Source organism: Budorcas taxicolor, chromosome 11, assembly GCF_023091745.1.
Source record: "Budorcas taxicolor isolate Tak-1 chromosome 11, Takin1.1, whole genome shotgun sequence".
NCBI lineage: Eukaryota > Metazoa > Chordata > Mammalia > Artiodactyla > Bovidae > Budorcas > Budorcas taxicolor.
Genome location: NC_068920.1, coordinates 126,215,517 through 126,287,605, shown reverse-complemented (window position 1 = coordinate 126,287,605; position 72,089 = coordinate 126,215,517). Strand labels below are relative to the sequence as shown.

Genomic DNA, 72,089 nt, shown 5'->3' with positions numbered 1-72,089 from the left:
TTTGAGCATTACTTTCCTAGCATGTGAGATGAGTGCAATTGTGCGGTAGTCTGAACATTCTTAGGCATTGTCCTTCTTTGGGCTGGAATGAAAACTGAACTTTTCCAGTCCTGTGTCTACTGCTGAGTTTTCCAAATTTGCTGGCATATTGAGTGCAGCACTCTCAGAGCATCATCTTTTAGGATTTGAAAATAGCTCAACTGGAATTCCATCACCTCCACTAGCTTTGTTCATAATGATGCTTCCTAAGGCCCACTTAACTTTGCATCTAGGTGAGTGATCACACCATAATGGTTATCTGGGTCATTAAGATCTTTTTTTGTACAGTTCTTCTGTGTATTTTTGCCACCTCTTCTTAATATCTTCTGCTTCTGCTAGGTCCATACCATTTCTGTCCTTTATTGTGCCCATCTTTGCATGAAATGTTCCTTTGGTATCTCTAATTTTCTTGAAGAGATCTCTAGTCTTTCCCATTCTATTGTTTTCCTCTATTTCTTTGCACTGATTGCTGAGGAAGGCTTTCTTATCTCTCCTTGCTATTCTTTGGAACTCTGCATTCAAATGGGTATATCTTTCCTTTTCTCCTTTGCCTTTTGCTTCTCTTCTTTTCACAGCTATTTGTAAGGCCTCCTCAGACAGCCATTTTGCCTTTTTGCATTTCTTTTTCTTGGGGAGGTCTTGATCCCTGCCTCCTATACAATGTCATGAACCTTCATCCATAGTTCTTCAGGCATTCTGTCTACCAGATCTAATCCCTTGAATCTATTTGTCACTTCCACTGTATAATCGTAAGGGATTTGATTTAGGTCATACCTGAATGGTCTAGTGGTTTTCCCTACTTTCTTCCATTTCAGTCTGAATTTGGCAATAAGGAGTTCATGATCTGAGCCACAGTTAGCTCCCAGTCTTATTTTGTCAGGGTTCTCACAAAACGTGGTCCACTGGAGAAGGGAATGGCAAAACACTTCAGTATTCTTGCCTTGAAAACCCCATGAACAGTATGAAAAGGTAAAAACATAAGACACTGAAAGAGGAACTCCCCAGGTTGCTAGGTGCCCAATATGCTACTGGAGCCCAGTGGAGAAATAATTCCAGAAAAAATGAAGAGAAGAAGCCAAAGCAAAAACAACATGCAATTGTGGATGTGACTGGTGATGGAAGTACAGTCCAATGCTGTGAAGAGCAATATTCATAGCAACCTGGAATGTTAGGTCCATGAATCAAAGCAAATTTGAAGTGGTCAAATAGGAGATGGCAAGACTGAATGTTGACATTTTAGAAATCAGTGAACAAAGATCGACTGGAATGGGTGAGTTTAACACAGATGAACATTATATCTACTACTGTGGGCAAGAATCCCTTAGGAGAAATGGAGTAGCCATTAGAGTCAACAGAAGAGTCCGAAATGCAATACTTGGATGCAATCTCAAAAATAACAGAATGACCTTTGTTAATTTCCAAGGCCAACCATTCAATATCACAGTGATTCAAGTCTATGCCCCTACCAGTAATGCTAAAGAAGCTGAAGTTGAATGGTTCTATGAAGACCTGCAAGACCTTCTAGAACTAACACCCAAAAAAAGATGTCCATTTTTTTATAGGGGACTGAAATGCAAAAGTGGGAAGTCAAGAAATATCAGGAGCAACAGGAAAATTTGGCCTTGGAGTACAGAATGAAGCAGGACAAAGGCTAATAGCGTTTTGCCAAGAGAATGCACTGATCATAGCAAACACCCTCCTTCAGCAACACAAGGAAGCCTAATAGGATAATAATTAAGATAGGATAACAAGCCTCTCAATGGCGTTTCTGTCCTATCCCCTGGAACATGTGAGTATATCAGGATACTTGGTAAGAGAGAATGAAGGTTGTTAAACATCTGCCTTTGTTTTTCAGGTTTTTTTGCTTGTTTGCTTTGGGGGTTTTGGCAGGGGGTCCGTACCACATCGCATGCAGGATCTTAGTTCCTCCATCAGGGATTGAACCTGTGCCCCCAGTGGAAACACAGAGTCTTAGTCATTGGACTACCAGGGAAGTCTCATTAACCAACTGACTTTAAAAAAGAGAAACTCTACTGGATTATTCAGGTGGGTCCAGTGTAATCACAAGGGTATTAAATGGGGGAAGTGGGAGGCAGAAGAGTCAAAAACAAGCAGATGGCATCATATGGCTATTTTTGGCTTTAAAAATGGAGAGAGATTCCGAGCTAGAGAATGTAGGAAGTCTCTAGAAGCTCACAAAGGCAAAATAAAATACAACTTCTCCTGCTAGAGCCTTCAGAGGGGAGCACTGCTCTGCCAACACTGTGATTTTAGCCCAGTAAGGCCCATTTGGACTTCTAACTTTCAGAATTAAAAGATAATAACTGTGTGCTATTTTAAGTCATTAAACTTGTGGTAATTTATTACAACAACAGCAGGAAATTAATATAATAAAGTTTTATTGAAAGACAGCCTACAGTTAAATTTTAAAAGCATCAAAATTTTGTCTTCCACATATTAATACTATCTGAACCACCAGGAATGGTAAAGAATCTGCCTAAAATGCAGGAAACCCAGGAAGACCTCCCTGGAGAAAGGAGTGTATTCTTGCCTAGAGAATTCCATGGACAGAGGAGCCTGACAGGCTATAGTCCGTTGGATCACAAAGAGTCAGACACGACTGAGTGCCTAACACTTTCACATATTAATGTATACAACTCCTAGTTATCGAATATTCCAGCATCCTACAAATTTCCTTCCTGCGATTTCCCATATTATATACCACACCCCTCAAAGTAATCAATATTCTGACTTTTACAGTCATTCATTTTGCCTGACTGTATCCTAAGGGAAAAGGCAGACATTTTGAATATTTAGAGCAAATGAGAAGAGAATCCAGAGAAGATTCTTTTTCTAAGGGCCTAATTTTTGTGACTTAATAGTATGATTCCATAATACAAGATCATTCTTTTCAGTGTGAACTTAAGATATTTTGTAGAAATCTTTGTGGCTTTAACATCTTGATCTTCAGATCATGTTCCTTTGAAGTGGCTATCTCACATCACCCTGCTGATTTCTGCTTCTTCCTAGATAACCTTTATCATTGGCTTTCATATTCTTGGAGCTGCTATTGAAATACTTTTACTAGTCTCTTTGAATCTCACATCCTTTGGAACTCTTGTAATTTTTTTCACCCTATTACCAGATATTTATCCCAGACAACATCGTGGCTGACCAACAACACACTCATGTGATGGGAGGATGTGGGTATTAGTTTAAGTGGGAGGGATGTTTGAGAGGCGCATAGTTTTTTTAAACAGTCTGCTTTTCAGTAAAAATTTTTGTGCTGGATTGGTTTTCTGTCCAATAGAACCTTCTGGATTTGGTGATTGAAATCATTAGTGTTTGACTAAGGTGAACTCCGTATAGTTTACGAGTGTCGAGTTTAAGCAAGAGATGGTTAGAGGGGAGGGCTGAGATTTGTAAAATACATGGGATTAAATCCTCATGTCCTTCATCCCAAGTGGAGGAGTTTATTTATTTATTTATTTATTTTACTTTACAATATTGCAGTGGTTTTTGCCATACATCAACGTGAATCTGCCATGGGTGTACACGTGTTCCCCATCCTGAACCCCCCTCCCACCTCCCTCCCCATACCATCCCTCTCGGTCATCCCAGTGCACCAGCCCCGGGCACCTTGTCTCATGCATTGAACCTGGACTGGTGATTCATTTCACACATGATATTATATATGTTTCAATGCCATTCTCCCAAATCATCCCACACTCACCCTCTCCCGCAGAGTCCAAACAACTGTTCTATATATCTGTGTCTCTTTTGCTATCTCACAAATAGAGTTATCATTACCATCTTTCTAAATTCCATATAGATGTGTTAGGATACCATATTGGTGTTTTTCTTTCATCCATTCAGTTTCATCCACCTCATTAGAACTGATTCAAATGTATTCTTTTTAATGGCTGAGTAATACTCCATTGTGTATATGTACCACAGCTTTCTTATCCATTCATCTGCTGATGGACATCTAGGTTGCTTCAATGTCCTGGCTGTTATAAACAGTGCTGCGATGAACATTGGAGTATACATGTCTCTTTTGATTCTGGTTTCCTCGGTGTGTATGCCCAGCAGTGGGATTGCTGGGTCATAAGGCAGTTCTATTTCCAGTTTTTTAAGGAATCTCCACACTGCTCTCCATAGTGGCTGTACTAGTTTGCATTCAAGTGGAGGAGTTTAGAGTTAAAATATTTGACTCTGAACAGAAAATATGTCGAAGGGAGCCAATAATGAGGCAAAAAAAAAAAAAAAAAAAAAAAGCCAGTTAGGAGATCTTGACAAAATCCAGGCATTCTTTTGCTATGGCTGAGGAGTAATCCATCATGTGTGTGTGGATTAATTCACTTCAATCGTATTTGACTCTTTGCCACCCTATGGACAGGCTCCTCTGTCCATGAAATTTTCCAGGCAAGAATACTGGAATGGGTTACTATGCCTTCCTCCAGACGATCTTCCCGACCCAGGAACTGAGCCGGGCCCCTTTGTCTCCTGTATTAGCAGGTGGGTTATTTACAACTAGGACTACTTGGGAAGACCCACATCTTCTTTATCCATTCATCTGCTGATGGACATTTGGGTTGTTTCCATGTAGTTGGCTATTGTAAACAGTGTTGCAAGAAACATTAAGGTGCATATATCTTATTGAATTATGGTTCTCTTCACACACATCTGTATTCCCCACTTCCAAAACAAGTACACATTCTTTTTTAAAATCAGAAAAACATAGATATATTTAAAAGTAAAATATGTTAATCTCTAAGAGATTAAGGCAATGGCACCCTACTCCAGTACTCTTACCTGGAAATTCCCATGGGCAGAGGAGCCTGGTGGGCTGCAGTCCATGAGGTCACTAAGAGTCGGACATGACTGAGCGTCTTCACTTTCACTTTTCACTTTCATGCATTGGAGAAGGAAATGGCAACCCACTCCGGTGTTCTTGCCTGGAGAATTCCAGGGACGGGGGAGCTTGGTGGGGTGCTGTCTATGGGGTCACACAGAGTCGGACATGACTGAAGCGACTTAGCAGCAGCAACAAGAGATTAACAGATAACCATTACTGTATCTACTACTGTGGAAAAGAATCCCTTAGAAGAAATGGAGTAGCCCTCATAGTCAACAAAAGAGTCTGAAATACAGTACTTGGGTGCAATCTCAAAAATGACAGAATGATCTCTGCTCATTTCCAAGGCAAACCATTCAATATCACAGTAATCCAAGTCTATGCCCTGAAGAAGCTAAAGTTGAATGGTTCTATGAAGACCTACAAGAGCTTCTAGAACTAACATCAAAAAAAGATATCCTTTTCATCATAGGGGACTAGAACGCAAAAGTAGGAAGTCAAGAGACACCTTGACTAACCGGCAAATTTGGCCTTGGAGTACAAAATGAAACAGGGCAAAGGCTAACAATTTTTCCAAGAGAATACACTGGTCATAGCAAATACCCTCTTCCGATAACACAAGAGAAGAATCTGCTCATGGACATCACCAGATGGTCAATACCAAAATCAGATTGATTATATTCTTTGCACCCAAAGATGGAGAAGCTCTGTATAGTCAGGAAAAACAAGACTGAAAGCTGACTGTGGCTCAGATCGTGAACTCCTTATTGCCAAATTCAGACTGAAATCGAGGAAAGTAGGGAAAACCACTAGACATTCAGGTATGACCTAAATCAAATCCCTTATGATTATACAGTGGAAGTGACAAATAGATTCAAGGGACTAGATCTGATAGACAGAGTGCCTGAAAAACTATGGACGAGGTTTGTGACATTGTATAGGAAGCAGGAATCAAGACCATCTCCAAGAAAAAGAAATGCAAAAAGGGAAAATGGTTGTCTGAGAAGGCCTTACAAATAGCTGTGAAAAGAAGAGAAGCAAAAGGCAAAGGAGAAAAAGGAAAGATATACCCATTTAAATGCAGAGTTCCAAAAAATAGCAAGGGGAAATAAGAAAGCATTCCTCAGCAATCAATGCAAAGAAATAGAGGAAAACAATAGAATGGGAAAGGCTAGAGATATCTTCAAGAAAATTAGACATACCAAGGGAACATTTCCTGCAAAGATGGGCTCTATAAAGGACAGAAATGGTATGGACCTAACAGAAGCAAAAGATACTAAGAAGAGGTGGCAAGAATACACAGAAGAACTGTACAAAACAGATCTTCAAGACCAAGATAATCATGATGGTGTGATCACTCACCTAGAGCCAGACATCCTGGAATGCAAAGTCAAGTGGGCCTTAGGAAGCATCACTACAAACAAAGCTAGTGGAGGTGATGGAATTCCAGTTGAGCTATTTCAAATCCTGAAAGATGATGCTGTGAAAATGCTGCACTCAATATGCCAGCAAATTTAGATAACTCAGCAGTGGACACAGGACTGGAAAAGGCCAGTTTTCATTCCAGCCCAAAGAAGGACAATGCCAAAGCATGTTCAACCTACTGCACAATTGCACTTATCTCACACACTAGCAAAGTAATGCTCAAAATTCTCCAAGTTAGGCTTCAACAGGACGTGAACCATGAACTTCCAGATAGATGTTCAAGCTGGATTTAGAAAAGGCAGAAGAACCAGAGATCAAATTGCCAATATTCGTTGGATCATAGAAAAAGCAAGAGAGTTCCAGAAAAACATCTATTTCTGCTTATTGACTATGCCAAAGCCTTTGACTGTGTGGATCACAACAACCTGTGGAAAATTCTGAAAGAGACGGGAATACCAGACCACCTGACCTGCCTCCTGAGAAATCTGTATGCAGGTCTGCTGCTGCTGCTAAGTCGCTTCAGTCGTGTCTGACTCTGTGCGACCCCATAGACGGCAGACCACCAGGCTCCCCCGTCCCTTGGATTCTCCAGGCAAGAATACTGGAGTGGGTTGCCATTTCCTTCTCCAACGCATGAAAGTGAAAAGTGAAAGTGAAGTCGCTCAGTCGTATCCGACTCTTCGAGACCCCTGTAACCTACCAGGCTTTTCCGTCCACGGGATTTTCCAGGCAAGAGTACTGAAGTAACAATTAGGAAATACGGAAAGGAGTACGTCAAGGCTGTATATTGTCACCCTGCTTATTAAACTTCTCTGCAGAGTACATCATGCGAAATGCTGGGCTGGATGAAGCACAAGCTGAAATTAAGATTGCTGGGAGAAATAACCATAACCTTAGATACACAGATGATACATACCACCCTTATGGCAGAAAGTGAAGAGAAACTGAAGAGCCACTTGATAAAAATGAAAGAGGAGAGTGAAAAGACTGGCTTAAAACTCAACATTCAAAAAACGAATATCATGGCATCGGGTCCCATCACTTCATGACAAGTAGATGGAGAAACAATGGAAACAGTGAGAGACTTCATTTTATTGGGCTCTAAAATCACTCCACCTCATGCAAAGTGTTGACTCATTGGAAAAGACTCTGATGCTGGGAGGGATTGAGGGCAGGAGGAAAGGGGAGACAGAGGATGAGATGGCTGTATGGCATCACCAACTCGATGGACGTGAGTTTGAGTGAACTCCGGGAGATGGTGATGGACAGGGAGGCCTGGTGTGCTGCGATTCATGGGGTCGCAAAGAGTCGGACACGACTGAGTGACTGAAATGAACTGAACTGAACTGAACTGAACTGAAAATCACTCCAGATGGTGACTGAAGCTTGCTCCTTGGAAGACAAGATATGACCAACCTAGACAGCATATTAAAAAGCAGAGACATTATTTTGTTGACAAAGATCCGTCCAGTCGAAGTTATGGTTTTTCCAGTAGTCATGTATGGATGTGAGAGTTGGACTATAAGGAAAGCTGAATGCTGAAAAATTGATGCTTTTGAACTGTGGTTTTGGAAAAGACTCTTGAAAGTCCCTTGGACTGCAAGGATATCAAACCAGTCAATCCTAAAGGAAATCAGTCCTGAATATTCATTGGAAGAACTTATGTTGAAGCTGAAACTTCAGTACATTGGCCACGTGATGGGAAGAACTGACTCATTCGAAAAGACTCTGATGTTGGGAAAGACTGAAGGCATAGAAGAAAGGGATAGCAGAGGATGAGATGGTTGAATGGCATCACCAACTCGATGGACATGAGTTTGAGTAAGCTCTGAGAGTTGGTGATGGACAGGGAATCCTGGTGTGCTGCAGTCCATGGGATCGCAAAGAATGACTGAACCTAAGAGATCTTCTGATCTTCAGCAGAAACACACAGGTCTTATTTTTAAAGATATTTAACCTTCACAAGCTCATTCCCTAGAGCAGCTTATTACCAATTGTAGTGGAAACAGTGTCAGACTTTATTTGGGGGGCTCCAAAATCACTGCAGATGGTGACTGTAGCCATGAAATTAAAAGACGCTTACTCCTTGGAAGAAAAGTTATGACCAACCTAGATAGCGTATTGAAAAGCAGAGACATTACTTTGCCAACAAAGGTCCATCTAGTCAAGGCTATGGTTTTTCCAGTGGTCATGTATGAATATGAGAGTTGGACTGTGAAGAAAGCTGAGCGCCGAAGAATTGATGCTTTTGAAGTGTGGTATTGGAGAAGACTCTTGAGAGTCTCTTGGACTGCAAGGAGATCCAACCAGTCCATTCTGAAGGAGATCAGCCCTGGGTGTTCTTTGGAAGGAACCCTGTTAAAGCTGAAACTCCAGTACTTTGGCCACCTGATGCGAAGAGTTGACTCATTGGAAAAGATTCTGATGCTGGGGGTGGTTTGAGGGCAGGAGGAGAAGGGGACAACAGAGGATGAGATGGCTGGATGGCATCACCAACCTGATGGACGTGAGTTTGAGTGAACTCTGGGAGATGGTGACAGACAGGGAATCGCGTGCTGCGATTCATAGGGTCGCAAAGAGTCAGACATGACTGAGCGACTGAACTGAGCTGAACTGAACTGAATATGCATAGGACATCATCCGATGAATCTAGTTAAAACTCATGCTCTTGACTCAGAGATTTGGACTGGAACTCCATCTTCTGCATTTCTAACAGACTTGAAGGGGGTGCTAAGGCTGCCAGTCCGTGGCCCACTCTTATAGCCATACTTTCACATCTCACGTCCCACTCCATGTTGGCCTACATCATGAACCTAACCGGTTCCTCAATCCATCTCAGCACTCATGGCTTTTCTGGTTACTCCAGAACCCCTGTTTAGATCTCATACATGCTCTGCAACTAGTCTACTGACATGTGCTTGACCTCCTGCTAGTAACTCACCCAACCTGTGTGTCCAGGTTCATTTCCATTGGATTCCTCATTCTTACTTTAGGATCTTAGTGATAGAACTTCTGAAAGAGGTCAAAAAGATTTTCTCCCTCCTTGAACTACATAGTGATGGATGCTCTTTATTCTCAACCAAGTCTCCAAAACCATTCTCCTCAAGCTCCCCAAGAATTCCTCTCACTCAAACCCCCCTTTGCAGTGACTTCCTCTCTCACTTTAGAGAGATGTCAAGGGCAATCACCATAACCTCTTTCCTCCTCTCAACTTCTAAAGAAATCTATTTCTACATCTGTCTCTATTTCCTTGTTCATGTTAGTGGTATCACTCCTGCTTGCAATGAAAATGTTCTGTCTGGTCCCATGATACAACCCTTCATCACCACCTCCAAAACCTTCCTTCAACATATTCCTACCCTCAGCCTACAATTTACAAAGATCAGTGTTCCACTTAGAAAAAAATCTTTCACTTGGTTTTGACCAATGCTTTGGACCCCAGCTCTACTTGGATGACTCAGAACAGGCCACTGTGAGCAAAACAAAACCCCTGATGCTAACATCCTACCACACCCCACATCTGTACTTCCTCCGTGCTCCTCATATCAGCAAATGCTCTACCATTTGTCCAGCCACTGAGGTCAAAAACCTAGGAGTCATCCTTCATTTGTCTTTTCCCTTTATCCCAACTTGTTTAGCAGATCCTAATTGATCATTCTACCACCAAAACATATCCTCATTCTGACTCTTTCTCTCCATTTTCAGTGCTACCAGTCTGGATAAAACAACCTTACCCCTTGCCTGAATGAGTCAGCAACTTCCCATGTTCCCAAGATTCAATTCTTTCCTTCTATGGTCCATTCTTGAGGAAGCCAATCTGAACATGTCACTCACTTCCTTGAAATCCATCAGTGATGTCCTCTCTTGCACTGAGAATACAACCCAAGTTCCTTCCTTGTCTCTATGATCTCTCCTACCACTTTCCCCCGAGTTTATCAAGGATCAGATACAATGGGCCTTTTTTTTGTTCCTTGATCATGCAACACTCAATCCTGCCTCCAGATCTATGCAGTTTCTCTTTCCACAGACTAGTATGTACTTATTTCTCGCCTTGTTTTATTTTCATCAAAAGCACTTTCAGTATCTGAAATTGTCTTGAATGTTTACATACTATTCCTCTACACTAGAATGAAAACTCCCTAATCCTGGGGATCTTACCTGCCTTACTCACCTAGCAGTGAACAAGCACTCATAGATTCTAATTAATGTGGGCTCATTGAACAAATAGTGAATGAGTTACTGTGAGTTAGTATACTTCTGGAAGCTACAGCCCAACTCTCTACCCTATAATGCAATGTAACAAAGTTCTAGAATGAATCATCTGCAACCACTGCTTCCCTTTTTCATTAATACTACTCACCCCATTTTCACTCTGTTGTGACTTTTCCCCTTCACCATCCTTTTGAAACTTCATCACTGCATGCTTTCATGACCACACCCAACTGGCTTCTAGAGGCCTCAGCCTTCTCACCCACAAGGCACCCACCATGCCTTTGACACTGTTGACCACTTCCGTTTTCTTGCAGAATCATGCATCTCCAAGGCTTCTGAAAGCCTTCTGTTGACCACATCTTGACCAACCCCTTTGCTGGATCCTCTTCCTGCTCCTGAACTCCATCCATAGGTAGTTCCAGTTCTTCAACATAAAGCTGTGTTCATATCTTAATTCAACACTTTCTCCTTTGGGGAACCCATCTCCTAGGACTGCAACCCTTCTTTGCCTATAAGTCTAAGTAGACCCCTACATCTCCACTCTCCTTACAGCAAATTCATGTCCCAAACCCACCTTCATGCTATGATTTTCCTTTTTCTGCTAAAGAGCTGCTGTTCTCAGAGGATCAAAATACTACAGTTCTCGCTAAGTACTTCTCAACTCTCACCACATTATTCAGTCTGTACTACCTGTGGATTCTTCCTCTGAAATGGTTATCTTCTTCCTTATTTCTACTGCCTACACTCTTAATATCAGCAATTCAAATAAACAAAAGTTCACTACCTAATTTCCTAGTCCATGAGTCACCTTCTCCCAAGTTACCTCCATCCAGGACCCCTTGAACAAATGGCTCCCCATTGCCTCCAAAGAAAGAGGGAAAGCTCAAATTCCTTACTTACTAATTCAGTATAAATAGAGCCACAAGCCAATTTTCTAGATTTTTCTTGATTTGTCTGCTTTCTTACTTTTTACGGTATTAAGTATAACTGTGGTCTCATCACAGGGATCATCTATACAGTTCACTCATGTTAAGCTTTATAAATAGACACTATGCCCCAGAGGGCATGATTGGGTGTTGACTTTTGTGCCTCTGCATGAGACCTAGCTCAGGAGTTGGTCAATTAAAGTTGGTCCAGCCAGTTTCTTTTGAAGCAGAAGTCTTCTGTGCCCATGTGCAAAACAGAAGAATCAGAAAATGCATAGATGTAAATGAGTTAATTACAATCATTAGTAAAAGTTATTGAAATCTCTGCAAATTTAACGATATTAACAATGATGTGTACAATCAATTAAAAATTTTAAGTTATATTCTCTCCCTGGCAAAAAATTTTTTCAAGTGTAGGTTGTATTCAACTTTTCAACTCCATAAAGTCTATCTCATCCTTAAAGAGTGTTCTCTTGGTTTTCTATCCCATCTCTAATTATCAGCTATTTATCTATTTCTCTACACTATCAGGAGTCTTGAAAGAAGAGTCTAAACTCTTGTTTGTCATTTAAACACTGACCCGGATTGATCCCACAGTTCTTCAGTTACCACACAGTGGGCACGCAGTAAATGTTGAATATGTGCGTGAATGAATACATGGACTCATGTTCTCCCTTATTACTACAGCTTCAAATGCGCACAGACAAGTTCATGACTCCAAAACCTCAAACTCCACTTTGACTCTTCTTCTTTGCTCTAGTCCTGTCGATTCCTAATTCCTACTGAGCAGTCTCTCCTAGATTCCTAAATAGGACTTTAAATTCAATATTTTTCCATCTAAATGCATTATCCTTTCCAGGAACTAGGCTGCAGATTTTTGTATTTCTTATACTCATCAACAAAATGGTCATCGGAATTTCAGGTTGCTATGTCAGAAACTAGAAATCATATTAGATTTTCTTAATGAAAAGATTGATTCTTTCTCCTAAAAGTATCTGCCAAATCTGTCTCTTACACTCTTTGCCTTAGTAAATCCTACCCATCTTTCAAGGTTTCACTCAGTTATCACCACCTCCAGGAATTCTACCCTAAACAGCCCATTTTCCCTTCTTAATCTGCCCATCAGAACACTCAGCAGTCACAGGGTATTGAAATCATCAGTTTATGAGCTCTTTGAGGGCAGCGAGTAAGGTGTAGGTACTTCTCATTCTAGCACAGATCCAGACATATGATGCACCTTCTATAGATATTTCTTCAACTGTTGACTGAAATGGACTCTCACTTGTCTCACCTTGATGGCTGTGATTCTGTTACCTTTCACCTGGATTACAGTGATGAGCTTTACTGCCACTATTCTCCCAAAGATGCTCAGTCAGCTCCAGTTACCCACACAGTGGTCAGAATGAGCTTGTAAAATGCTAAGGCAAAGCATTCACAGACAGGCCTAGAGAGCCAGAGGAACAGGAAGGAAGGCATAACAGAAAGAGCAACTGTTTATCCAACTGGATCACTCACTGTGGCAGGAAACAAGCGACCAAACTGGGTCACTGAGTCTTCCGTTTTTATGTTGACTCATTTACTAACCCAAAGACAACTGGAAAGGTATCTTCCCGTGTGTCAAGATACTGCCAAAAAAGGAAAATCCACAGTGATGTTGGATCTGCTATTCTCCTTCTGAATTTCTACTAGAACAAAATTCTTTTCAGAAGACAAGGAAAATCCTTAAAGATTTTGACATCTTTGTTTGTTGGCTCTGCAGACATGGAGTCCAAAGAAGAAAAATAGACGCTCACGGAGATTTGGGAGGATAGGAAATTCACTTCTGCTGCTTTTTCTCTTCCATGTTGAACCAATCAGAATAGCTAGGTTATTAATGCTGCCACAACAAACAACCCCAAACCCCAATGGTTTAAAACAGCAAACATTTATTTCTTGCTCACATGACACTTTCATTATAGGTTGACTGTAGGATCTTCATATTTCTGATATCCTCACTTTGGAAACCCTCGAGACTGATATAGGAAACAATCCAATAAAAACATAATGCAGTTTGCTGTACAGCAGAAATTAACACAACACTGTAAATCAACTACTCTTCAATAAAATAAATTTTAAAAAACATAGAGCAAGTTGTATGTACATTTAAAATTTTCTCATAGTCATATTTTAAATAGTAAAAAGAAACAGATGAAATTAAGAATGTTTTCATTCAACCCACTGCATTCAAAATATCTTTTCAACAAGTAATAAACATAAGAATTATTAGTGAGATATTTACAAGCATTGGGGCATACTAAGTCCTTGAAATCTGATATGTCTTTTACACTTACATCTCAGTTTAGCCTAGCCACTTTTGAGTGCTCAGGGGCTCCATGTGACTACACAGTGGCTACAGGGTGGATCTGGACACTGATAAGAGAAAAGAGAACCCTAAAGGGCTTGGAAGAAAAGTTATGACCAACCTAGATAGCATATTCAAAAGCAGAGACATTACTTTGCCGACTAAGGTCCGTCTAGTCAAGGCTATGGTTTTCCCTGTGGTCATGCATGGATGTGAGAGTTGGACTGTGAAGAAGGCTGAGCGCCGAAGAATTGATGCTTTTGAAGTGTGGTGTTGGAGAAGACTCTTGAGAGTCCCTTGGACTGCAAGGAGATCCAACCAGTCCATTCTGAAGGAGATCAGCCCTGGGATTTCTTTGGAAGGAATGATACTAAAGCTGAAGCTCCAGTACTTTGGCCACCTCATGCGAAGAGTTGACTCATTGGAAAAGACTCTGATGCTGGGAGGAGTTGAGGGCAGGAGGAGAAGGGGACGACAGAGGATGAGATGGCTGGATGGCATCATGGACTCGATGGACGTGAGTCTGAGTGAACTCCAGGAGATGGTGATGGACAGGGAGGCCTGGCGTGCTGTGATTCATGGGGTCGCAAAGAGTTGGACACGACTGAGCACTGAACTGAACTGAACTGAAAGGGCTTACACTACATTGAAATGCTTAACCCAGAACCTGCTACATGACAACACCCAACCCTGAGGGGCTGAGAAGTGCAGTCCTTCCAGGTTTCCGGAAGAGAGAGAGTTGAGCTCATAGAGTGAGCAGCCTTCAGGACTGCCACATATGCCTTTCAAGAATAACGATTTCCTGTCATAACCATAGCTACTGTAACCATTATGTTGGAAAGCTGGTCTCCTAGGAGGCAATCATGACAAGCCCCACTCCCATAACCCATTTAAATCAGTTCTCTGGGCCTACATCCTTCTCCACTCTTGATGGATTTTCACGCAGGCTTCCATCATATTTTCAGTCTCTGGGGTAATGAAAAATCCTCCAGGTACTTCAAGTCACAAAACCATCTCAACAGGGTAATTAAAATGCAGTGTTCCATACAGTACTCCAAAACTCATCTCGAGGTAAGGAGGCTGCCTTACAGATTAGTCCTGGGGGCTTGAGAACTCTGCAGGAGAAAGGGTGACGGTGGGTGAAGTGCTCTCCCTTTCCTTGCCCTGTACCCTTACCCCTGCCTCCTCCAGCTCCTCCAGAAGTAAAAAGGGTTGGGGGAGGTAGGAGGCAAGGGAAGGAAAGGTTTCGCATTCTGGTCACCAATCTCATCTTGTGTTACTCTCCTCTCAACTTGTACAAGTTCAAAGCTGCCTCTTCAGGGAGGTTTTGTGGGCTCGCAAAGACACTGCCCTCATAGACACCGCCAGCAACATTCAGATGCAATTTTCGTGAGACCTGCCATGTGTGTTCCTGTGGCTGTCTGGTACATTTCTCCTTTGGCCTATGACAATCTGATGGCCTATTCCATTTGTTGAGGTCATGCTCTTTCCATTTAGGCAGTCCTCTCTGGCAGAATTTTTTAAAGCTCCACATGGCCTTCTCCTGCCTGTGGCCCACACTGGGACACACTCATTCAAATAGCCATTGCCCCAGCAATCCAGGAGCAGAGCCCAATTCCAGTATAACCTTTGCTCCTTGCTTCTGCCACCAGGACACACCAGTCGCAGCCTCTCAGTTCAGTTCAGTTCAGTCGCTAGGTCGTGTCCGACTCTTTGCGACCCCATGAATCGCAGCACGCCAGGCCTCCCTGTCTATCACCAACTCCCAGAGTTCACTCAAACTCACATCCATCGAGTTGGTGAGGCCATCTAGCCATCTCATCCTCTGTTGTCCCCTTCTCCTCCTGTCCCCAATCTCTCCCAGCATCAGAGTCTTTTCCAATGAGTCAACTCTTTGCATGAGGTGGCCAAAGTATTGGAGTTCCAGCTTTAGCATCAGTCCTTCCAAAGAACACCCAGGACTGACCTTTAGAATGGACTGGTTGGATCTCCTTGCAGTCCAAGGGACTCACAAGAGTCTTCTCCAACACCACAGTCCAAAAGCATCAATTCTTTGGGGCTCAGCTTTCTTCACAGTCCAATTCTCACATCCATACATGATCACTGGAAAAACCATAGCCTAGACTAGACGGACCTTTGTTGGCAAAGTAATGTCTCTGCTTTTCAATATGCTATCTAGGTTGGTCATAGCCTTTCTTCCAAGGAGTAAGTGTCTTTTAATTTCATGGCTGCAATCACCATCTGCAGTGATTTTGGAGCCCAAAGAAATAAAGTCTGACACTGTTTCCACTGTTTCCCCGTCTATTTCCCATGAAGTGATGGGACCAGATGCCACGATCTTCGTTTTCTGAATGTTGAGCTTTAAGCCAACTTTTTCACTCTCCTCTTTCACTTTCATCAAGAGGCTTTTTAGTTCCTCTTCACTTTCTGCCATAAGGGTGGTGTCATCTGCATATCTGAGGTTATTGAGATTTCTCCTGGCAATCTTGATTCCAGCTTGTGCTTGTTCCAACCCAGCATTTCTCATGATGTACTCTGCATAGAAGTTAAATAAGCAGGGTTACAATATACAGCCTTGATGTACTCCTTTTCCTATTTGGAACTAGTCTGTTGTTCCATGTCCAGTTCTAACTGTTGCTTCCTGACCTGTGTACAGGTATCTCAAGAGGCAAGTCAGGTGGTCTGGTATTCCCATCTCTTTCAGAATTTTCCACAGTTTATTGTGATCCACAAAAGGCTTTGGCATAATCAATAAAGCAGAAATAGATGTTTTTATGGGACTCTCTTGCTTTTTCCATGATCCAGCAGATGTTGGCAATTTGATCTCTGGTTCCTCTACATTTTCTAAATCCAGCTTGAACAACTGGAAGTTCACGGTTCACATATTGCTGAAGCCTGGCTTGGAGAATTTTGAGCATTACTTTACTAGCATGTGAGATGAGTGCAATTGTGTGGTAGTTTGAACATTCTTTGGCATTGCCTTTCTTTGGGATTGGAATGAAAATTGACCTTTTCCAGTCCTGTGGCCACTGCTGAGTTTTCCAAATTTGCTGGCATATTGAGTGCAGCACTTTCACATCATCATCTTTCAGGATTTGAAAGAGCTCCACTGTAATTCCATCACCTCCACTAGCTTTGTTCGTAGTGATGCTTCCTAAGGCCCACTTGACTTTGCATTCCAGGATGTCTGGCTCTAGGTCAGTGATCACACCATCGTGATTCTCTTGGTCATGAAGATCTATTTTGTACAGTTCTTCTGTGTAGTCTTGACACCTCTTCTTAATATCTTCTGCTTCTGTTAGATCCATACCATTTCTGTCCTTTATCGAGCCCATCTTTGCATGAAATGTTCCCTTGGTATCTCTAATTTTCTTGAAGAGGTCTCTAGTCTTTCCCATTCTGTTGTTTTCCTCTATTTCTTTGCATTGATCGCTGAAGAAGGCTTTCTTATCTCTCTTTGCTATTCTTTGGAACTCTGCATTTGAGATGCTTATATCTTTCTTTTTCTCCTTTGCTTTTCACTTCTCTTCTTTTCACAGCTATTTATAAGGCCTCCTCAGACAGCCATTTTGCTTTTTTGCATTTCTTTTCCATAGGGAAATGGTCTTGATCCCTGTTTCCTCTACAATGTCGTGAACCTCCATCCATAGTTCATCAGGCACTCTGTCTATCAGATCTAGTCCCTTAAATCTATTTCTCACTTCCACTGTATAATCATAAGGGATTTGATTTAGTTCATACCTGAACGGTCCAGTGGTTTTCCCTACTTTCTTCAATTTAAGTCTGAATTTGGCAATAAGGAGTTCATGATCTGAGTCACAGTCAGTTCCTGGTCTTGTTTTTGCTGACTGTATAGAGCTTTTCCATCTTTGGCACAGCCTCTGGCCTTAGGCTATTTCCAGGTGTGATCTGCCATCAACTTCTGGGCTACACAGATTCTACCAGATTCAGGTCAAGGTGAGAGTCTTCATAAAGCCCTTCACGGTCTACTTGGGGTGAAGGGAAGTACCCTCATGGAATAAAAAGGGAAAATTCCATTGCACTGCAAGTGCTTTCCCCAAAGAAACAGTCTCCCTGATTTCCAAATGATATTTCTAAATTCTTCCTATTTAGATTTCTTAGACAGGAGAAGGACAAAGAGTCCTACATTTGGCTTTTGTCTACGTTTTGCAAGTCTAGCATTGTTCTGACGTGGGAGTACAGTACAAGGACATTTTAAGGGCGTCACCCAAATAGGAACAAAAGCATCCCATTTTAACATGTTGCTAAACTACTGTATATTGACCATTCATGTCCACATCAGTCATTTCATTTCCATGATCTTATTTAATTGTCATGTGAATGGTGCAATGTCAGCATCAACCTCTCCACATTACAGATGTATATGCAAGGCTCAGAGAGGTTAGGATTTGGTGAAGGAAGTCTGGCATTTGATCTGCCTACTGACTATGGGTAAAATCCCTATTTGTAGTAGGGGTAGAAAAATTCACAATTATTTAAAATAATTCAACTTCAGTGGGTTGATCTATTAGACATGTGCTGTTGGGAGGAACTTCAGGCTTCCTTGTCTGATCAAGAAGCCAAACACACTTCAATTTTAATGTGTGCTCACCAGCTAACTCAACATTTCTCTGTCATGCTGGCCTTTCTTGGAAGTGTGTTCAGCTTCAAGATTTGTGCACATCAGACAATCTATTTCCTCTGAACTGCTATTCAAAGGGAACTTGATTATTGAAATTAGAGGAAACATTTGACTGAACAAAACCCAACTGACCAGAACTTCAAAATAACAGGAACTCTCTTCTATATTCCAGTCTGAAATAAAGCAGCAAGTCACAAGACAGGAGGTCAACGTGAGAGACTGGGTGTGGAGCAGGGGCATGGGGTACTCAAGAGAGAGTCTCCTAGTAGCTGCAGGGTGCAGGCTTTCCATTGCGTGGCTCCTACTGGTGCAGAGTACAGGCTGTAGGTGCACAGGCTTCAGTAGCAGCACGCGAGCTCAGAAGTAGTAGCTCATGGGCCCTAAAGTGTGTGGGCTTCAGTAGTTGCGTCACGAGGGCTCAGTAGTGGTGGCTCATGGGTTCAGTTGCTCCACAGCCTGTGGAATCTTCCTAGACCAGGGGTTGAGCCTGTGGCCCCTGCATTGGTAGGTGGGTTCCTAACCACTGGACCACCAGAGGAATCCAGTAGGTACACTTTTTTGTCTGGCTTTTTTCACTCACCACAATTTATTTTGACATTCACCCCATGTTGAATGTCATGGCTTCCCTAGTAGCTCAGTCAGTAAAGAATCTGCCTGCAATGCAGGAGACCCAGGTTCAATTCCTGGGTCAGGAAGATCCCCTGGAGAAGGAAATGGCAACCCCCTCAAGTATTCTTGCCTAGAGAATCCCATGGACAGAGGAGTCTGGCAGGCTACAGTCCTTGGGGTCACAAGAGTTAGACACAACTTAGCAACTAAATCAACACCACCATGTTGAATATTCATTTCTTTTTATTGCTGAGTAATATTCCCTGGTATAAGTATACATAATTTGTCTATGAACTTTTTATTGTGTATTTGGGTTGTTTCCAGTTTTCAATTATTACAAGTAAAGCTGTTATGAACATTCATATATAAATTTTGTATAGTCATATGCGTTCATTTCTCTTAAAATATATCCAGGAGTGGAATGACTGGTGTATGTTCAAGTGTTTTTTAGGAGCTCTCCAACTGTTCTCCAAAGTGGTTGTAATAATTTTACTATCCCACCAGCAGCATATGAGAGTTTCAGTTCCTCTGCACTTTGCACACACTTGGAGTGATCAGTCTTTGTAATTCTGGACTTTCTACTAGAAATGCCTTGGTATCTCATTGCAGTTTTAATTTGCATTTCCCTAATGGCACCCCACTCCAGTACTCTTGCCTGGAATATCCCATGGACGGAGGAGCCTGGTGGTCCTGCAGTCCATGGGGTCGCTAAGGGTCGGACATGACTGAGCGACTTCACTTTCACTTTTCACTTTCATACATTGGAGAAGGAAATGGCAACCCACTCCAGTGTTCTTGCCTGTTGAATCCCAGGGACGAGGGAGCCTGGTGTGCTGCCATCTATGGGATCACATAGAGTCGGACACAACTGAAGTGACTTCGCAGTGATGCTGAGCATCTTTTCCTGTGCTTATTTGCCAACCATACATCTTCAGCACAATGTCCCCCTTTTTATTATGTTTTGAAAGTGAAAGTCACTCAGTCGTGTCCAACTCTTTCCGACCCCATGGACTATACAGTCCATGGAATTCTCTGGGCCAGAATACTGGAGTGGATAGCCTTTCCCTTCTCCCGGGGATCTTCCCAACCCAGGGAAGGTCTCCAACATTGCAGACAGATTCTTTACCAGCTGAGCCAAAAGGGAAGCCCTCCCACATTGCAGACAGATTCTTTACCAGCTGAGCCACAAGGGAAGCCCAAGAACAGTGGAGTGAGTAGCCTATCCCTTCTTCAGCGGATCTTCCAGACCCAGGAATCAAACTGGGGTCTCCTGCACTGTAGGTGGATTCTTTACCGAGTTATGTTTTAGTTTCTTATTATTGACAAAACATGGCTTTTGAATACATAGCAATTTTTCACGTGCATCCACCCAGTGATATCAGTAGTTAGGTTTAAAAACTTTAAATAGGCGCATAAGCATACAAATAAACATATATACTGCATATGTGTCCATATATAGACACATACACAGTAATCAACTCGGGAAATGTTTTGCCACATGTAACATTAAGAATACAATCTTCAAAAGCCTCAAAACCAGTATCAGGAAGACAGAGCTATTTGCATAGCTATATCTAACTGTAGAGGTTTTCCTTAAGAAAAGCCTAGAAGGTAGCAGTGGCCTGACAGGAAACGTGGGCTGCACTTGATAGGGAAGTAAGCCAGGTGTTCCCTTGGCAACAAGATAAAGAGTGAGATCTATCCACTACAGAACACAGCACTTAAGCACGGGGATTCAGAAGCCAGGCTGATCTGTGTTTGAATCTCCTTGGGCGACCAGCTTGGGGCTCTTCCCCAATATGACTAAACTCATTTCCTTCATTTGCAAACTGGGGACGCAACCCAGTAAATACCTAACTCATTTCCAATCATTCCTCCACTCTGTGCCACAGGGAACATTTCTAGACCATGCAACTTCTCTCTTCTTTCCAATCAAAGTAATGTCTTCCATTACTTGTAGATTGAGTATAAGGAAGCTAATTTTTTTTGAGAGTTTATCAGATCAGTTTGAAAAAGTTGATGCAAAATAGCATTCACTTAGAAAAAGGCAGACAGGGAATCACAACATGCTTGGGTTAATTCAAAGTGTGGCCATTCTACCATAAACTGCTATTAACTACAGTGAAATGATGCAAGTTAAAATCAAAACCTGGACTCAAATATATCTCCAAATTTTAGAAAAAATGAATTGTACAAATTAAGTGGAAAACTCGTGTGGTATGTAGCCAAGTTCCTAGCATTCATAGTCAGCACTAATTAAACTCCAGCTCTTATGAAGGGGAAATTTAAAGTAGGGGTTAAAAGCATGGACTCTGGGGTCAGCCCAACCTGGCTAGAATTTCAACTTGGACAATTCCTAGCTGTGTGTCTTTGGACAATATCGTCACCATTCCAGGCACAATTTTCTCATCCATAAAATGGCAATAATATGAGATAAACCTCCTAGATTTATTTCGAACATTAGCTGAGTTCATGTCTGCAAAGTCTTTAGAATGGTGGTAGCAAACAGTGATCTCTCTAAGCTCAAGATGGTATATCTGGAGCCTCCTGATTGTGACTAGTAATTAATTCATTCACATTACTTAACTAACAGCTATTTATAGTGTGCCTTCTACACAAGTGTTAGGAAGGATTGAAAGAGTTGTAAGACACAGGTACTTCTCTGACCCCAAAGAACACGAACCCTAAAACAGGAACCAGAGTTGGTAACTTCAGCCAACACAGTATGCAACTGTTCATAAATGCCTGATGCAAGGAGATAAAGGAGAAGTTCAGAGGTGTAAGGTCAACCACAGCTGTGGGGAGAGGAATATGAGAGAAGGGTGAGGCGCTAAGGAATCCAGCTGGACCCTGAAGGATGAAGAAGAATGAGAGGGCCAAAGAGATAGGGAGCAAAGAGCGTTCTGGGCCTCAGGGGTCCCATGGTGGTGCTGATCTCTCAGAATCAGAGAGTGGGCAGGTGTCTGGAGTTGGGGACAAAGGAGCAATTACTTAGGAAATGTACTGGGGGCCAGCTCTTGAAAAGTCTTTAGTCTAAAAAGTCTTTAAAGCTAGCTACACTAGAAGCAGCGGGGATTCAAGTACTTTATTGCTAGTTTTTAACTTTAATGTTGATTAAAATTACCAGTCTTGTTTTTGTTAAAAAGTAGAAATGCAAACCTATAGATCCCACTGCACGCTTAAGAATTCCTGACACAGAGGCTCAGGGAAAGAATTCCACAGGCTGTTCTGATATAAACCAGAAGTTGAAATCCATTGCTACAAAGCCTTAAAAACTTAGATTACCATGACAACTTCTCTGGCAGAGGGGTCAGGAGGAAGAAAACTAGGATTTGCTGAGCGCCCACACATGCCAGGGGACTGACAGGTATTTTTCCATTGAGTCCTAACAACAGTCCAGTGGAAAGGTACTTTCTGATTCTCATTTCAGGGATAAAGAAGTCAATACTCAGATGTGGAAGTCACAGAAGTGAAGTGAAAGTCTCTCAGTCGTGTCTGATTCTTTGTGAACCCATGAACTATACAGTCCATGGAGTTCTCCAGGCCAGAAAACTGGAGTGGGTAGCCGTTCCCTTCTCCAGGGGATCTTCCCAACACAGGGAAGGAACCCAGGTCTCCCGCATTGCAGGCGGATTCTTTACCAGCTAAACCACAAGGGAAGCCTGTAAGTCACAGTAGAGGTTTTCAAAGCCAAATCCCAAGAGTTAAAATGACTGTACTTTGTACTGTATCACCTGATTGCCCCAGAAACACCCATACATCTTTCCCCTGTATCTTAGTGCAGTTCAAAGTCCAGTAGCAAAAGTGGCATCATAAACACTCTTCCCCATCCCCATTTCTCTCCTCCAGTGAAATCTGAGTTTACCTTCCCTTTGCCCTGAAGCTGAACCAAAATCACTGAGGGCCATCATTTCAAGTGGAGTTTATTCTTACAGAAGAGAGAGAAGTCACTCAGTCATGTCCGACTCTTTGCGACCCCATGGACTGTAGCCCATAAGGCTCCTTGGTCTATGGGATTTTCCAGGCATGAATAATGGAGTGGGTTGCCATTTCTATAATCAAGCTTATTCCAACTTTCTTTTTCTTCCATTCTTTTCTCTGTGACATCTCCTAATCTATTCTATGCAGTTTTGTTTTGTAAAGTTTCTGGTGTACAGCGTTATAGTTCAACATCTATATACACTATAGAATAATCACCGTGAATCTAGTTACCATCCATTACCATCCAGCTGACCCTCTTCACCCATTTTATCCAACCCATAACCCACTTCCCCTGTGGTGACCACTAATCTGATCTCTGTATGTAAGAGATTTTGTTGTATTTTGTTTTATTTTAGATTCCACATATGAGTAAAATCAGACTGTATTTGTCTTTCTCCAACTTATTTCAATCAGTGTAATACCCTTAATGTCTATCCGTGTTATTGCAAATGACAAGATTTCACTCTTTTCTATGACAGAGTAGCATTTCATTGTACATATACATCATATCCTCTTTATCTGTTCATCAATCAGTGGGCACTGAGGTTGCTTCCAGATCTTCAGTGTACATGGGGAAGCATCCTATGCAGTCCTGAAACTTCTTATTCAGAGCAGGACACAAATGGAACATGAAATCTTAAATAATTCTTTTTGTGATTTTCTTTTTACCCTAAGGGTAACATGGGTGGTAGCCGGGGATGTGTGGGGGTTTGTCCATAGGGGACTTCACCTGAAATCCACAGGAAATGATATGGATGCACTGTTTAGCTCTCTCACATGTCTACCAGCAAGCACTGGAAACTGGTTGTTATTTTAATCTAAGCCTGTTCCTCATTTTGGTTTGAAAGACATCTCCCATTGGTAGGGTTTTAGCTACTCTATGTGTGCCTATGTGTCTGCAAGAGACACTTAACATCTTTCCTTAAATTAGTCTTGGGTTCTCCACCTGCGTGTAAGATTCTCACCTCACAAACTAAACGTCTCTCTGTTGTGTCAGACCCTTTGTGACCCCACGGACTGTAGCCTGCCAGGCTCCTCTGTCCTTGGAATTCTCCAGGCAAGAATACTGGAGTGGGTAAGCTGTTCCCTTCTCCAGGGGACCTTCCCAACCCAGGGATTGAACCCAGGTCTCTTGCATTGCTGGCAGATTCTATACCATCTAAGCCACCAGGGAAGCCCAAGAATACAGGAGTAGGTAGCCTATCCCTTCTCCAGGGGATCTTCCTGACCCAGCTATTGAACAGGGGTCTCCTGCATTGCAGGCAAATTCTTTACCAGCTGAGCCACCAAGGAAGCCCTCACCTTACAAGTTCTCCTTCTATTTTTTTTTTCCCAGAAGGGTGTTAGATTTAGCAGACTTAATGCTTTATTTTTCTGACTTGCTGTCAGTTACATGATGTAAGCATCCATTTTCCCTCTTTATATATATTCTCCTAATTCTCTCATAAATTATTCTTTTCCAATTTTTTTTCTCCCCACTCAAAACAGAAATCCGGGGTAAATGCTGAGCAGCCCTTTTCCCAGCTTCTTATGTTCTTCAAATGGAATGACAGGTAGTACACTCCTTCACCCACATCACTGAGGGCAATATTCATCACTCTGGGGCTCTGCCCTGTGTGGTTTGCTTATTTCTGCACTGAAAGGCCGATTGTTTACTAGTAGTAAAGAATATGCCTGCCAATGCAAGAGATGCAAGAGACTCAGGTTGGATCCCTGGGTCTCTACTCCAGGGATCGGGAAGATCTCCTGGAGTAGGAAATGGCAACTCTCTCCAGTATTCTTGTCTGGAAAGTTCCATGGACAGAGGAGCCTGGCAGGCTACAGTTCATGGGATTGCAAACAGTCAGACACAACTGAGCCACTGAGCATACTCACACAGATAATTTCTAAGCCAAAGCAATTCAGACATAATATCTATGCACGCTCAGTCACTCAGTTGTGTCTGACTCTTTGCAACCCCATGGGCTGTAGCCCACCAGGCTCCTCGGTCCATGGGATTTCCCAGTCAAGGATACTGGAGTGGATTGCCATTTCCTACTCCGGGGTAATATCTATACCTATACTCTAAATATCTACTTTGGCAAGTGATACCTTCATTCCAGTTGCCTCCATTAGGAAGCCATAATGATGCTTTGAATTCTTTGCAGACCACAATATTCAAATATGTAATGCAAATTGTATAATGCAAATTCCAAGGGATGACAGTCGCCTAGACTACAAAGTGGATAAGGCCCCCTGAAGTTGAGCAGTGCACATCCTGCTCAACCATACTGAGCAGCCTTTCAGTGAGAAACTTCTTTCCCCCTAATGTAAATAGTTTTCAGCATTCTTAATAGGTAATGGCCATGTATGGACTCTTTTGCTTGCCTAAACATTATAATCAAGTTCTCATAAGTTAAAAATTACTGGGACTTCGCTAGTGGTCCTGTGGTTAAGAATTTGCCTTGCAATGCAGGGGAGGTTTTTTTGATCCCTGGTTGGGGAACTAAAATCCTACATGCTGAGCAGCAACTAAGGCCACAGCTAGAGTTTGAGTGCTACAGTGAAAGCTCCTGTATGATTCAGTGAAGAGCCCACATGCCACAACTAAGACCCGAAGCAGTCAAATAAATAAAAAAAGAAAAGAAAAAAGTGTATAATGCAAGTAATTCATTTTTTTAATCACTGACAAAGGTTTAGGGAACAGAAAGATATGCTGTCCATATATCTTTCTATTCCCGAAGCCTTATCTTTATTTTCCCTATAATCTTGCTCCCAAGAATACACTGACTTTGTTTTTAAAACAATTTTAAAGCCATTGGGATGACTTGGTAGATGACAGATGGTGTGGAAATCAGTAAGGGAAAGCAGGTGGTAGAAAAGGAGAGTCACTAGCGACAGGCAAAACGTCAGAGTCATCACACTGAGACGACACTCAACACGGTAATATTTATTTCAAAACTTAAAATTGGCTCCACGTTAATAAATACATCTAACACTGAATGTAGAAAACTACTGTGCATGTTCTAATACAGTTTACTAAAGAATCACAGAAAGGGCAGTCTTTCACCTCTTGGCCAATGAGAAAACAATCTGGGGGTAAGAGTAGCCTCAAGGATATTGTGTGGAATTGGAGGAGGGGAGAAGGAGCTGCTAAAATCAAGAACTTTCTACTCTTCTTTCCTCACTAGGGCCTTAAAATTAAACATTGAAAGTTGGAAAATACACCATCACAAACATATTTAATTTCTTTCTCAATTTTGGTTTAGAATCATTAGTTGGCAGACAGGATAAAAAAAATAAAAAAACTGGAAACAGGTACACAATCTGAATCTAGATCAGACCCCTCTGAATGATGATGGGCCCATGAGGCCCCTTGTTGGCCAAGCAGGAGATGGGACAGCTTGTGCTTAAAGCACACGCTTTAAGGCATGACCACAATCTCAACAACTCCAGCACTGAAGGCACGGTGTGATGTGACGGCCACCTCCATTTGTAAGCTAAACCTAAGTCCTTTCAGAGCTGTCTTTGTATAAACTCATCATCCCATCAGCTGGCCTGTGATCTAGGCCCTCCACCCTCTAGAGCTGAAGTGGGGGGCAGGGACATTTCAATCAGGCAGCTGTCCAGCCCCCTCACCCAAGCAGAGACCCCATAGAGAAAACCCCTCTGGCCACTTTTTTCTGTAAACACTCAAATGAAACAGAATCTCACAGATTTGGAGTTCCTGCTCCAAATTAGAAATGCTCTCTGGAAAGAGGCAAAGATAGCTTCTTGTCTGACCAGCCCCCAGTAGAGTGCAACACACCTGCTCTGGGAGGCCTCAGGGAGAGGAGAGGACCCTCAGCTACTCCTAGCTTCCTCAGGTCTTTTTCTCAGAAGACAAAACTTTCCAGACTGAAGTCACAAGGCTTCAAGCTAAAAACCACCACTGCAGTACTGGCTGTCGGGAAGTTTCTGGTGAAGACAAAGAAGGAAGAAGAGGGTTCTCCTTGGTATTGATACATGAACTTGTGCCAAGAGCAGGGGAAGGCAGCAAAAGGGAACAAAAGAGGTTTATGCTAATGCTCTTAGTAGAGATGGGCAATGGCTTTAAAGGGAACAGTTGTTTCAGGTTCTGAAGGCCAAGACCTGGTCATGGAGGGACTCCAGCTGCCCTGCCATGGGTATTAGACTGGCAGGCTTTTGAAGCTAGGGAGGACAGGTCTCCCCTAGTTCAACTCCTTCATTTTCCAGAGGAGGAACCTGAGGCCTGAGAGGGTAAGCAACGTCCCTAGGCCACACAGCTTGGCATTGTCTGCCCAGGGAACACAGAGAGTGGCAGAGAGTCTTCAGCGAGTGATGTGGTCAGTGTGGGTGGACACCATGCAGCATGTGGTTAGTTACATCCAGGACCCCCGAGGATGACAATATCCCACCCTTGGGTCTTCTGTTGCAGATGTGGCCAGGCCCTGGACTGAGCTTATCCATGTGGTTCCCTTGGGAGGGAGTGTCTTCACTTCCCCGTCCGGGAGGCCACCTGGATGGCTTTGATCCACTCAATGCGCTCCTTGGGGGTGGCTGCTTGCAGGAAATAGTGAACTTCATCAGCCGTGATGATCTCAAAGAGGTTCTCTTCTTCACTCTTCTTGCCTGGTGAGAGAGAAAGTGATGACAGTGAGCATGGGCACCAGAAAAGCCACCTAGCTTGCCCTCCTTCTACAAGCAATGAAATCCCCATTTTCCAAGTGTTCTAAGGAAATTAAATGTGATTTTCAAACTTACCATTATTGTATGCTTGTACATTTATATATGTATGATTTATATATATATGTGTGTGTGTATATATATATAGTACTTACACAGACCGGTATGTAGTATGATTGTGTTTGTGTGTTTAAGAAGTAAGTAAAACACTCAAGGAGAAACATTTTCTTTTATAAGCAAACTAAATTTCTCATTTTTGCACACAGTGTATAATGAGTAACCTGTAATAGTGTCCAGTGAGTACCTTTCCTCCACTCAAAATATAAATCAAAAGCTGACCTCAATATTAGTTTTCTTAAAAAAGAAATTAAAAAAAAAAAAGATGCGCCACTGGTCCCATCAGTGTAGTCTAAACTAGTTTTTATCAAGCGCTAAGTCAGCATCTCTACTGAAAGATCAGAAGGCAGAAAACTGGCCGATATTGTGACAAGACTCAAAACACATCCATCTCAGATCAACAAGAAGCACACTGCCCACCCTGACAGTGAAGGATGACTCCAAGGGGAGACAGGAGGGAGCAGATCCAGGAATAGTTAAAATCTAGGCACCTGCAGCTGCAGCATTTCCAGTCCCCCTCTGTAGCATCACTGGCCCAACATGACAAGAGAAACCAGGGTCTGGGGGTCTGAACCGCATCTTCCTGCTGACACTACTCACTCATTCCCACACCTGAGAAGACGGTCGTTTCATCACCAAGTCATAGACTTGTGATCAGGACCCAAGGGTCAGCTGGTAGGACTCCGAGAAGGAGTCCCATTCTCCGAGAAGGAACCAAAACCCAGATTAGTTAGGCAACTCACTCAAAGTTGTGCCCCTAACTAACATAACCCCAGAGCACTTCCTGTTCCCCACACTGCCTCCCGGCACGAATGTTCCTCTTGTTGTGGGGCATTTCCTGTTCTGTAAAGGTGCACTTTGAGGAATGTTGGGCTCCATCACAGGCATGAGGAGGTAAAAAGTCTCCCCACCCAAGCCGATTCTGAGGTGACAGGTTTTTCTCAGCACTGTGCTAGGATTTATTCAAGGCATCCACAAAACCACTACAGCTCCCCAAGACCCAGAGAGCCAGGACAGCAGTTGAGAGAGAACAGCTTTGGGTCTCTCTGGAGTTTGCAGACAGTGAACTCGTTCATGGCTGGGTAAGGGAGTAAGTGAGGGAGTGGTTGCTGTTGGCTCAGGGTGCACAGGTGTGGGAGGGAGCCCGGGGAGACACACCTCTCTCCCCTCAAAATTCATTCTTACCATCTGGGTTGCTCTCCACTGAGGTCACCACACAGCCTCTCAAGCGAATCGCTCCCAAGGGATCTTCCCCCTAAAGGAGAAAGGAGTCCTTCATTATGTTTCCAAAGTAAAATATAGGCGTATACTTGATCCTCTGGGTGCAAAAGCCACACAGACTCACTGTGGTTTAAAGAAGAGCGGAAGGAGATTAAAGGGAACCCGTTCTGGATCCTCCACCCCTCTTCCCACTTCACACAGCGGGGAAGTGGGGAGCTGGATGAGGAGATGCAAGTCAACCTGAGCTTCACATCTGGAGGAAAGTGACAGCTGGGGGAGGTAGGGAAGCCGAATCATCTTCCTGCCGGAGAATGGCCAGGTGTTTCCAGAGTCCTTTGGCCCCAGGCAACAGACATAGTAGTAGAACCCTCATAGGAGGTAATCAAGAGAGCCCTGCAGAAGCTGAGGACCCAACCCAGATGGACATGACTCAACTTATTAAGGAAAAAGCCCTCTTCTGAATAGTCAACAGCCTAAACGGTTGGGCTCAAAAAATGCTCTCATCAAAATAGGCCTAGAAGAGGAATTATCACTTTTTTGCACATTAAACCCAGAGCACAGTGTTGAGTTGGTTGAGTTCCTCTGAAAATATCATCTTGGGATAAATAATAAAAAGTTATGTTGTGTTGATCAAATAAATGACCATATAATGATATTTTCTTCCATCCCCTGAGATTCTGCTGGCCTCAAAGCCTAAGGTCTCAGATCTTTGCAATAAGAAGGGGTTGGAAAAGGTAGAGGAGGGTTTGTAGTCTATGGGAACTTGAATAAATTTGTTTCCTACTGTTGTGTGAAAAAAAAGAAAAAGAAAAGGTAGAGGAGGATGACGAAAAAGAAGAGGGAGGGTGAAGATGAAGGGAGCAGAGCAGGAAGGTCCGTGGCAGCCCCATGATTAGGAGCAGAGCAAGCTTCTACTGGGAGGGTTTATGGAGCACAGTTTCTCACCCCAGCAGGGTCGTAGTAATGCAAATAGGCAGGGTCTTCTCTCAGAATGAACTTCCTCACTTTCCAGTTCTTCCGCCTATGGCCCTATATCCAGGATCAACATAGAAAAAGGAAGGATAAGTTTTTAGTCTCACTCAGTACACATAGTCCCTACAGGATAAGTCTTGTTGAATTGAAAGAAGAAAAAAAAAAAGATGACATTCTATCTCCAGGAGAATTCAGGTCACAACCCAGGCCTTGTCGGAGATAGCACTAGAACCAATGAACAATTTAGATGTTATTAAATTGTGGGTTAAATTATTTCTAAGATCATCTTGCAGCTTTAGCATCATACAAGACAGCACTATGTAAGCACGTTAGGTAATGTGGGGCTATCAAGAGATTTAAGACATGGCCCTGCTCTTCAAAAAGTTTATAATCTATGTGGAAATATAAAATAGCAAATGTCCAAATCACATAATCTTTATAGATAAGAGTTTTTCAAAGGATTTTTCATTTTATTTTACATATGGTAATGTAAATTTCCATGGTACCCTCTCCATTCATCTCACCCTCTCCTCCCCTCTCCCCATGTCCATAAGTCTATTCTCTGTCTGTTTCTCCACTGCTGCCCTGCAAATAAATTCTTCAGTACCATTTTTCTAGATTCTATATATACAGATTCAAAGGATTTTTTAAATTTACTATTTATTATTTGGAAACTTCATTTGAGGTTTTTTTTTCATTGAAATACAGTTGATTTACAATGTTGTGTTAGTTTCCGGTATACAGCAAAGTGATTCAGTTATACACACACACACACGTATATTATTCTTTTTTAGATACTTTTCCATTATAGATTATTACAAGATATTGAATATAGTTCCCTATGTATTGAGTATAGTTCCCTGTGCTATTCAGTAGGTCCTAGTTTCAAAGGATTTAAATGAAAGATATATAATTGTGGTTTGGCATGTCAAAGAGAGCCTCATAAAAACCTTCACTTATCCATGTGGGACACACAGGAGTTAGACGGGTGGGAAAGAGGTGGGAAGACCATTGACAACAAAAAAGCAGTGGTGGGAAAGTCTAAGGCATATTCAGACCCTGATGAGTAAGACCATCAGGCTAGAAGGCAGGTATAGCAGAGGCAAGTTTGGAAAAGTGGAAGGAGACAGTAAAAATAAGACACAGGGGTTGTTGTCACTGACAGCTTTTGAGTTGGAAGCAAAAAGATTACTGTAACATTTTAGGAAGATTAATATGGTGACAACATACAGGATGGATCAGCTAGGGGTTAAAGATAAAGCCAGGGGAAATAGAATAAGGTAGAAAGAAAACCATCAAGAAATGATTACAACAATCCCAGCAAAAATTAGCAAGATTGCTGGGAGAAAATATCAATAACCTCAGATATGCAGATGACACCACCCTTATGGCAGAAAGTGAAGAGGAACTAAAAAGCCTCTTGAAAGTGAAAGAGGAGAGTGAAAAAGTTTGCTTAAAGCTCAACATTCAGAAAATGAAGATCATGGCATCCGGTCCCATTACTTCATGGGAAATAGATGGGGAAACAGTGGGAACAGTGTCAGACTTTATTTTTGGGGCTCCAAAATCACTGCAGATGGTGACTGCAGCCATGAAATTAAAAGACACTTACTCCTTGGAAGAAAAGTTATGACCAACCTAGATAGCATATTCTAAAGCAGAGACATTACTTTGCCAACTAAGGTCCGTCTAGTCAAGGCTATGGTTTTTCCTGTAGTCATGTATGGATGTGAGAGTTGGACTGTGAAGAAAGCTGAGCCCCGAAGAATTGATGCTTTTGAAGTGTGGTGTTGGAGAAGACTCTTGAGAGTCCCTTGGACTGCAAGGAGATCCAACCAGTCCATTCTGAAGGAGACCAGCCCTGGGATTTCTTTGGAGGGAATGATGCTGAAGCTGAAACTCCAGCACTTTGGCCACCTGATGCAAAGAGTTGACTCATTGGAAAAGACTCTGATGCTGGGAGAGATTGGGGGCAGGAGGAGAAGGGGACGACAGAGGACGAGATGGCTGGATGGCATCACCGACTCGATGGACGTGAGTCTGAGTGAACTCCGGGAGTTGGTGATGGACAGGGAGGCCTGGCGTGCTGCAATTCATGGGGTTGCAAAGAGTCGGACACGACTGAGCGACTGAACTGAACTGAACAACAGGGAGCAGCAATGGAAATTGGAAGCAGTAGTGATTGTTACAGACACAATGAGGAAGAACAGGACTTGGCCCTTCCCTAGAGAACCATTGACTCTTCCAATGTCAAACACTGACATTGTCTAGACTGTGGGTTTTGAGGCAGGATTTGTGTCTGTTTCTCTTTGTTCCTCCCATGCCCAGCACTGCGCCTGGCATGTGGGAGCCAATTCTTATGTTTGTAATTGCCTTGAATTACCCAGCTATTTCAATTAGCTGATAGTAGCTGTTTAAAATGTTGTGCTAAGCCTGATTCTATGGTTTCCTACAGTAAATTCAAGCGACTTTTAACTCCAGAAGTTAAAAATATTAAATTAGAAAATATATAGTTTCCATGTTGCCAACATGAAGAATATTCTGTGTTATTTCTGAAGCACCGCGTATTAAGAGACACATACAGAAAGCTTCCAAAGTGTTTCACTGTGTTTGTATAGGAAGCAATGGAACGTCTGTGATTTTAGCAAACGATGTCTCCTTCATAACACCAGGTCAGAGCACTTTCAAGAATGGGTTTAAGTTATTTGGCAGAGCATTTGGTCAAGGAGCTCATCTCCAAAGAACACTCTACTTGCCTGAAGGATGGAGCCAAGAACACCACAGAGTCATATGGGAGAAAACAGAATATTTCTATCTGCAACATTATATGGCTTTTGCAAAGCATCAGCTTCTAAATTTCTTGTTACGAGTCCCTGCTCTTTGCCTTAATTGGTGTTACCCATAGGCTAAGAACAGTAAGGTTGCTGCCCCACACCATATTCTCCAGATCTACAGGCATGCAAATCATGTTCTCTTACACAATCACTGGGTGAGTATCAAGCACTCAGGAGTCAGTGGAAGAGGAAGGCACAGGAGGATGTGAAATCAGCCAGGCCTCGCCAACCACCACATTGTCTTGAGGTCCTCACTGGCACACGATGAGTGTTTCCTGAGGCACTTTAAGGAACGCATGCACAGCTGGGGTTTCCAAGAATTGTTGCTGCTCTGTCAACATCTTCTTTGTGCAACACCATTTTATATAACGGACTTGAGCATCCATAGATTTCAGTATCCATGGCAGGTCCTAGAACCAGTCCTCTGTGGGTACTGAGGAACGGGTGCACTTACATTCAACTTAATTCACTCTAAAAATGTTTGTTGTCTATTACAGACTAAGAAGGATGCTGAACTCTGCAGCAGATACAAGAAAACTATGTATAACACACTGTCCTTTCTCATCAAAGAATCTACATGTGGTTAAGAAATGAGGTATTTTATTCATCATAGTCACAGTATGAATTATATAAAAAGGATTATGCTGAATATAATCCAGTATCATTCATCCTCAAACTGGCTATGTCCCCCAAACAAAATCAAGGCCTCTGGAACCAATGAAGGGGGTAGAATGAGGGTAGGGACTGACCCCCAAGTGGATGCATCTACTTCCCACCTATGAAGTGTGGAGCACAGGTGCCCTTTTTTGAGATAAGGCTTCTACCAGGTAACCTGGGCTAACTCACAACAGAGGCCATAGGGTTGATTAGTTTCTTTGGTACTTAAAAAGACTTTCAAAAATCTCTCAGATGATCCTGCTATGAGCTAGGATTATAAACCACTGAGATAAGGGACGGGAAACATTAAAGGGGGACTATCAATTCAAGTAGAAGAGGTTTTTCTTCCCTCTCCCTCCCCTAAAAATTAGAGGTGGGGGGAATATTGAAAAAGAACAAAATTCCTGATTGAAAAAATATTGTTTTCTTCATGTTACAAGGAGGTTTATGACTATTTAAACAGTGATATTTTGATAATATTTTGATAAACTAACTTTTAAGAAAATGGTTAGCTCTGTAATTCTTTACATTGGCCACACACCAGAACCTCTTGGGGACCTGTAACATACAGAGACTCTGATTTAACTGGCCTGGGGTACAATTTTAACAGATCCCTGGAGGATTCAAATGTACACCACCTGAGCTATTGAAGGCTGACCTGTACCTATCAAAGGCCATGTAAAGAAGCTGAAGAAAAATAGAAGAGTAAGCCTACTAGTCCCACCACTTTCAACACACACAGACCACAACCCTCAGCCGACTTTTGACCATCCAGCATCTCCATTGCATTCTTTGCCCAGACCTCACTCCAGTCCAGCCTGGACTTCATCTATCCCTGTTCAATCTTCATGTTCAGTTTTCTCAGGGATCCACTCTAAATTAAGGCTTGTCAGATCAACTAAGTCCAGAAAAGTCATTCATGGCTGATAGTGGCATAGAATTATAGAAGACATCATAAGGAAATAGTGAAACTCCTTTCCAAGTGACTCCTGCCTTAACAGCCTATGACCAGAGCCATATACATACAAACAGTTTTCAGAACCAATGAGGAAGCAGGTGATGTGCAAACTCTGCCTGCGGGCAACCTCCAGAACCTGCCCTGTGTAAGGCTGACCCTGCTCCTTTGCTCATTCTTTAATCTAGTCAGTGGGCATCCAAGTTATGAGAATAGTCTGGAATTCTTTCTTAACTATGGCTTTTTTATTTCTTAGGACCATGTTCTCTCAAAATATAATGTGAAGGTAAGTTTTCCACATTAATGCTCTACTTCTAGTGAAACTCAAAAATCTCTATCTATACTTAGTCAACCCAAAGTTCTCCTTTTTAAAGGCAAATATATGCTCAACTTTGGTTCTTCCCTCTTTACTCAGAAGTTCAGGCTTCTATCATGAGATAAGTCAAATCTCTCAGTCCCATGAGATCTATACACAATGCACAGAAATCTTGCAGCAGCCAGATCCTCTCTTTTATTAACATATACAGAGCAGTGCCTCTGAGACAGCTCATGGCACAGTCACAAGGGGCAAGACCTTGGCCTCATAAAGCAACTTAGGCTTCTATGACAACATATACTAGCATCAGTTGTTTCACTCTGAATATTCCTGTTTTCCAATTGCGTCTTCTCTACCAGGTGCTGACCCTGGCTTCCTCACTCAGCTCCAGCCACTGGGTTCTCTTACCTCTTGGTGTCCCATGCCTTTGCACTTGGTAACTGACCAGAGCTCTTCAGCTCAGCCCAGCCCCTGTCTCCCAGACTGACAGTGGCCGGTACCTGATGATACCTGACAATGACTGAGTCTATGCCCTCTCACTGGACTTGACCTTCATCTTTTGCTGCTCCTGCAGAGCTGGCCTGGGTATGGTCTCACTGTGACCTACCCACAGTCTGGAATGGTACTTCCTTGCTCTCAGTGGTTTATGATGCTTCTCTTCTGGGTGCAGCTTGTTTCTATTTCCTGGTTACTTTGTAGGGAGGAAGGATAGGCCAGTGGAAGAACTTTCATTGTGAAACATCTCTGTCTTTTGGATGGCATCTCTTTGCCAACTGATATCCTCCAACTAATGAAAAGGTCAGCATTTTCCTGAAACATGGATAGAAATTTCCCTATTTTTAGGTGCTTCTGCCCTGCCTGCCACAATCCTCCTGACCTAATGCCACTTTGATCATCTACTTAACCATCTGTCTCTCTTCCACTAGGTCAGTTTCATTCTCTAGCTGACTATTCACCAAACAAACAACATACCATTTGATCCTATAGAATACAAAGCACTATTTGATCCTATAAAATACAAAGGGCATGATTAGGGAGAAAGCCTAGGGTAGAATATAGTGACCACTCACCTGCTTCAGTAAACATCCCTGCTTGATAATGACTCCTCTGAATTCTTCTTTCAAAATCACATCATCATCACTGGAATTCTCTTCACAGAAGAACCCACTGTCTGGCTGTTGGGGAACCAAAGAACCAGTTTATTTTTCCAGTCTTAGGCATAGTGCTAATTATACCACCTTCATCTCCCTCTTCCCTCTAGCCACTCCTTCTCCCTGTGACTCACATCCCAACCTGAATGTTAAAGGTTATCCTTGGTTAGCTTGTTTCCCCTCCCCACTTTTCTTGTTTCTAGATGCTTATTTCTATTTCTTCTTTTTTTCTTTTGGCTGCACCACGCAGCATGTGGGATCTTAGTTGCCCAACAAGGGATCAAACCAGAACTCCCTGCAGTCGAAGCACAGAGTCTTGACCGCTGGGCCACCAGGGAAGTCCCATCTGGATGGTTATTTCTTGTTGCTAGATGCTCCCTTGTCTCCATGCAAGTATGATCTTGTCAATATACTTTCATTTTCCTGGGTTCCCCAAGCTGTACTGGAAGTCTAGCTCAGCACAGCTCTCCCTTCAAAGCCTTCCTTCTCTGGGGACCTCATGGCCACACCACTGAAAGTGAGCTGGCTGGTTTATAAGACACTGTGCATACAACATAACCTCCATATGCCCCCTGCCACTCAGCTCCCCAACTTTAAGAAACCAAGAGCTCAGGTCCAGCCACATCCTTTGAATTCAGGCAGGAACTGGGCCTCGCTCAGCTAAACAAGACCAATGAATCACACAAGCCACTGTGCTCGGTATTTTTAGACCTACTTTTTTTTTTAGAGTCCTACATTTAAATAGCTATAAACAACCAGGTTGAAATTCTGAAAAAAAAAAAAAAAATTCTGACAGAGGAACTTCCCCAAAGTGAAATGAAACTCTCTTTGGTACATTCACTTCATTTTTATAAGTAGCTTCCTTACTTTTGTGCTCTGACCCCAAATACAAACAAAATTGCCAGAATCCCCCTAGAAATCCACTGTTGCCAGATGTTCATGTGACCCAAGATTAAGTCCATGTTGTACCATACAGTGTTTCCCGTCTGTGGGAAGCATGCCACTGGAGGTGCCCATGATGACAGAGAGAAGGAATAAGGATGCACATACTTTGTATTGAGTCACATATTTCAATGTATATTTGGACTCCCAGGGGCCATAATTTTGCCTGTTATTTTTCCTTCCACTACTGGATCAACTTTGATTAAATGGGTGCCTGACATGTTCTCAGTCCCTAAGTCAAATCCAACTCTTAATGACCCCATAGACTGTAGCTCACCAGGCTCCTCTGTCCTTGGGATTTCCCAGGCAAGAATACTGGAGTGGGTTGCCATTTCCTTCTCCAGGGGATCTTCCTGACCCAGGGATGAACCCTCATCTCCTGCATTGGCAGGCAGATTCTTTATCGCTGAGCCACCAGGGAAGCCCCCACCTGGCATGTACTGGGGCCTAATAAGCTTTACAAAAGAAATTCTTGCTTAAAATAGAAATAAATATAGCAAATTTTTAAACAAAAATAAGAAAACTATTCAAGTAAACCATATTTTCCTTTAGACTAACTTACTGGATGTGATAGGCATTATGGAGAGGGACAGCTGTCAAGTCAAGGACATGGACCAAAGCTAGAGGGACAGGTGCTTTCTTTCACATCAGCAGAGAGGAACTGAAATCAACCTAGAACCCACCCAGGTCCACCCCCATGCCTGGAGGAGTAGATGGGTAGCTCCCTCACTCACAAAGTAGTAGAAGGCATCAGCGTTGTCCAGGAAAGGGTTTTCAGCCGTCCCATCCACCGCATTCTTGGAGAGGTCTCCAGCGGGCTGCAGGTACCCTTCGTTGAGCAAGGAGGAGGCGATCACAAGGCCTTCCTGGCGGTTCCGAACAGATTTATTGGAAACAAGCCAGTCAATGACACAGTTACCTGGATGGGACCATCAGAAAGAAGGTTAACTCTCTTTTTCAAAGAACAAGGCACAGTTTCCCTAGAGAGCTGCAGAGCACCCAGGTGTCTTACTTGTTTCATCTTCCCTGTTACTCCAAGAAGGAAAAATGAAATTATTGAGATAGATACCTGGAAACAAAAGGAACCATGTAAACAGTTTTAAAAAACATCTACATGCTCCTTAAGGAGCAATGCATGTGTAAAGAAATTGCTTTTTACTAACCCACTCATTTCTTCCATTAATGACCCAGAACTTCTGCTGAGAGCTAAGTTCAGCAATGGCTATTGGAGAGGCCCCGGTGGGGGGCGGGGGGCGCAGGGGTAGGGGGGGTCGTCTAAAAGGAAGATCTGGGTAATGAGTAAGTGTGTAACAAGTGCCTTGCTGTGGGGTCAGCACAGTGGAGCTGCTGGGTCAAATCTGCAGAAAGGCGTGGAGGGGTGGGTGGGGCAATGGGTATTGTTTCACAGAGGAAGTGACAATGTTTATCAAGCATTTGCTTAGGCAGAGGCCAAGGGGGGACCAGGAGCTGAGGGAGCAGCAGTGTGAACAGACTCAAACAGGCATGAGGGATCCCTGCTGGGGGCTGGTGGGAAGAGGACAAAAGAAGAGGAGAGAGAGGAAGACATGGGGTGGGTGGGGAGAGCTTTGATGGTACATTAAGAATTTGGCAGTGAGGAGCTGTTGCAAGTTTTTAAGCAGAAAACAACATGTGCTAGTATGTGTATGTCCTAATTTAGAATTTTATGCCATTCCTTACATCAAATGGCACACCTTTGCAGGGTCTAGCAGGGACCTTGAGAAGTCATTCAATCAGCCTTCTGAATCAAGGGAGGACTGTGAGGAGAATAAAATGAAATTGACCCACCAACTGCAGTCTACAATGAAGCTCTGTATTAAAAATATTTTGTACAACCAACAAGGACCTATTGTATAGCACAGAGGACTATACTCAGTATTTTGTAATAACATACAAGGGAAAAGAATCTGAAAAAGAATATATATATGAGTGTGTGTGTATGTATACATCTAAAACTAACACAATATTGTAACTCAACCATACTTCAATAAAAGTAAATAAATAAAACAAATTTCTTTCAAACATTTATATATATTTTATATATATTTGTTATTAAATATACGTTATTACAAAATACTGAGTATAGTTCCCTGTGCTCTACAATATATACTGTACAAATATAGCCAACCAAAGAGCCAACTTAAGAGGCCCCAGGTCATCAAAGCAGTAAGGTATACCATCTTTGAAACAAGAATGCAAGCAGTTAGTTGATAAGAGCACCTTTCATGAATTTCATATACAAAAGGCTTTGCCCAGTTTTCTTTCTCTGGAAGGAAAAACTAATTAATACTGCATTTCTGCTTTTAATCCTTGCAGTGACCCTGTAAAAGAGGTAGGGAGGTAAGTACAGACCTCTTTTAAGAATGACTCATTGGACATGAATTTGAGCGAACTCTGGGAGATAGTGAAGGATAGGGGAGCCTAGCATGTTACAGTCCATGGGGTCACAGAGGGTCAGACACGACTTAGCAACTGAACAACAACAGAACACTATGCAGCCTCTGCTGCTGCTGCTGCTGCTAAGTCGCTTCAGTTGTGTCCGACTCTGTGTGACCCTATGGACGGCAGCCCACCAGGCTCCCCCGTCCCTGGGATTCTCCAGGCAAGAACACTGGAGTGGGTTGCCATTTCCTTCTCCAATGCATGAAAGTGAAAAGTGAAAGTGAAGTTGCTCAGTCGTGTCTGTCCCTCAGCGACCCCATGGACTGCAGCCCTCCAGGCTCCTCCGTCCATGGGATTTTCCAGGCAAGAGTACTGGAGTGGGGTGCCATTGCCTTCAGCCTCAGACATCCCTAATTTGTCACTTAAATCTAACATTAGGTGTCTTGATTCTTATTTATCATCTTGCTCAACTCTGTGTCTATTTCAACATCCTGCCATTTTCTGGCAAAAAAATGACCCTTTGATTGATATAGCTAGAACTTATAAGATTTTACCTTGAACCACAAAGTATGGGCCTACCTTTCTTTCTCTTTCCATGCTGGGGAAGTCCAATGATAATGTACATCGGTCTGTGTTCCATGACACCAAACCCCCCCACCTCGCTCCACACCCCCCTACACACACTCAAGGCTGAGCGAGACCTCCATATTGCCTGCCCCAGAAGCCCCACATCAGACCCACAAGGCCTTTTACCTGTGAAGCAGTGATTGAAAATCTTCTTGTCCTTCTCTAGGTTCAGTTCTTTTACTCCTTTTTCAGTGTCTTTCATAGACAAATACAAGGCACTGCACAGATGAAAACACATGGATGAGCAGGAGCGGTTCAGCATGGCCAGTCCTCTCTGGGACTCGCCAGCTTGGAGGGGCTGGCCCTGAGTACAGGCTTCCCCGTCCCCAGGTGAAACCTGAGCCTAATCTCTCCACTGGATCATAAGTAGGTCATTAGAAGGCAGAGCTCATACTTGCATGAACTCTGCAACCTGCACGGCATTCAGCAAAATGTACTGGGAAGGTATTTAATAGCTCTTCAATTCACTAAATTCTGTTGATTTAACTTTTAGTATCTGAGATGGAGAATTGTCCCCAGTTAGGTGTCAAAGGTTAAAGGTTCTCAGGCCTCAATAGTCATGTCCCAGCTCTTTGTGCCCTTTAAGAGACCATCTGGTGTAGACATTTGACACCAAGAAAGTGAATGTGTTTTGGTGGGGTGTAGGGGGGAGTGACAAGGGGTTAAAGTGTTGTTGTTGTTTTTTAATGTGGACCATTTTTAAAGTCTTTATTGAATTTGTTACAATATTGCTTCTTTTTTTAACATTTCAGTTTTTTGGCTGCAAGGCATGTGGTATCTTAGCTCCACAAACAGGGATCAAACCCCTGGCATTGGAAGGTGAAGTCTTAACCAGTGGACCATCAAGGAAGTCCCAAGAAAGTGAATGTTTTGACTAAACTTATTCTTTATCCTAGAATTTGTAAGAGATTAAACAAAATAGTGAGATGTTTGCATTTTTGTCCTTGAATAATAAAGATACCCTTATCAGAAAAAATGCAAGCAACGATTTTGTGTGTCTTGTGGCTCCATGTAGCACAAACATCATTCCCACTTAGCTCTGACAGTTGTGGCCAGAAATGCTATCACTGGACCACCCACCCAGCAGCTACAGCTGGACTAGGCAACTCCTCTTGGGTCTTTACCAGAAAGCTTTCTTGGTGAGAGAAAGCAGTCATTCTCTCTAAGCTCAGTGTACAAACTTCATCAAACTCCTATGACCTGCCAAATCCTGCATTAGGTGTGTATGGGGCTTTTTCTATTCTCCTCCTAGGGACTCCCTGCATTTAGTAAACAGAATCCTGGATGGATGCTGTAAGTAGTCAATATGAAATTCTTCCTGGCAGAGCTCCTGTTACAGGGTACATGCCACATAAAAGCAAAAACCAGTAAAAAATAAAGACATTCCTAAAGAAAGGGACTTAAGTGATATCAACCTTTAGGCAACAACTATCACCTGTCAACTATCACCAGTCAGCATCAGAGGTCACTAAGCTAGGTTGGCGCACAAATGGTTTCTGCCTAGAAGAGATATTCACTCCTGCTGAATATGTGAACTTGAACTTGAAAAACCTTACCTGCTTGAACACATAGCTCCTATCTTTTCCTACCTATGTATAGATCCCAAAGCTTTCTTTCAAGAGTAATTTACTATAGCTACTTTATAAATGCAACGATGTATTATCTCTTTCTCTCCTCCCTCCTTTTTCTCTATCTCTCCTTCTCCCTGTCCCTCCCTCTGCAAAGATTACACAGACATGAGGGAATTCCCATGCCTCCTCTCCTCAGCTGTTAGGCTTTGGAGACACCATGATCACTCCCTCAGAGCCAGGTAAACATCTTAGTACATCAAGTGAAAGTACTAAGGACTGGTAAGGGTGTGTACAGCCTTCAAAGGTGCCCAAAGCAGGCCTTGGAGTAGGGTCTGCTGTGAGATTGCTTCAAGGAGTGGGGTGGAAGGAAGGAAGAGTGAAGGAAAGTAAACATAGAAAGTCACCCTAAGTCAATCGTTTCTGGCAGTCGAATGGATCTCCTGGTGGATTTTCTCGCAAATTTCTGGCCTCCTTCAATGCATTTAGTGGCCTTCTTGATGTCCCGAACCCAGGCATCTCTCTCCTCCAGGAAGGCTGCCTGGAAGAAGTGGTCCTGCTGTTTGGTCGTAGTAATCTTAAACACAAACTGAAATCAAAACACATCCCATTAGGAATGACTCCTTTCAAGGAGGTGAGGGCTTTTATGAAGCACAGGAGTTGAGCCAACCCTATTCTGGAAATGCTTAGCCAAGAAAGACCCAAATGCCCAGGGTTCAGGATGAGTGGTGGGGAGAGGGACTGGCCCAGGGAGCTCAATTAGTAGGCTATGCAAAGGTCAGCGCCTGACAAGGTATTCATCACAGTTAATTACATCAACTCACCATCCTTTTTCCAAAGTCCTGACAAGGGCTAGTCAGAGTGCTTCCTTTCAAGGGAATCATTCCCTTGGGGCTGTTGTCACTCTTCTTCTTATAGAATTCAATTCCATCTTCTAACAATACAACCCACATGGGTTTCCAAGAGTTGAACATGCTCCCCTGTGATGCCAACAGAAAGATTCGGGTAAGGATGTTTTCTAAAGCTCTTCTGCAGATGCCACAGGGCTCGGTAAACAGCCTAACTTTGGCCAGTGTGGATACAGGAGATCCACATTTGTGTGACTAGGGGAGAAGGGGAATGCCATTCTTCTGGAACTTCTTTAAAATTTTTAATATAAAATGTATACACATCTATCATTAGCCCATAAGCCTCTCCTGGGCCATTACCAAGGGAATATGGTATGGATCTCAACTCTCCTTCTTGTGCATTTCAGACTGACTTTCTGCAGTGTATTTTCTGCTCCCAACACTGCCCATTGTTTTCAGTTCAACTTAAGGATGGCAAAAGAATCTACCTCAAGTGCCAACTCAGACTGCATAGTAGCTGGTGCTTGAAGCTGGACTCACTGGAAAAGTGCCATTAATGGCAGCATGGAAGCTCCACTTACTTCCATCCTTTGGTCTAATCAGATTTTATCTGGGTATGAATGTCAAGAAGAGACTCAGAGCACAGCCTTGTGTATAGGCATGGCTAGGAGGGATGAAAATCACTTTCAGAACGGTCTCTGATGCCAGCGTGATGCTATCATGTCAATTCGTACTTTAAAAGTTTTCAGTTTGGGTTGTTGCCAACTGCGCCTTTAGTAACAGATACCCATTCTGACTAGGAAGTCTCTCTTTCTTGTCTGTACTTTAGGAGGACTTTGGAAAAAGAAGAGAATAGGGTTCTTTGCCTCTCATCTTTGAACTCCTGATTGTCACCCTGTCGTGACTATCACAAAAATGGAATTATCAACCAGTTCCCAGAAGATCCTTCTGCTTATCTTAAAATACCAAGAGCCTCTATATAAAGGTCCAGTTGCCCAAAAGGAAGACTATTTATGCAATGAAGATAAATACTCATGGAACTATCATTTTGCCGGTCCAAGTGTTTCCTTTGTTTTAGTTACTGAAAAAAAAAAGTTTCTAATTAAAACATACTATCTCTTTTCTGTACAGGCAGAATAACTATTCATGCTAACACTGGATTATTTCCCTTTTTAAAAAAAAATGGGCTAGGTCAGACACTATTCCAACGCATGAAATAATTTCAATCAAATGTCTTTCTGTTTTACATCTACTGGAGAGAAATTCAGAATATAAAACACTCCTGCAAATCAATAAGAAAAAATACAAATTATCTATTTTTTTTAAGGGGAAAAAAACTGGAAGAGGCATTTCATTAGAGATGGTATCCAAAAAGACTCTGAAAATATGTTCAATATCACAATCCATCACGGACACTGAGATTAAAACCACAATGAAATACCTCTGCACACGCACTGGAGTGGCTAAACTTCTGAAAGATTGAGAAAAGCAAGACTTCCCAAAGATGGTAACTGGAGCTCCCATACATGGCTGGCAGGAGAGCAATATGGTACATTCAATTAGGAAAACTGTGGAGAATGTTCTAATTCTTAGAATATATATGTTGATACACTTAGACACAAGGGAGCAAGATGTCGGAAACTTATTGTCAAATATCTCAGCAAAAAAATATGTGTATATATTTATATAGGAATATGGAGTGATAAGGCAAATGCAGCCATGCATTAACAATTAATAAATCTAGGGAAAGAGTATATAGCTAATGGCACTATTTTTTCCAGTTCTCTGTGAGTTTGAAATTTTTCAAAATAATTGGGGAAAAGTAATAAATAAATTAACAATATGACACTAATTAAAACACACTATCTCTTTTCTGTATAGGCAGAATAACTATTCATGCTAACACTGGATATTTCCCATTTGAAAAAAAATGGGCAAGGTCAGACACTACATATTAAAATTTGAGATGTGCTTTTAGGGAAATACATAGACAAGTCTAAAAAAATCAAGTATCTGAAACTAGTGAAAGATCTACTCACAGAGCTAGGGGTAGAAGTTGGACCAGATGACTGCCGAAATGCCTGTCAAGGCTCAAATTTTAGATTCTACTTCACACCTATCAAAGATTTATAAATGCCAGAGTCACTCAGGGCTTTTGACCTTGGAACTGGCATAAAATGAGAAGTCAGCCAACACTGCATTCCTTCTGTAGACAGTTTAAATAAAACTACTATGCAGCCAACTGTTCAAAATGAGCTTGTGCACTCCTAAGTCAGATGTAGCCTCAGGGTCTGTCTGCTCACTCAGAGGAGGGTGTCATTTGGGACTTGGGGCCTTTATGTTCATTGAGGAGGCTGACTTTGGTAAAAGCAAGAGAAACCTGGAGAGCTTATAAAGCAGGGACTTTCTTCCAGGCTTGGTAGTGGCTACTTAGGTTAGGATGATGGAATTCTGGATCATCACTCTCTGCATCTGCCAGCTTCTCCCTGGAGTAACCTGACAGCACTTCCCCTCCACAATCCCTGTATTTGCCCTTCTCTGTCCTTAACCCTCTTGGTGCTCACACAAGAGCGAACCCTGAAGTGTGATCACAGAGTGTCCATGCTAGAAAGACTTTTAGTATCACCTACCATCACCCTCATCACACAAGTAAGAAAGTTGAAGCTAGTTTAAGTAACTGGGCCTGGTATACTCGACCAGTTAATGTGAGACCAAAATTAGAATCCAGGTCTCCTGACACCCAACTTCATGTTCTTTCTACTTCCTCTTAGATGCCATCTCCATTCTGGGTCTCACATAAACTTCAGTCATGTGAAAGTGAAGTCACTCAGTCGTGTCCGACTCCTTGTGACCCCATGGACTGTAGCCTACCAGGCTTCTCTGTCCATGGGATTTTCCAGGCAAGAATACTGGAGTGGGTTGCCATTCAGTCATATTGGAATCTAAATCAATTTTTAGGTAACTTAGCCAGCTATATATATATAACCTCATATATGTGTGTGTGTGTGTATAAAATCATGTGTGTGTGTGTGTGTTTGTGTGTACTTAGTTACTCAGTCATGTCTGACTATGACTCCATCAATCATAAAACATATCTAAATCATAAATCACATCATAGCATGATCATATATAAAAGATATGTTTTATGATACTGTACATATATAAGGTTTATACGTATAAATAAATATATATGTGGCACATGTCTGCTTTCTTCCATTATAGGTCAAAATCTATACAATTACGTGTCAGAACCAGCAGGTTTTAGGTGCTGAATCAAATTTAAAGTTTCCAAGTGAGTCACTATACAGCACCATGGAAATGGCTAGTTTCATGCATAAAAGTCTGACACTGAATGACACCAAAAGAAGAAAACTTAAGGGTCAAGATACTTGACCGTATAAAAAAATTGAATTTTTGTACAGTAAGAAAGCAAATGAATAAACAGCAACAATAACAACAAAAATGCTGAACAACTGAAAAACAAGTTAAAAGGTGTGGATATTTATAACAAATTATCATATAATTAAAGATTAATATCCTTAATATATTTTTAACCCTTTAGAATCAATAAGAAATATACAAACCCTATCAATTTTTTAGATGGGCCACTGATATAAGCAGGCAATTTTCAAGAGAAGAAACATCTGGGTCAGGAAATGTAAAAATGCACTGCTTCCACAGCATTCAAACAAATGCAAATTAAATAAAATATAATCTTGTTCTTTAATATGTCTTTTTAAAAGATTTATAAAATATATGAAGATTTGGGGAAATTGGCGTGTGGAGGACAAAAAGAAGCTCTATGAGTCAGCATTTTGATGTGGGATGTCAAAATGAGTGAAGTCAATTGTGGGCTATATAAATAGAAGCATAGGAAAGTAAGAAAGGTTCTAACCTTAAATGGAGCCTAACCAGTAGTGACCATGGAGACAGGTGGCCCAAACTCAAATCCCAGCTCTGCCTCATTCTAGGAATGTGACCTTGAGGAATGTTTAAACCTCATTTGCTACATCTGGCAAATGGAAATAATGCTATTACTTATTTCTTAGGATGACTGGGAGATTAACTAAAATAATCCATGTAAATTGCTAAGGGCAATATCCAGAATATAATAAGCACCCAATAAAACCTACCTAGTTTCTGTAATTCTGTTTATAGATATGCCTCAGGGCTTTCCTGGTGGCTCAGTGGGTAAAGAATTTACCTGCCGTGCAGGAGACACCAGAGACACTAGTTCGAACCCTGGGTTGGGAAGATCCCCTGGAGAAGGAAATAGCAACTCACTCCAGTATTCTTGCTTAGGAAATCCTATGCACAGAGGAGCCTGGAGAGCTACAGTCCATGGGGTCACAAAAGAGTCTGGCACGACTGATTGACTAATCATATAGATATAACTGGAGAATGAAACTGAGCTCAGGAAACCTCGAAGTTGCAGATGAAGTGAAGCCTGTTCTATACTCCAATGAAAATTTTTTTTAAAGAGAGAGAGAAAATGGCATCTCTCTTGGGGAATTATTGGAACTCACAAGTTTGGGCTCAAAAGGGGACAGACAGAGTAGATGAGGGCTGTCTTCAGAGGTGTGAAACACTAAATTGTTTTGAAGTCCCAGCAGGTGAAAGTTTCAGGAAAAAAAAAACAGTTTGTTGCATAACTTATGGGAGAAAGTCAAATTAGTGAGTTCCCTGGCACAAGAGGTCTTCTAGCGTGTTTGTGAACAGATTAGTAAAAGAAATGCAGGCCACAGATGAGAAGTTCAATTCAATACTTATCAAAATACTTCACATTCCTTTCAATTCTCAGATGCTACACATCTGTTCCAAAAACCTGTTGTCCCTATTGTGCCTTTAGTCTTCTAATTCCTTATCCTCATCTAAACACTTGGGCCTCATCTGCAAGAATAACAATAAAAAAACAACCCATACAAGACCCTCAAAACCTGCTTAACATGAATGTCTAAAAATGACTTCATTAGAAAATTTTTAAGTTACTATAATATGAACCCCTGACATTTTAGTTTCTCTACAGTTTAGTTCAATTCAGTCACTCAGTCGTGTCCTATTCTTTGTGACCCCATGGACTGCAGCACACCAGCCTTCCCTGTCCATCACCAACTCCCAGAGCTTACTCAAACTCATGTCCATTGAGTTGGTGATGCCATCCAACCATCTCATCCTCTGTCGTCCCCTTCTCCTGCCTTCAATCTTTCCCAGCATCAGGCTCTTTTCAAATGAGTCAGTTCTTCACATCAACTGGCCAAAGTATTGGAGTTTGAGCTTCAGCCATCAGTCCTTCCAGTGAATACTCAGGATTGATTTCCTTTAGGATGGATGGGTTGGATCTCCTTGCTGTCCAAGGAATTCCGAAGAGTCTTTTCCAACACCACAGTTCAAAAGCACCAGTTCTTTGGGGCTCAGCTTTCTTTATAGTCCAATTCTTACATCCATACATGATTACTGGAAAAATCATAGCTTTGACTAGACTGACCTTTGTTGGCAAAGTAACGTCTCTGCTTTTTAACATGCTATCAGGTTGGTCATAACTTTTCTTCCAAGGAGTAAGCGTCTTTTAATTTCATGGCCGCAGGCACAATCTGCAGTGATTTTGGAGCCCAAAAAAATAAAGTCTATCTTTGTTTCCATTGTTTCCCCATCTATTTGCCATGAATTGATGGGACCAGATGCCATGATCTTAGTTTTCTGAATGTTGAATTTTAAGCCAGCTTTTCACTCTCCTCTTTCACTTTCATCAAGAGGCTCTTTAGTTCTTCTTTGCTTTCTGCCCCAATTCCTAGTCCCAACTATTTTTCTCCGGATGTTGGCGGGTGTTAGTAATCTGATCTCTGGTTCCTCTGCCTTTTCTAAATCCAGCTTGAACTTCTGGAAGTTCATGGTTCATGTACTGTTGAAGCCTAACTTGGAGAATTTTGAGCATTACTTTGCTAGCATGTGAGATGAGTGCAATTGTGCGGTAGTTTGAGCATTCTTAGGCATTGCTTTTCTTAAGGACTGGAATGAAAACTGACCTTTTCCAGTCCTGTGGCCACTGCTGAGTTTTCCAAATTTGCTGACATATTGAATGCAACACTTTCACAGCATCATCTTCCAGGATTTGAAATAGCTCAACTGGAATTCCATCACCTCCACTAGGTTTGTTCATAGTGATGCTTCCTAGGGCCCACTCGACTTCGCATTCCAAGATGTCTGGGTCTAGGTGAGTGATCACACCATAGTAATTATCTGGGTCATGAAGATCTTTTTTATATAGTTCTTCTGTGTATTCTTGCCACCTCTTCTTAATATCTTCTGCTTCTGTTAGGTTCATACCATTTCTGTCCTTTATTGAGCCCATCTTTGCATGAAACGTTCCCTTGGTATCTCTAATTTTCTTGAAGCAATCTCTAGTCTTTCCCATTCTGTTGTTTTCCTCTATTTCTTTGCATTGATCACTGAGGAAGGCTTTCTTATCTCTCCTTGCTATTCTTTGGAACTCTGCATTCAAATGGATTTATCTTTCCTTTTCTCCTTTGCCTTTCCCTTCTCTTCTATTCAATTTGAGCTGGTGGTTCAGAGGTTAAAGCATCTGCCTGCAATCCGGGAGACCTGGGTTCAGTCCCTGGGTTGAGAAGATCTGCTGGAGAAGGAAATGGCAACCCACTCCAGTATTCTTGCCTGGAGAATCCCATGGATGGAGGAGCCTGGTGACAGAGTCGGACACGACTGAGCGACTTCACTTTCACTTTCTCTTCTATTCACAGCTATTTGTAAGGCCTCCTCAGACAACCATTTTGCCTTTTGCATTTCTTTTTCTTGGGCGTGGTTTTGATCGCTGCCTCCTATACAAGGTCATGAACCTCCATCCATAGTTCTTCAAGCACTTTGTCTATCAGATCTAGTCCCTTAAATCTGTTACTTCCACTATATAATTGTCAGGGATTTGATTTAGGTCATACCTAAATAGTCTAGAGGCCTTCCCTACTTTCTTCACTTGAAGTCTGAATTTGACAAGGAGTTCATGCTCTGAGCCACAGTCAGCTCCCGGTCTTGTTTTTGCTGACTGTATAGAGCTTCTCCATCTTTGGCTGCAAAGAATATAATCAATCTGATTTTGATATTGACCATCTGGAGATGTCCATGTGTAGAGTCTTTTCTTGTGTTGTTGGAAGAGGGTGTTTGCTATGACCAGTGTATTTTCTTGCCAAAACTCTATTAGCCTTTGCCCTGTTAATTGGTTTCTCTACAAATGATGATAAAGCAGCCTGCACATTTCAGACATTTGCCTTTGTACTGTTGTAAAAAAGAAAAATGAACGAAATGCTATCTTTACTCTCAAAACGCTCATAGTCTAACCGGGGAGAGAGTGACCTTGACCTGCAACTCCAGGTCAGTGTGATAATGCACAAACTGAGACAAGCCTTCCTACACATGGACAATTTCACAGAAAGAAGTCATGACTCATTGCTGAAGGTGGAGAAGCTTGATTTTGTGTGGAACCCCCTCCCAGACACCTCCCTTCACTTCTCCTTTTCCTCAAACTTCTCTTTTCCCATGTTGACATACAGCTAGACTGCAAAGGAAAACTATCTGATGGTCAAAACTATGTATTGAACTAAAGCAGAACTGTGAGTCAGTATCATCTCTTCTCCCATGCTCGTGGGAAATGTTGTTTTAGGTTTGTGTTACAGTCAATGAAGTCCTTATTTCTGCTACATCATGGATTGCATCATTTAGCCATCCAGTCTGATCCATGACATCATGGGTGTAATGTCCCAAATCAATGGTCATTTTGTTCCTGTTTGAATACTTTGAAAGCAAGGAAACTAATTTGTTCAGTGGTATATTTTTTTATATAAATAAACTTTTCCAGGTTGGACAGTTTCTCACTGAAAACATATTATGTTAGCAATAGAGAGATGACACAAATGTTTAACAGCATGGTTTCTGGGGTCTTAGGGATTTAGGTTCAAATTTCAACTTTGTCTCTTCTGGGTTACATGACCATAGGCAAGTTATTTCATTTTTTCCAAACCTTAGTCTCCTCACTTGTAAAATGAAAATAATACAGTACCAATTTCCCATTACTACAAAGATTAAATGAGATAATACACTTAAAGGGCTGATAACTTACATCCAGCTTATAGTAGATGCTCAAAAAATGGTAACCGTATAGGCAGATAAGATAACACAGTTTTGTAGGCAACACTGTGAAGTCATTCTGGCCTAATGTTCTCCTGGGTACCACCCATCACAATAACAGCACTTTGGAAAAGAAAATCACTGCAGTGTGAGCCCATGAGGGCCACATAAAACATGGTTAGGCATGGCTTTCTGTGACACTGGGATCACACTGCTGGGTTCCAGTCCAGCTCTGCCACTTAATAGCTGTGTGACCTTAGGCAAGGCCCTTTACCTCTCTGTACCTTACTTTCTGGTGGTTCAGTGGTAATGAATTTGCCTGTTTATGCAGAAGACGTGGGTTCAATTCCTGGATCAGGAAGATCCACTGGAGAAGGAAATGGCAATCCACTCCAGTATTCTTGCCTGGGAAATCTCATGAACAGAGGAGCATGGCAGGCTACAATCCATGAGAGTCAGATCTTAGTTTCCTCTTCCATAAAGTAAAGGTAATAGTTGTACCCGTTATATGTACATAAAGTGCATTAAATGGTTAGATCTGTTCCTGCTACAAGGTAAGGGCCACACTCTGACAATGATAATTCAATGGGCACAGATCATGAGGGATTATCTTATGGCATCTGGAAGACAAGGTCTGGAAGAATTGCTGGCTGGAGACCACTGAGTCCTGCTCTCTGTTTTGTCCCTGGCTTTTCTCCTTCTGCTTCCGTCTTTTGCAGCCATTTTCTTTCCTTAAAAAGTCCCTTGTCCTCTCTCTCACCACTCCTATCCTGTGCTTTCCCCAGCCTCACAGGCCATCTGAATTTCTAATACACTCTTTGGATCAGTCCTGCCATTCAACATGATGGCTGGAATGGTTGTCATAGAAACAACAGTTGGTTCCATAAATTGTGCAGAAATGAGGTTAATTTGGGAGATGACTTGGTGGAGTCTAAGTTATTGGTTGCATATAACCTGCTCCTCTCTCTTCTTTTAAGCTATGATTACAAACATATTCAAATCAGTGGTATGCTTTCAAGGACCTCTAAAATATGTTTATGCTTATAGTAACCCCCTAATCAGAGATAAAGACAGGTTGAGGTCACTGTACACACTCTTGCTCAGAGTCCAATTTGTCCAGGCCCCACTCTGGCTCTGCAAAGTTCATCTCACCTCCCTTTAGCTGGGGGAAACCTGCCTTTCAGAAGGCTGCCTGGGATCAACGAGATGGTGGTAGGCTTTGCAGTTAGGCAAGCCTGGGTTTGAATCCCAGGTTTCGTCCTCTTATCAGTTGTTGGATATGGGCAAGTCACTTATTCTCTCTGAGAAACTAATTTATAGAGTTAAAAATACAAGTATACAATATAAGAGCAATTTTAATTACAAGGTGCTTAAATTGTTTTTAAAACAAACAGAAAACCTTTGCAGAAAATGTTTCCATTCACCTGCTCTTCAGGATACTAGCCTAAGCGAGCAGGAAAGAAATAGCAACACTAATTATTACTGGTTCTCAAAGAGATTATTAGGGCCTACAGCAAAGTGCTCTTGCCTGGAGAATCCCAGGGATGGTGGGAGCCTGGTGGGCGCCGCCTATGGGGTTGCACAGAGTCGGACAAGACTGAAGCGACTTAGCAGCAGCAGCAGCAGCCAAGTATCTACATACACCTCTGTGGATATATGTGCATCTTTTCCAAAGGATGTTTCAAAATATGGCTAATAAGACAGAATACCAGCTGAGGGCTCATTTATTCTCCGGAACCTACTTGTAACTCTCACAACCACAGACACATTACGAACCCTAATTGGGTTTACCCTGAAATTTACTCTGAAAATCCCTATGTGCTGGAGACAGGCTCAGTGCCAGGAGACAGGGAGTGAGTTTCTGATCCCAACACTGTCACAGCCATGTGACTTTGAGCAGTCACCAGCTTCTGGGTCTCAGCTTACTCTTGTGAAAATGAGGGAATGAGGTCAGATGGTCTAAGGTCCCTTCTAGATTTAAATCAAAATGGAATCAGGCAGCAATGTGAGCAGTTTGACCCCCTCTTAGTAGAACACTTCAGGCTAAAATTCAGGTTAAACCATGAATGGCCTAAACAAAGTCCCACTATGCACTCCATCAATTAAAAAACTGGGCCTCTAAAGGAATGTACTGAATTCGGTTCACTTCTAACACCCTCAGCTCAGTTGGGTCAGTGTGAGTTACTCGCTCATAAAGATGTTGTCCCCAGGATGCCAACAAGCCTACGTGAGAACTCACCCTCCTGGGAAGATTCACAATGACACAGCACACACCCACCATCAGAACATAAACCAGCAGTGCTAATGAAATTCAGTTTCCTGATGCTTAACCAGTGAAACTAAGCTTTTTTGAGTAAACTCCTGTCTCTATTTTTTAACCTTTAAAATGGTGTATCTACCTACCATCTTAACAGCATGTTATACAAATTCACTAAGAACTGCAAATAAAGAGATTTCAGTCCAATAAAAAAAAGATAAATAAGCTACCATTACTGTATCACTATATCAGCTCATCTTTAATCATTCGCTTCTTCTTCCTTTCCAAAAAAATTAAAAGCGGGGAGGAAGAATTCAACTAACAAATGAGTAGTTTCTCCTAGTAACCTCTATAGCAGAAGAGTTTGAGTCTTCTGGCATAACACACATGCATGACTCTTGAAAAGGATGTTCTAAATCATGAAGGATTTCCAGACCCTGCATTCTGGAATTCTCAGTCCCACATAATCAAGCTATGCTGACACCTGGGGTGGAACCTTCCACCTTTAAGAACCAGAAGGCAGTGGAATGCATACTGGCTTCTCCCCACAACCTTCCACAACCTGCAGTACTCTCCTATTTCAGCGGCAGAAAGTGCAAAGCTGGACCCCAATCCTCCCCCGGCCATGCCCAGGGTCACTGTTGCAGGTGACGCTTTGCTTACCCTCTTCACAAGATAGCCCTCCCTGATCCGCTTTGGCTCCATGTCGGATGGACAGACAGCCGGGTGCCCTCACAGATGAGTTGTCTTGGAAGCTCACTCTCCTCTGAGAGCTGGTGCAGTTGTGGGCTGCTTTTCTAGAGTGAGGTCCCTTTCACAATTTCCCCTCTGCGGGCGATCTCGTGATCACATCCTCTTCTCCTCACTGGGGTGGAAGATCAGAATAAGGAACTGCAGCTTGAAACAACCCATTCTTTGCTAATGTTGGAGACTTACCATAAGTACGGTTGGGTTGAATATTTACCTGAGGGTCAATTTCTATTACCAAAAAGGAAAGCGTTCTCCTAAAGGGAGAAAAATGGTGAAATGAAGGCGAAAGTGAAAAAGAAAGTCCTACTCATGGAAATTGTCCTGGCTTAGGAATTATTCCTGAGAGCCTCAAAATGCTTAATAAAAATGCCAAGAAATTCAAAACTGTCTGGTTGAACATAAAGGCAACTGCTATTAAATGAAGGTCTGTCCCAGGTATTCTCTTAGGTGTGTTTCAGCCGACCTCATTTAATGTAGCTGTTACAAGAAACCCATAGGGGACAGTATACTGTTCCTTTGTAAAACTCTCAAGACGTAAGGACACTTGTGCTCAGAGAATAAAAGAATTGTCTTGAGGATACACAGCAGGTAAGGGACAAAAGAGTAGGGAGCATCCTTACCAGGGTGCTGGGTCTCCTGTCTGGCGCGAGAAGCATGTGTCACACAGAACGTTAATCCCACAGTAAAAAGAAGCCAGTACTCAAACATGCCTGAGAAGCTGTACAAATTAAAGATCCCCCTCCCCACACACACACACACACACAAGTACTACAGCCAAGAATCCTACTGTCATGCTGTTTAAAATGTGTTTTTCAAATTCATTTGACCACAGAATTTTTTTTTGAGCAATTTCTATCAACATTCTCGTTATAAGTTGAATTGAAAAAAAACCCTCAAAAATATATTTAGCATGAATATCTAAAAATGACCCTCAACCACAAAAAAAAGTCCTAACGCCTGTACTTTAGAATGCAACCTTATTTGGCAATAGTGTTACTGAAGATGTAATTAGTTAGGATGAGGTCATACTGGAGTAGGTTGGCCTTTAATCCAGTATGACTGGTTTCCTTGAAAAGAAGAGTAAGGGGACTTCCCAGGTCACCCAATGATTAAGACTTCACCCTCCAATGCAGTGGGTGAAGGTTTGATCTCTGATCAGGAAGCTAAGATCCCACATGCCTTGTGGCCGAAAAACCAAAACATAAAACAGAATATTGTTACAAATTCAATAAAGACTCTTAAAATGGCCACATCAAAAAAAAAAAAAAAAAGGAAGAGGAGAGAGACACACAGAAAGAAAGCAGTTATGTGAGAGCAAAGGCAGAATTGGAGTGATATGTCTACACGCCAAAGAATGTCAAGAACTGTCAGCAAATACCAGAAGCTGGAAGAGGCAGGCAAGTTTCTCTTCTACAGCAGTCACAGAGAACATGGCCCTGCCAGTTGATTTCAGACTTCTAACCTCCAGGATTGTGAAATGATCATTCTCTGGTGTTTTATGTCTTCTGCGGCCAGCACAACAGTTAGGGATCAAAATTGGTTGATGCACAGTTTGAGAAAAATGAAACTCAAGACATCTTGAGTCAAGAGCCCCATTCCTCAGAGCCACATCACTTTTACTGATGTCTTAGCAAGCAGAAAGTATCTGTTGTGCTACAATGAAGTCATCAGCCTCCTGTATTCCCGGTCACGTCTCCCATTTTATTGATTACTTTAAACCATCTTTGTTATTTCCTTGTACATAGACACGCATATGCCTTGGGAAAACATCTGAACTTATGCTGACCCGGCTTTCCAAGGTCCTCACTATGTTTTTCCCTAGCTTAGCAGGGCATGACAACCCCAACTGATCAACCCAATGTACTTTTATTTTGGTTTTGCTGTATTGCTATATTTTGCTTTTATTCTTTTCCCATGGTGATTTTCTCACGGCTTAGCCAGAACAACAGGTGGCTTGACTAGTAAGTAACCCCTGCATATACCCTTTTTTGTTTTTGTAGCAGAAGATATGTTGCTCTCGCAATTTCTTTCTTCATTAGTTCTTGGAGGGGTTTTTGCATGTATTTGAGGACTAAACAGAAGATTATAGCTAAAAAAACAAACAGCAAAACAAAGCTAGTGTTTCAGTAAGACCACCTCCGATGCCTTTGATCCATCGAGAAGACTCAATGAATTAAGGCTCTCTGCTATTCCTTGAAGTTTATCTATGCCTGTTAATAGTCTAAGAGAACCATGCTGCATGCCAATGATTTTTGCTTGTAGCTTTTTAATACCTAGAGGAAGGTTGTCAGCTATATGGCCCTGCAAGTGCCGTCTAACTTTTTCCCAGGAGTGTTCAGATTGGTTATATTCCTGGGGGGTTACACAGAAAGTAGTAATGTTCCAATCACACTTTAAGTGTATTTATAACTTAAGACATCGTACTTCATCTTCTAAGAGTAGCATTGCATTTTTTAAATCCACCAACCTGTTGTTAATCTCATCTATACGAGTTTGGGCTCCCCAGTATACTCTGAGATTTTTGTGTATGTGTGGAGACAGTCTTTTTTACCTTGATGAGGCTGTTCAGAACTCATGTGTATTCAGTTTCTGGAGGGATGAGGCAGAGAGAAAAGAAAAATGTTTTAATTTTACCCTCAGGTGTAAATCACTAAGTTGTTTTAAACCATCAGTGACTCGAGGAGAAAAGCTTTTTTATATCTGAAAACAAAGATTAGAAGCCAGTAATGTGTCAGACAAAAAGTCATGAAAATTGTATTCATATTTAGCAGTCTGTTTAATCTCATGTAACCAGTTCTGTGGTCCTTGCCTGACAACAAAGGACATCAGTGAAAGTAATGGGCTCCAAGGAGCTCATGGAATTTTTGCCAGTGTCTGTATGACCTGTCCAGCAAAGTGGGTGCTCTGATCACTGGAGATTGCAGAAAATGTATTTTAATCCTTTTTTTTTTCCATTGTGAGATTGTTAACCCCACAGCCAGGAAAGGCTTTTTCCTATCAAATAAAAGTAAGGTTTGTCAGGGAGCTGGGACAAGCCAAGTGGCCATCTTGGATTTCCCATAGCCCTGACTGTTTGGTTTATAGCCATTGTTTACCCATTTTAAATTTCCTGATGGGGGTTAATTTTGTATAAGCAGAATGAGCTTTATCTATGTGTGTCATAGTCTCCATAGATCACTGTGAAATAACACATTCATTTTATCAAAGTAACAAAAAATTTTAAAAGCAAATATGAATCACTTAAAGACAAAGAAATGTACATAGTCTGTTATCAAAAGCCATATTCCAAGAAGACTTTGTTTTTTTTAACAGGAAAAGAAAACTAAATTCCAGATTGGTACCAGCTTAAATTCATTGTTAAACAATAGTTGTTCATTTAGTCAAAGTAACAATAAAAGATTTCAAAGGCAGCTTAATGTCTTAAGAAACTTGTATCATGCACAAAACTCTTTCACTTGCCACAAACCTTTTTTACACTTCTGTATTCATCACTCTATTTGCCCATTCAGAAAATAGCCACATGCAAGTTCAGATGTACTTCCTTTTTTGTTAATAGAAACAAAACATTTGTTTTGTTACAAAACATTAATAACATTTCTTATACCTTTTTATTAAAAACATAGCTTACTTTCCTTTAGCAACCATGAACTGTACCTTATATCATCATTCTGTAGATCGGCAAATATAAACCACCCAAAGCTATGTCATTTGCAAAAGCATCTTCACAAAGTCAATAAATAAACATTAATACAAGGCATCAATTCAATAGTGAATATTTTCCAGTTTACACAAGTCTGAAATTCATTTTAGTTTAAGTTTTTTGAATTTAGAATTGATTTGTAAGCACTTATTTCTCTTTAGGCCAATTAAATAGAGCTCATTGACCAAACAGCCTTTAGCAATTTTGTCCAAGGACAAAGACACACACTGAGACACATAAATTTTGATAGCCATATAGACAGAGATCTCATAGTTTTCTGCTTGATATTTAAAGTGTCTCTTTGCCCCTTCTCTTTTTCGTGGTTTGAGTTCCACCAATTTGTTCATGGCTGGAGTCCCAGATAGAGTGGGCTGTGCATCCCAAGGACATGATAAGATTTTACATTAGGTTTTTGCCTAGACCTGTTTTTGTTTCTCAGGCAGAATTGGTGCTCCAAAAAAGTATTTTAACAAGCCAACATTTTTATTTTAATTACATGTGCAAGAAGAACCAGTTTTGCAATTTCAAAAAGACATCATTTTAACCAGTTTTCTCTGGAGTCTAAAAAATATCATGGCCATTCAGTATCAAAACTGCCATCTTTATTTTCATAGTCATAGTAGCATAGTTAAAAATTACACCAGAGAATGTTCAAATTGGCTCTGATGACAGGACTGGACAGACTAATAAGAAGTTGTCCCAGCAGAGACTGTCTCTCTGGGCAGATGAGGTCTTCTCTTAAAGTAAAGAAAGCCTGTCCTTTAACCTCTATTTTCTCCCAGGCTCTTATGCAGTATCATCACCTCACCTGTTCTACAGCCTGATCTTCCATAAGCACTTGATCTTGAGTTTTCCCCCAATTTCCACTGCCTATCAATTGATCTAAAATGATGGGGATTAGCAAGAAAACACAAACTTTAAATGACACAATGGACCAGTCAGACCTAATTGATATCTAAAGGACATTTCACCCCAAAATAATGAATTTCACCCTTTTCTCAAGTGCACACAGAACATTCTCCAGGATAGATCACATTCTGTGCCATAAATCCAGCTTTGGTAAATTCAAAAAAATTGAAATCATTTCAAGCATCTTTTCTGATCACACTGCAGTAAGATTAGATGTCAACTACAGGGAAAAAAACTATTAAAAATACAAACATATGGAGGCTAAGCAACATGCCTCTGAATAACCAACAAACCACAGAAGAAATAAAAAAAGAAATCAAAATATGCATAGAAACAAATGAACATGAAAACAAGACAACCCAAAACCTATGGGATTCAGTAAAAGCAGTACTAAAGGGAAGGTTCCTGGCAATACAAGCTTACCTCAAGAAACAAGAGAAAAATCAAATAAATAACCTAACTTTACACCTAAAGCAACTAGAAAAAGAAGAAATGAGGAACCCCAGGGTTAGTAGAAGGAAAGAAATCATAAAAATTAGGGCAGAAATAAATGAAAAAGAAACAAAGGAGACTATAGCAAAAATCAACAAAACTAAAAGCTGGTTCTTTGAGAAGATAAATAAAATAGACAAACCATTAGCCAGACTCATCAAATAAAAAAGGGAGAAGAATCAAATCAACAAAATCAGAAATGAAAATAGAGAAATCACAACAGACAACACAGAAATACAAAGAATAATAAGAGATTATTATCAGCAACTATATGACAATAAAATGGACAATTTGGAAGAAATGGACAAATCCTTAGAAATGTATAACCTTCCAAAACTGAGCCAGGAAGAAACAGAAAATCTTAACAGACTCATCACAAGCACAGAAATTGAAACTGTAATAAAAAATCTTCCAACAAACAAAAGCCCAGGACCAGGTGGCTTCACAGCTGAATTCTACCAAAAATTTAGAGAAGAGCTAACGGAAGCAACAGTTAGAACTGGACATGGAACAACAGACTAGTTTCAAATAGGAAAATGAATACGTCAAGGCTGTATATTGTCACCCTGCTTCTTTAATTTATATGCAGAGTACATCATGAGAAACGCTGGGCTGGATGAAGCACAAGCTGGAATCAAGATTGCCAGGAGAAATACCAATAACCTCAGATATGCAGATGATACCACCCTTATGGCAGAAAGTGAAGAAGAACTAAAAAGCCTCTTGATGAAAGTGAAAGAGGAGAGTGAGAGAGTTGGCTTAAAGCTCAACATTCAGAAAACGAAGATCATGGCATCTGGTCCCATCACTTCATGGGAAATAGATGGGGAAACAGTGGAAACAGTGTCAGACTTTATTTTGGGGGGCTCCAAAATCACTGCAGATGGTGACTGCAGCCATAAAATTAAAAGACGCTTACTCCTTGGAAGGAAAGTTATGAGCAACCTAGATAACATATTGAAAAGCAGAGACATTACTTTGCCAACAAAGGTCCGTCTAGTCAAGGCTATGGTTTTTCCAGTGGTCACATATGGATGTGATAGTTGGACTGTGAGGAAAGCTGAGCACCGAAGAATTGATGCTTTTGAAGTGTGGTGTTGGAGAAGACTCTTGAGAGTCCCTTGGACTGCAAGGAGATCCAACCAGTCCATTCTAAAGGAGATTGGTCCTGGGTGTTCTTTGGAAAGAATGATGCTAAAGCTGAAACTCCAATACTTTGGCCCCCTCATGTGAAGAGTTGACTCATTGGAAAAGGCTCTGATGCTGGGAGGGATTGGGGGCAGGAGGAGAAGGGGATGACAGAGGATGAGATGGCTGGATGGCATCATCGACTCAATGGATGTGAGTTTGAGTGAACTCCAGGAGTTGGTGATGGACAGGGAGGCCTGGTCTGCTGCAATTCATGGGGTCGCAAAGAGTCGGACATGACTGAGTGACTGAACTGAACTGAACTGAATGCATATCCTACTCAAACTCTTCCAGAAAATTGCAGAGGAAGGTAAATTGCCAAACTCTACACATCACCCTAATACCAAAACCAGACAAAGATGCCACAAAAAAAGAAAGCTACAGACCAATATCACTGATGAACATAGATGCAAAAATCCTCAACAAAATTCTAGCAAACAGAATTCAACAACATATTAAAAAGATCATACATCATGATCAAGTGAGCTTTATCCCAGGGATGCAAGGATTCTTCAATATTTGCACATCGATCAATGTGATACACCACATTAGCAAATTTAAAGATAAAAACCATATGATTATCTCAATAGATGCAGAGAAAGCCTTTGACAAAATCCAACATCCATTTATGATAAAAACTCTCCAGAAAGCAGGAATAGAAGGAACATACCTCAACATAATAAAAGCCACATATGAAAAACCCACAGCAAACATTATCCTCAATGGTGAAAAACTGAAAGCATTTCCCCTAAAGTCAGAAACAAGACAAGGGTGCCCACTCTCACCACTACTATTCAACATAGTTTTGGAAGTTTTAGCCACAGCAATCAGAGAAGAAAAAGAAATAAAAGGAATCCAGATTGGAAAAGAAGTAAAACTCTCACTGTTTGCAGATGACATGATCCTCTACATAGAAGACCCTAAAGACTCCATCAGAAAATTACTAGAGCTAATCAATGAATATAGTAAAGTTGCAGGATATAAAATTAACACACAGAAATCCCTTGCATTCCTATACACTGAGAAAACAGAAAGAGAAATTAAGGAAACAATTCCATTCACCACAAATTAAGGAAACAATTCCATTCACCATTGCAATGAAAAGAATAAAATACTTAGGAATAAATCTACCTAAAGAAACAAAAGACCTATATATAGAAAACTATAAGACACTGATGAAAGAAATCAAAGAGGACACAAATAGATGGAGAAATATATATGTTCATGGATTGGAAGAATCAATATAGTGAAAATGAGTATACTACCCAAAATAATCTATAGATTCAATGCAATCCCTATCAAGCTACCAACGGTCTTTTTCACAGAACTAGAACAAATAATTTCACAATTTGTATAGAAATACAAAAAACACTCGAATAGCCAAAGCAATCTTGAGAAAGAAGAATGGAACTGGAGGACTCAATCTGCCTGACTTCAGACTATACTACAAAGCCACAGTCATCAAGACAGTATGGTACTGGCACAAAGACAGAAATATAGATCGATGGAACAAAATAGCCCAGAGACAAATCCACGCACCTATGGACACCTTATTTTTGACAAAGGAGACAAGAATATACAATGGAGAAAGACAATGTCTTTAACAAGTGGTGCTGGGAAAACTGGTCAATCACTTGTAAAAGAATAAAACTAGAACACTTTCTAACACCATACACAAAAATTAACTTGAAATGGATTAAAGATCTAAATGTAAGACCAGAAACTATAAAACTCCTAGAGGAAAACACAGGCAAAACACTCTCTGACATAAATCACAGCAGGATCCCCTATGACCCACCTCCCAGAGTAGTGGAAATAAAAGCAAAAATAAACAAAGAAGACCTAATTAAACTTAAAAGCTTTTGCACAATGAAGGAAACTATAAGCAAGGTGAGAAGACAGCCTTCAGAATGGGAGAAAATAATAGCAAATGAAGCAACTGACAGAGAATTAATCTCAAAAATATACAAGCAGATCATAAAGCTCAATACAGGAAAAATAACCCAACTAAAAAATGGGCCAAAGAACTAAACAGACATTTCTCCAAAGAAGACATACAGATGGCTAACAAACACATGAAAAGATGCTCAACATCACTCTTTATCAGAGAAATGCAAATCAAAACCACAATGAAGTACCATCTCATTCCAGTCAGAATGGCTGCTATCAAAAAGTCTACAAACAATAAATGCTGGAGAGGGTGTGGAGAAAAGGGAACCCTTTTACACTGTTGGTGGGGATGCAAACTAGTACAGCCACTATAGAGAACAGTGTGGAGATTCCTTTAAAAACTGGAAATAGAACTGCCATATGTCCCAGCAATCCCACTGCTGGGCATACATACTGAGGAAACCAGAATTGAAAGAGACACGTGTACCCCAATATTCATCACAGCACTGTTTACAACAGCTAGGACATGGAAGCAACCTAGATGTCCATCGGCAGACAAATGGATAAGAAAGTTGTGGTACATATACAAAATGGAATTTAGTTCAGTTCAGTCGCTCAGTCCAACTCTGCAGCCCCATGAACTGCAGCACACCAGGCCTCCCTGTCCATGACCAACTCCCAGAGTCCACCCAAACCCATGTCCATTGAGTCGGTGATGCCATCCAACCATCTCATCCTCTGTTGTCCCCTTCTCCTCCTGCCCTCAATCTCTCCCAGCATCAGGGTCTTTTACTAAGCTATTAAAAAGAATGCTTTTGAATCAGTTCTAAAGAGGTGAATAAAACTGGAGCCTATTATAGAGTGAAGTAAGTCAGAAAGAAAAACACTAATAAAGCATATTAATGCATATACATGGAATTTAGAAAGATGGTAACAATGACCCTATATGCAAGACAGCAAAAGAGACACAGAGATAAAGAACAGATTTCTGGACTCTGTGGGAGAAGGTGAGGGTGGGATGATATGACAGAATAGCTTTGAAACATGTACATTACCGTATGTGAAGCAGATCACCAGTACATGTTCAGTCATGAGACAGGGACCTCAGGGCCAGTGCACTGAGATGACACTGAAGGATGGGATCGGGAAGGAGGTGGGAGGGGTGTTCAGGATGGGGGACACGTGTACACCCATGGCTGATTCATGTCGACATATGGCAAAAGCCACTACAATATTGTGAAGTAATTAGCCTCCAATTAAAATAAATTAATTTTTAAAAAAACAAAACAAAACAAAAATTAAAAGAGATGGGAATCTGTCTGGCTTGGTCATGAGCCACCATAATCAAATGGGAACCCTCAGCTACTCATGGCACTATTTCCAACGTAAAAGGAGAATTTACTCCATAATTTTGAACAGTGCTTAAGTTCCTTTAGTATTTTGAAGGGAATCTGTTTGTGTACAGCCTCATACACCCCATTAGGATTATTAGCATCTTTCCCAGGAGCTATCTGTTCATGAACTGTCACTAGAAACGCCATAGACATAGCGTCGAAGTCACCCTCACGTCGAGCCCACCAAATACCTTTCTGGAGGGGTGACAGAAAGACGGGTCCGTGGCAAGGAAGGAAAAGCTTGAGTCACTCCAGCAGTTAAGACAGGAGGGGGAGGAAGAGGCAGTAAAGGAAATTCATCCTCCCCAAACAAATGTGCAGAAGGAACTGTAGCCTTAAGGGCCTCCTGCGTTTTTTCTTCTATCCCCTCGGGCTTTGCATTTTCAGGTTCTCCCTTTGATGGGTTTTCACCTTCATCCTCCCTTCCTTCTGAGCTTTCTGGGGTCTGAAGAGGTTCTAAAATAGATTTTATCAGCGTCCAAATTGACCAGCTAGATACAGGCAAGGGCACTCCCTTGTAAAGAAGTGTCTCTAATTCGTCATTTACGTTTTCCCACTTTCCTAAATCTAAAGTACCGAGAGAAGGGAACCATGAGCAATGTTTCTCAATGGTTTGTAAAAGCTCCAATAGCCAGTGCTCACTTATTTTTGTTGCCCCTGCTTTCACTGCCTTAAGAGGCATATATACGGTCAGGGTTGTTCTGAGCTCTCTGAATTTCCCATATTTAACTCCGGTTTCAGTGCCTGAGGGAGTGTTATTTACTGCAAAGGGGAATTTTCAGAGGCCTCACCCCACTCTTCCTCAGGGTCGTGCGGGGATATTTCAACTTCAGTTTCCTTCTCCTTCACTTTCGAGCCCCACGTTGGGTGCCATGTGCTGCAGCCAGCACAGCAGGTAGGGATCGAATGTGGTCAACACACAGTTTGGGAAAAAGAAACTAGAGACAGAATTAAAGTTTTAAAGATGGGACCGGGGGACTCAAGACCTCTTGGATCAAGAGCCCTGTTCCTCGGAAACACGTCACTTTTATTTAGTGTCTTGGCAAGCAGAAAGTATCTGTTGTGTTAGGATGAAGTCAGCCTCCTGTGTCCCCAGTCACGTCTCCCATTTTATTGATTACTTTAAACTAATCTTTGTTATTTTCTTGTACAAAGGCTGTCACCTAGCTGGAGGTCACAGACCCACATATGCTTTGGGAAAGCATCTTAGTGTGTGCACAAGCAGTGTTCTGAACTTGCGCTGACCGGGTGTTCCAAGGTCTACCCTATGTTTTTCCTTAGCTTAGCAGGGCATGACTCAACTGATCGACCCAGTGTACTTTTATTTGGGTTATGCTGCATTGCTACATTTTGCTTTTATTCTTTTCCCATGGTGATTTTCTCATGGCTTAGCCAGAGCAACAGGCGGCTGACTTAACCCCTGCATATGTCTCCTTGTTTCTGGTGTTTTGTTTCAGCAGCCCTAGGAAACTAATACACTCTGGAAAACTAATATTCTATAAAACAAACTTTGAGAATGTTAATCTCGCTATGTGAAAATGACCACATTGGATTAATCACCTATGCCTCAGTCTTCTCATGTGTAAGATGGGAATAATAATATTTATTCAATGGGATCATTCTTATGTAAGCATTCTTTATCTAAGTATTCTTAAATAAGAATACTTGTAAATGATTAGAAAACTCTGGAACATAATAGGTGCCCATAAATGTTAGGAATGCCTCATTTTCAAGGAGTCTCCATTTCCTTATGGCTAGTCCTTTTCAATGATAAGTTCAGCTGAGATTATGGAAGTAACACAGGACTAAATTTTTGACTAGTTCACTTTCCCTATTATATCAGTTAGCATTCTTTGGCTGCAGTCACACAGAAACCAACTCTGGCTTATACAGGCAAATAGGAACTTACTTAGAACAGTGTGGGGTGGCTCACGGACTTGAAGAAATAAAGACTCCAGTCTTTGAAAGGACAGAAAACTGGACAGCTGTGAGATTCTAAGAAGCAAGAGGTAATGGGACAGTCTCTTTGAACCACTAAACTGAAAGAACTTGTGGTTTTCAGGCTCTGCAAGAGTTTTCAGGGCCCCTCACCCTTGGTTGGCCTAGCTTGACTTGGAGCTGACCCTTCAGTCATCTGAGCAGCCCCATCAGGACAGTGCATTGGGAGAAGGACTCATCCCCAGGGTAAAATCAATATTAATCTACTATTAATAGTAGAAGAGTGAAGGGCCCCTAGGCAGGCAAATCTGACAAATGTCCACAGAAGGCGTGCGAGGAGCCAGGAAAGTCAAGGGCAGGAAGAAAATCTGTTCTTGGGGTTTCCTAAGGGCTTCCTGATTCCCTCTTCTCCTCACCAGCAGTCATTGTTCCTCTAACTTTTCACTTTTCATTTTACCCTAATCCGTTCCCTAAAATTATAGGTGACTTGCCATCAGTTTCTCACTGCACCAAAATTAGTAAAAAAAAAACAAAAACAAAAATTAGTAGAAAGCTTTTCTGGGGGGATAGGAGAGGAGGAGTTGGCATTTGATGACATCTAAGTAAAACAGAAACAAATAAAAGGATGACTTGCCACATCTGCATTGAAACAAGTATTTTGCTGCTTAGGTGTTTATACAGGCAACACACCATAAATTTATCAAGTCGGATTTCATGGCTACATGTATCTATTTTTGCTTAATTAACGCACTGATTTCTAATTTATAATGTTTTCTCTGTTTGTCCTAATATCACCAGAGGTCTTAAAGAATCCTTTCTCCAAAATCTGTCTCTCGAACGCCTACAGTGTAAAAACATCCCCTGCGCTCCAAGTAATTCCTTCAAAGGACTATGTATTGAATGCTTACCACGTGTGCCAGGCCGTGGACTAAGTAAAAATGTCTTGCCACCAAGGAGCATCCCAAGCTTGTTCATCAGCTGAACATTATCGGGGGTGTGTTAGATACCACCATCCGGGCTTCTCCTCCTGCCAGGGGTCCTTATGCTTGCTTAGCTACCTCTAGTGGTCAATAGGGTGAACTGTCTGGATCAATGACGTACTAGTACTTCTCTTACCAGAATATTTAGCAAATCTTCTATTCTGGTAGTTCTTGCCTAGAGAGTCCCATGGACAGAAGAGTCTGGCGGGCTACAGTCCATGGGGTCACAAAGAGTCAGACACGACTGAAGTGACTTAGCACATACATGCCCGCCCTCTACTCTATAGATGCCATTCCCAGATCACACAATTAGAACCTTTTCTATTAATATATTTTTTATGTGTATGTGTCTAGACTTACTTTTAAGTCTCTTTCTGTATTCTTTTTGGACCTCCCCTGTCGCAAAGTGGTAAAAACAAAAACAAAAACAAAAACAAAAAACTGCCTGCAATGCAGGAGATATGGGTTCAATCCCTGGGTTGGGAAGTTCCCCTTGAGGAGGGTATAGCAACCCACCCCAGTATTCTTATTTGGAGAATCCCAAGGACAGAGGAGCCTGGAAGGCTACAGTCCATAGGGTCACACAGAGTCAGACATGAGTGAACCATATTCCTTTTAATTCTCCCACACTGGATCAGTACCTTGGAAACAATTCTTCTAGTATATTTTATTGGTGTAAGGAAATGTTAAGACTTTGGAATAAACAAAAAGGATTATTGTGTGTCTCCAGTGGAAACTAGGCATCATTTATGGCACAACTTTGCAGGTTCTCTAATTCTATGAAGTTTGTGCTTTTCCTTGTATTTGAATTATTTTACAACCCTATAAATTGTGGATAACTGATAGCAATGCAAACAATTCTTGTCTATGAACACGCAAATGAATTGTAATGGAGTTTCAACCCTGCTCCACTCCCCAGGGAAAAAGCCAACTTTCTGTCCATTTGTAAATTGACTTTCCCGCTCCTTTCCTCAATATGAATTTGTCTCTGACTTCTTCTTTGAACCAATTGTGATATCTGGCTGGTTCCCACTTTAATTCATGAGCTAAATAAAGTTTTCACTTTATTACATGTAAGTCATGATTTCACCTTGATGTTTTAATTTTTTTAATTTAAACTTCTAAAAACTTATTCTTCTCAGTATCAGAATGCTCCTAGTACTCAACCTAAATGGAGGTGTCAAAACCAGGGAAGAGTCTGAGGTTCACCTATGTGTGAGTTTACAAGTTTGTCTCCACGGTTTTGTGGAAGCTGACATCAGATACCAGACTTTCAGACCTTCAGTTCAGTTCAGTCGCTCAGTCGTGTCCAACTCTTTGTGACCCCATGAATTGCAGCACTCCAGGCCTCCCTGTCCATCACCAACTCCCGGAGTTCACTCAGACCCATGTCCATCGAGTCAGTGATGACATCCAGCCATCTCATCCTCTGTCGTCCCCTTCTCCTCCTGCCCCCAATCTCTCCCAGCATCAGAGTCTTTTCCAATGACTCAACACTTCTCATGAGGTGGCCAAAGTACTGGAGTTTCAGCTTCAGCATCATTCCCTCCAAAGAAATCCCAGGGCTGATCTCCTTCATAATGGACTGGTTGGATCTCCTTGCAGGAGAGAAGACTCCTCAAGAGTCTTCTCCGACACCACAGTTCAAAAGCATCAATTTTTCAGGGCTCAACTTTCTTCACAGTCCAACTCTCACATCCATACATGACCACAGGAAAAACCATAGCCTTGACTAGACGGACCTTGGTTGGCAAATAATGTCTCTGCTTTTCAATATGCTATCTAGGTTGGTCATAACTTTTCTTCCAAGGAGTAAGCGTCTGTTAATTTCATGGCTGCAATCACCATCTGCAGTGATTTTGGAGCCCCAAAAAATAAAGTCTGACACTGTTTCTGCTGTTTCCCCATCTATTTCCCATGAAGGGATGGGACCAGATGCCATGATCTTCGTTTTCTGAATGTTGAGCTTTAAGCCAACTTTTTCACTTTCCTCTTTCACTTTCATCAAGAGGCTTTTTAGTTCTTCTTCACTTTCTGCCATAAGGGTGGTGTCATCTGCATATCTGAGGTTATTGATATTTCTCCTGGCAATCTTGATTCCAGCTTGTGCTTCTTCCAGTCCAGTGTTTCTCATGATGTACTCTGCATATAAGTTAAATAAGCAGGGTGACAATATACAGCCTTGATGTACTCCTTTTCCTATTTGGAACCAGTTTGTTGTTCCATGTCCAGTTCTAACTGTTGCTTCCTCACCTGCATATAGGTTTCTCAAGAGGCAGGTCAGGTGGTCTGGTATTCCCATCTCTTTCAGAATTTTCCACAGTTTATTGTGATCCACACAAAGGCTTTGGCACAGTCAATAAAGCAGAAATAGATGTTTTTCTGGAACTCTCTTGCTTTTTCCATGAGCCAGCGGATGTTAGCAATTTGATCTCTGGTTCCTCTGCCTTTTCTAAAACCAGCTTGAACATCTGGAAGTTCACGGTTCACGTATTAGGATGGGACAAAGGATGTTGTTACTCACAGCACAGCAGGCAGGATAAGCTTCGTGTCTATGTTGTTCTTCTTACCGCTGTGAGGACTGCGAGGGGTCAGGCAAGGACTGTGAGGAAGATGGAGTGGCCCAGATGGATGCTGCACATGCAGGAGGTTTGTGTCACAGCTGAGAAATCTCAAGCTTAGGGAACCCGAATATTTGATCACGGGCTGCAAGCAAACCTGCCCAAACATTGCCTCGGAGGGAGACAGTATCTTTATTATCGTTATTGTTGTTGTTCAGTTGCTAAGTCGGGTCTGACTCTTTGCAACCCCATGAACTGCAACACTCCAGGCTTCTCTGTCCTTCACTGTCAACTGGAGTTTGCTCAAATTCAAGTCCATTGAGTCGGTGATGCCATCCAATGATCTCAACCTTTGTTGCCCGCTTCTCCCCCTGCCTTCAATCTTTCCCAGCTTCAGGGTCTTTTCCATGAGTCGGCTCTTTCCATCAGGTGGTCAGAGTATTGGCGCTTCAGCTTCAGCATCAGTCCTCCCAATGAATATTCAGGGTCGATTTCCTTTAGGATTGATTGGTCTGATCCCCTTGGTGTCCAAGGGACCCTCAAGAGTCTTCTCCAACACCACAGTTCGAAAGCATCAATTCTTCAGTGCTCAGTCTTCTTTATGGGCCAACTCTCACATTCATACTAGAAAAACAAGAATTTTGACTAGACAGACCTTTGTTGGAAAAGTGATGTCTCTGCTTTTTAAATACACTGTCTATGTTTGTCATAGCCTTTCTTCCAAAGAGAAGCATCTTTTAATTTCATTTCTGTAGTCACCATCCACAGTGATTTCAGAGCCCAAGAAAATAAAACCTGTCACTGTTTCCATTTCCCCCCATCTACTTGCTATGAAATGATGGGACCAGATGCCATGATCTTTGTTTTCTGAATGTTGAGTTTTAAGCCATCTTTCTCACTCTCTTCTTTCACCCTCATCAAGAGGTTCTTTAGTTCCTCTTTGCTTTCTGCCATTAGAATGGTATCATCTGCATATCTGGGGTTGTTGATATTTCTCCCACCAATCTTAATTCCAGCTTGTGCTTCATCCAACCTGGCATTTCCCATGAGGTACTCTGTATTTAAGCTAAATAAGCAGAATGACAATATACAGCCTTGACTTAATCCTTTCCCAATTTTGAACCAGTCTGTTGTTCCAAGTCTTGTTCTAACTGTTGCTTCTTGACCTGCAGACAGTTTTCTCAGGAGGCAGGCAAAGTGGTCTGGCATTCTCATCTCTTTAAGAATTTTCCACAGTTTTTGTGATCCACACAGTCAAAGGCTTTAGCATTGTCAATGAAGCAGAAGTAGATGTTTTTCTGGAATTCCTTCACTTTTTCTATGATCCAGTAGATGTTGGCAATTTGATCTCTGATTCCTCTGTGTTTTCTAAATCCAGCTTGTGCACCTGGAAGTTCTTGGTTCACATACTGTTGAAGCCTAGCTTGAAGGACACTGAACATTACCTTGCTAGCATGTGAAATGATATTGGACAGTAAACAAATCTGCCCTTGCTCTGGAGAGACACCCTCTCTCTACCTTCCAAGGTTGTCTTTCACTATACAAATATCCATGAAAAGACAGTGCCTCTGCTTACAAATTGTAGAGAAACACAAGAGATCCATGGAGAAATATCTCCCAACAAAAGGAAAGCTTTAAATTATTAATTTATTTAATCCCATTAGAGAATATCTAGTTTCTGCCCAGTGGGCCTCCAGTGCAAAATATGTAAGCAAGCACCCATCAGTTCAGTTCAGTTGCTCAGTCATGTCTGACTCTTTGTGATCCCATGGACTGCAGCATCCTTGTCCACCACCAACTCCTGGAGCTTGCTCAAACTCATGTCCATCAAGTCAGTGAGGCCATCCAATCATCTTATCCTCTGTCATCCCCTTCTCCTCCTGCCTTCAATCTTTCCTAGAATCAGGGTCTTTTCCAACGAGTTGGTTCCAATGAACCAAGTACACATATTAAACAGCAATTCCTCCTAACAGGAGTTGGTGATGGACAGGGAAGCCTGGTGTGCTGCAGTCCATGGGATTGCAAAGAGTCGGATATGACTGAGCAACTGAACTGAACTGAACTGAACCTCCCAACAGACACAGAGACACAAAATTCATGTGGAAATGATCAAAGAAATATAAAAGTTTATCTGTGCATACATCCATTTGCTTCAATGAAAGAATTTCCACACATATATCTTCTAGCTTTGTTAGCTGAGAGCCAAGAGGCAACAACACCCTGGTAGCAACAGCCACAATACTATGGACTTTATGTTTATGTCCCTCTAAAATTCATATGTCAAAATTCTAACCCCCAATGTGATGGTATTAGAATATGGAGCCTTTGGAAGGTAATTAGGCCATGAGTGTAGAGCCCACATGAATGGGATTAGTGCCCTAATACAAAGACACAAGATAGCTTGCTTTCTCTCTCTCTGCTTTTCTACTACATGGGGATACCACAAGAAGACAGCAGTCTGCAGTGGAGAAAAAAGCCATTACCAGAACCCAAATATACTGGCGCCCTGATCTTGGATATCTAGTTTCCAGGACTGTAAAAAATAAATTTCTGTTGTTTGTCAGACAGTCTATGGTAGTTTGTCAGAGCAGCCTTCCCAGGGGCTTCCCTGGTGGCTCAGACAGCAAAGAATCAGCCTGTAATGCAGGAGACCCAGGCTTGAACCCTGGTGTCAGGAAGATCCCCTGCAGAAGGGAATGGTTACCCACTTCAGTATTCTTGCCTGGAGAATTCCATGGACAGAGGAGCTTGGCGGACTACAGTCTATGGGGTTGCAAAGAGTTGAACACAACTGAGTGATTAACACACACACACTGTGATAGTTTGTCACAGCAGCCTAAACTGACCAAGACACACACACCTACTGCCCAGATCTTGATGCACTATCCCCAGTAAAAGAAATGAGGGCTCCATGGAGAAATAGATGATTCTAGGACTAGGACACGAAATATACAAGATGAGCCTGGAGCATCTTGCTAAAAATTGTTAAAATAAGTAAAACCGCAATGATGGGTTATGTCAAAGGGACACAGGAGCCAACTGAAAGAAATCCCAAAGGCCAGAGCCAGAACAATTTGAACTACAAAGTACATAAAGCAGTACTGGACTATAGTCCAGAGAAAAAGATAAACAAATTATTGAATTAATAATTAAATAAATGAGAGAACAGGCAAATCTACTCCAAGAATTCCAACTAATTTGAGTAAATACTCCACCCTCAAATCCCACTCCTTAGTCATGTGTTATTTGTAGTAACTTTCTTTCAAAGAGTATACTATAGGAAGGAAAAAAGAGTATGCTTATTGTGGAGAAAACAGACAAACCTTAGCCTGGTGATCAAGGTCAATACCAACAGTGAGAGCTTAGGTTGAAAGTATGTACTCTTGATGCCTAATCATGAGAAAAATGTTACACAAGTCTCAACTGAAGAACATTCTACCAAATACTTGACTGGTACTCAAAGTCATCAAAAACAAAGAAGTTCTGAGAAACCACCACAGCTAAGAGGAGCCTAAAGAGATGTGATGACTGTAACATGGGATGGGATCCAGGATAGAGGACATCAAGAGAAATCTAGGTAAATCTAAAGAA

The 72,089-nt window shown here is 41.7% G+C and overlaps 1 protein-coding gene across 1 annotated transcript; it reads right to left on the bottom strand.

Annotated features, from left to right (window-relative positions):
- Nucleotides 1-25,990: 25,990 nt before the first annotated feature.
- Nucleotides 25,991-53,408, bottom strand: PLEK (pleckstrin). Its single transcript, XM_052648885.1, has 9 exons — nt 53,360-53,408; nt 42,283-42,438; nt 41,866-42,047; nt 40,017-40,108; nt 37,598-37,782; nt 35,841-35,945; nt 29,982-30,065; nt 29,001-29,070; nt 25,991-27,644 (listed from the first exon to the last, which is right to left on the bottom strand). The coding sequence occupies exons 1-9, from the start codon at nt 53,399-53,401 to the stop codon at nt 27,508-27,510; spliced, it is 1,053 nt and encodes a 350-aa protein (XP_052504845.1). The 5' UTR covers nt 53,402-53,408; the 3' UTR covers nt 25,991-27,507.
- Nucleotides 53,409-72,089: the final 18,681 nt, after the last annotated feature.

What these genes read in the sequence shown, in the direction of transcription:
- PLEK (XM_052648885.1), bottom strand. Translation starts at nt 53,401, where the DNA reads ATGGAGCCAAAGCGGATCAGGGAGGGCTATCTTGTGAAGAGG. An exon ending in AGGGCTATCTTGTGAAGAGG is followed by an intron (nt 42,439 to 53,359) that starts GTAAGCAAAGCG and finishes TTGGCATCACAG; the next exon opens with GGGAGCATGTTCAACTCTTG. An exon ending in AGTGGAGAGCAACCCAGATG is followed by an intron (nt 27,645 to 29,000) that starts GTAAGAATGAAT and finishes CTCTCTCACCAG; the next exon opens with GCAAGAAGAGTGAAGAAGAG.